General features: G+C 40.8%; 4 protein-coding genes across 4 annotated transcripts in view; all 4 read left to right on the top strand.

Annotated features, from left to right (window-relative positions):
- The window catches only part of LOC121397176, a 14,104-nt gene extending 9,352 nt beyond the window's left edge, over nt 1–4,752 (top strand). The window contains exon 2 of the mRNA XM_041573431.1: nt 3,592–4,752. Coding sequence (XP_041429365.1) covers nt 3,592–4,626 — 1,035 coding nt within the window. The 3' untranslated portion in view covers nt 4,627–4,752. The remainder of the gene's footprint in view (nt 1–3,591) is intronic.
- A 9,300-nt stretch (nt 4,753–14,052) lies between these two features.
- XB5852327.L (uncharacterized XB5852327 L homeolog) lies at nt 14,053–34,355 on the top strand. Its single transcript, XM_041573433.1, has 2 exons — nt 14,053–14,138; nt 33,259–34,355. Exon 2 carries the CDS (start codon nt 33,259–33,261, stop codon nt 34,288–34,290), a length of 1,032 nt encoding a protein of 343 aa, XP_041429367.1. The 5' UTR covers nt 14,053–14,138; the 3' UTR covers nt 34,291–34,355.
- Nucleotides 34,356–42,503: 8,148 nt separating this feature from the next.
- On the top strand, nt 42,504–54,282 carry LOC121397177. Its single transcript, XM_041573432.1, has 2 exons — nt 42,504–42,555; nt 53,122–54,282. The coding sequence occupies exon 2, from the start codon at nt 53,122–53,124 to the stop codon at nt 54,154–54,156; it is 1,035 nt and encodes a 344-aa protein (XP_041429366.1). The 5' UTR covers nt 42,504–42,555; the 3' UTR covers nt 54,157–54,282.
- A 9,659-nt stretch (nt 54,283–63,941) lies between these two features.
- LOC494811 (uncharacterized) lies at nt 63,942–69,851 on the top strand (the record flags this gene model as incomplete). Its single annotated transcript, NM_001094641.1, is given in 2 exon segments — nt 63,942–63,981; nt 68,755–69,851. A coding segment is annotated over 1 exon segment (1,032 nt). The 3' UTR covers nt 69,787–69,851.
- Nucleotides 69,852–72,089: the final 2,238 nt, after the last annotated feature.

Here is a 72,089-nt window from a genome sequence, read left to right as displayed (position 1 = left end):
ACTATACCCCCTCACTAAGGATGTTATCTCCACTTCTTATCTAGATGATGCTGAATATCTGTTAAGTCCCCTACTCAAGGCTCTAGGCTACACAGCCTGCATAACTGAGGTGCTGATTTGATTCCCCATAGTCTTTTGTTACCTACTAGGACAGTATTTATTTTAGGTCTTCACTTTAATAGCCATCATTTTAGTCCATCTCAAGAAGAAACTCTGCATGTAGCCTTAGATCCCTTTATATACCAAATTAAACCACAAACTACTGAATACATTTTATAATTCAACTTTGACGGGTGCCCTGCTAATACTCTCTGTATACCCCGCTGATCATTTCAATATGCCCCTCTTATCCTGACCAAATGCGCCCCTGATCGCAATGGAATGCCCCACTCATGGCCTCTGAGTGCCCAGGGAAACCCTTTTCTAATTTGTTGCCTATATGAAACTACCCAATAAAAAAACTAAAAGAGACTTGTGCCTTTCACTGCCATCTTCTAAAAAGCGCTTACTCATATAGCTGTAAGCATTGGCACAGGTCTCTTTTAGTTGGCTATTGGGTAAAATATTTACATATAAAATACAATGGAGAAAAAACACAATTTATATATTTTACCTTGCACAATTTTTTAAAAAGAGAGGCGCAATAAATGAGGATATGCCTGCAAGGAGAATGTGTTTCGTGGGCCTAATGTCCCAAAAAAAATTGCAGGTGAAATACCTGTGCCGAGCCTAGCAACCAATAAAAGAAACCTACTCCTGTCAATCAAAACACGACCGTGACCTTGAGCTCAGTGGACTAATGATGCAGAAAGAATGCAGTGAGTCAGCTATAAATCTATAGCTACTAAACTAAACATAACTTTTAATCAATCATATTTAAAAAGTTGACTGTTTTTATGTGATCTACATTGTATTAAAATTTTATTTTTGTGATGGTTCCCCTTTAATTGCTACAAGACAAAGGAATGGACTAACAACTCTGATAGAGAAGTACTGCATGTGCCAGTAATACAGCTAGTAATTAGTTGCAATATGGTCACTAATGGACCAAGTAGTGGAAGCCTATAATAACTGTAAATGATAAGGATATTAGAAGTCACTGACGGGTTGTTCTGTGACCATATAAAGGCACAAGGCTGCAGGCTGAGTTATACAGGGAACTCTGAGTATCACTCATGTATTATAAGGGATAATATACCCCCTACTGTAAATGATAAGGATATTAGAAGTCACTGAGGGGTTGTTCTGTGACCATATAAAGGCACAAGGCTGCAGGCTGAGTTATACAGGGAACTCTGAGTATCACTCATGTATTATAAGGGATAATATACCCCCTACTGAAAATGATAAGGATATTAGAAGTCACTGAGGGGTTGTTCTGTGACCATATAAAGGCACAAGGCTGCAGGCTGAGTTATACAGGGAACTCTGAGTATCACTCATGTATTATAAGGGATAATGTACCCCCTACTGTAAATGATAAGGATATTAGAAGTCACTGAGGGGTTGTTCTGTGACCATATAAAGGCACAAGGCTGCAGGCTGAGTTATACAGGGAACTCTGAGTATCACTCATGTATTATAAGGGATAATGTACCCCCTACTGTAAATAATAAGGATATTAGATTATATATTACTGTATAATGGGGGTTATTTGTTCTGTTAGAGCCAGAGAACTGACAATTTATTGCAGGTTGGGAGTAAAATCCTAATACAGCAATGCAGTGGTTCATGCATTTATCTTGTCCTCCAGGGACATTTGGGGTGCAGGATGAGGTGTTTCTAAGTATCCCATGTGTACTGGGGAGTGTTGGGGTGATGGCGACAGTAGAGCATCTGCAGAAAGACGCTCAGATTTGGGAAACGCATTTTATTCTCCAAACAGATGTGTTGCCTTTATTTTTATACCAAGAATGATTTTTGTTCTACAGACTTTTGTGTGTGCGTTAGGGAGATGGTGCTGCTGCTGTACACTATGTACACTGTGTCTGCCTAGGCCATTGGATAATAAATAGCTGCCAGTGCATTCTGGGTTATGGCTGGGCACTAGTTATCATGGTGCCTCCAACTGGTTATTATGGGATGTTACCCCTAGCTATAGTGGTGACATTTGGATTTGTGCCCAACGGAAGCCTTTGACTATTAGGGGTAGTTGGGAGTTGTAGTTCATTTGCATATTTCTAGCATTTTATAGAGGACAAGTTCACCCCCACGTGTGAGTCTGAGGAAGGGTGGGGGGTACAAGGAACTGCTAGTGGCACAGGCAGTGGGGGAACCAGACACAATCATGGTGGTAAATGTGAGCAGTGCTCAGGACTGATACCCACTGGGAATGAATGTGTCCCACTGCTCAGCTCCAGATCTTTTTGACCCACAGACACAACTATCTGGGGTGGGGTAAATGTTAGTTATCAGTATCAAGGAGTAAGACATTTTTTGATGCCAGCTTACACATTGGTATTTCAGTGGCTTCAAAGGCTCCTTCGTTCCGTTCCCTTATAGGTTCCTGAAGAAACTCCTTCTCTCCCCCCTGAGCCAGTCCCCCCCCCCCTCTGAAAGCAGCACCCATAGTTTGATAAGTTTAAAAGCTCCGTGTTTCACAGTAACCTGCTCTCCTTCTGTAGCTCCCCCTCCCCTTTCCTTATGTGGAAATAAAGGTGAGAAGGAGTTTCTTCATGAATCTATAAGGGAACGGAACGAAGGAGCCTTTGAAGCCACTGAACTACCGATGTGTCTTTACACAGCACTGACTGACTGACAGCACGAACAGCCAATGAGAGAGAGGACAGAGCAGTTATGCAGAGAAACCCGACCCGACCTCAGAGCTGGCCAGAGGCAGGTAGAAGAGAAGCAGCTAGAAATAGATTCACTATAATGACTGGAATATATTAAAAAATATACATTTTTTTTTAATACATTATATTTAGACATTTTAATTACTTGATGCAACAATTCTTTTTACAAATTTCTAATTTCACGATAGATCCCCTTTAAGCTCCATTTTGGAGCATACAGACCTGTGGTCTGCACTTAGAGTGCAGAGCAGAGGGAGCTATCAGTAAATAAGCACTAGTGCTCTTGTACTTGTGCCCCTTGACCCCTATGGAACAACATAAAAAAATCTGGTTAAAACGACCATATAGGTGGCATATTAAGTGACCACCACCCTTCCTTAAAAAAATATACAAAACTATTTATACAAATTTCAGAAAGCTAATATGTTCAGTGGTATCAAAATATCTTTAATCCCTGGGTGGTTCACATAGTACATTGTGACAGTAATACATCAGTCTGTTATTCTGCATAAAAATGAGGTTTTGGCAAAGTAGTTTGTAAGTTACCCTACCCAGAAGTTACCCTACCCAGAAGTTACCCTACCCAGAAGTTACCCTACCAGTTACCCTACCCAGGACTGGTACTGGTACCAGAGGCGGGATATTGATGTTCCTTCAAGAGGATGTTCCTTCACTGGTGCTATGAATATGTTGCCAAAGTTTTGGCTTTAATGTATTTTTATATGTATCAGTGTTACATAATATATGAATAGCCACTGACTTGTCTGTATAAAGAAATGTCTTTTTTCTTTAACAGATGTTCCTCAGATCTGTTGCTGACTTGCTGCTGACTGCCGCTTTGCTGCACCTGCCTTTGGCTTTATCAAAGGAAGTTTATACTACCAGCCATGGTGGGACTTGCATAGGTACCTGTGGAAGAGAAAACTCAGATTACTATTGGTGCAAACAGAAAGGTGTCAATGGATGGTGGGATTACTGTTCCCCAGAGGAAGGTTATGATGTCTATTACAGGCCATGCTTATCAGCTTGTCAGGTGTTGAAGGATTCCATATATGAGCAGTGTTTTACAGATAATGGCTGGAGTAAATGTGGACATGTAGTTGAAGAGTTTGAGCTTTACTATACCCCAAGTCACTTTCTGTGTGAAACTGAGTGTATCTTACATGAAAGTTATTATAGATGTACAGACATACTTGGACATGAAGAGAAGTGTTCACCATCAAATGATCTAACCACAAAAGGAGAGCCATGCCGAATAGATCACCCATGTGGTTCACACGGTTACAGTTATACCTGGTGCTACACAGATACCAGTGATAATTGGGATTACTGTGGAAAAGTTATTAGCGACTGTGAGCGAAAACGATATAAACGTGAAGATGGAGATGAAGAGGTCTGTAGAATAACTGATTCTGGAAACAATCGTCAGTTGGTACTAACAGCCATCATCGTGCCTGAAAATAATTTCCGCCAACCATCACGAGCACAATTTACAGAAGCTTCCCATCTCATTAACACAGTCAATGCTAACTTTTGTTTTCCCAATACTGCTCGTACTGTTGCCAATTCTGAGAATATTAGAATGGATATGCAAGGAACCTTTGAACGTGATGGAGTTAGGTATATGAATGTACAACTTCAACTCAACGAGCCAAGGCAAGGATCCTCGTCAAGACATTCCACAACCATCGCTCAAATCCTTTTCCCACACGATTTCAACATCGCTGTCTTTTTCAGATACATAAGGAGAGCCCTGCAAACCAGCCTGCGTAGTGCTTACCATGGACCTCCTGTAAGGATTTTCATAACCATGAACCATATTGACCATTGATGGGCAATATGACCTTTTTCTGATCTATATATACATTTGTAAGGTGCATTTGCTTATAATCTGTTTCTTGACATAATCATTTGATCCTATTATCCCTCCAGAAAATAAAACCAAAAATAAAAAAATCGCTGGTCAAATCTCATGAAAGTCTGTTCTCATGTTTCTGTTCGAATTCTTTTATGTTACCATTGTACATAGAGTGGTTGTAACTTCCGGCAGTATGTGGATATTGGAAGTTAAGTGCAATGTGCAAGCATTTGTGCATGTCACACTATCAGATCTACAAAGCAGTGCTTCCCCCATAATTCTAACATAAGAAAAGACGACACAAAATATGACACTAGTAGACGTGGGAATCCTGAATGGTGCTCAATGCATATACAGGAATTATTTGCACCATGCCAGTATAACACTTAGGGGCACATTTACTTTGCTCGAGTGAAGGAATAGAATAAAAAAAAACTTCGAATTTCGAATGTTTTTTTTGGCTACTTCGACCATCGAATTGGCTACTTCGACTAAGACTTCGAATCGAACTAAAAATCGTTCGAATATTCGACCATTCGATAGTAGAAGTACTGTCTCTTTAAAAAAAAACTTCGACCCCCCTACTTCGCCACCTAAAACCTACTGAACCTCAATGTTAGCCTATGGGGAAGGTCCCCATAGGCTTTCTAAGGTTTTTTTGGTCGTAGAAAAATAGTTTGATCGATTGATTATCGTCCGATTCGAAGGATTTAATCGATCAGGTTTTCGTTCGATCGTTCGATCAAACTAATTGCGGTAAATCCTTCGGCAGTCGAATATCGAGGGTTAATTAACCCTCGATATTCGACCATATGTAAATCTGCCCCTTAGTGCCAAACACTGGGATGTCTTTTACAGACAGGTTTACAGGTCATGATATAAAGGGGCCGATTCATCAAGAGTCGAATATCGAGGGTTAATTAACCCTCGATATTCGACTAGGAACTAAAATCCTTCGACTTCGAATATCGAAGTCGAAGGATTTAGCGCAGATAGTACGATCGAACGATCGAAGGATTTAATCCAACGATCGAAGGAATATCCTTCGATCAAAAAAACTTAGGAAAGCCTATGGGGACCTTCCCCATAGGCTAACATTGACTTCGGTAGCTTTTAGCTGCCGAACTAGGGGGTCGAAGTTTTTTTTAAAGAGACAGTACTTCGACTATCGAATGGTCGAATAGTCGAAAGATTTTTAGTTCGAATCCTTCGATAGTCGTGGTCGAAGGTCGAAGTAGCCCATTCGATAGTCAAAGTAGCCCAAAAAAACTTGAAATTCGAAGCTTTTTACCTTCGAATCCTTCACTCGAAGTTAATGAATCGGCCCCAAAGTGTGCCTCTTCTTGCTTGTGTTTCCCTGCCTGCTGGGCTTTGCCAAGGTAAAAATCCAAACTCAAAGATGAATGTATCATGATGAGTTTCAGTCTGTGCACCCTGACACCCCATACTGTGCACCTTTGAATAATGTGTAACATATGAGGTAGGCAGGGGACAAAAAAATCAGGAAACAAGGCAGTGCAATTCTTATAGGATAACACCAGCGACATCATTAAATTTACATATGTAATAGATACTGTACAAAAAAAAAAATTACTAAAATTTTTTGTTTAAAGCTTAAATAAAACTAGTGATTATCCATACTGTCCTAAACTTCCAGTTATCAGTGTCCATTGAGACCAAATTTAGCTCTGAAAGTGCACAAAAGCTGGGGCAAATTCATTGTAACAAAATAAGCAGAGAAGTAGCCAAAAGCAAAGGCTTATAAGAAACAAAATTGAAACGAGGCAGTGATTAGTTATTTTATCCTGTCAATCATGGGGAGGAATCTGTTCCTGGTTTGTTCTAAATCAGTATTCTTCTCTGTAATTCAAAAGAAATACATGGAAATAAAATGATTACAATAATAAAACTGACATCATTTACAGATAGCAAGACTGGTTAAACTCCTCATCGAGTCCTTAGTTTGAAGAGCCCAAATCCATTAAAGGGGTGGTTCACCTTTAAGGTAACTTTTATTATGTTATAGAACGGACAATTCTAAGCAACTTTTTAATTGGTTTTCATTATTTTTTTTATAGTTATTTGCCTTTTTCATCTGACTCTTTGCAGCTTTTAAATGGGTGTCGCTGACTCCCTTCTAAAAAAACAAATGCACTGTAAGGCTACAAATGTATTGTTATTGTTACTTTTTATTTCTGATCCTTCTATTCAGGCCCTCTCCTACTCATATTCCAGACTCTCATTCAAATCAATGCATGGTTGCTAAGGTCATTTGGACCCTAGTTACCAGATTGGTTAAGATGCAAATTGAAGAGCTGCTGAATAAAAAGCTAAATAACGCGAAAACCACAAATAATAAATAATGAAAACCAATCTCAGCATATCACTTGCTCTACATCATACTAAAAGTTATCTCAAAGGTGAACAACCTCTTTAAGACTCACACTTTGGTAATACTTTTGTCTTGTTCTGTCCAACTTTTATTTTGACTTTTTCTAGTATCTGCCATCTCAGTTGGGACACCCCATGGCTATTTTCAAAAAATTTTTTTGCCAAGGTAGTTTCTTTTCTTTATTAATAATTACTGTCCACCCCATGGTTCTTCTTTAAATTCTCCTCCTGGGGTGGCTAATAATTGCGGATGGTGGATTTATGTTCGTTAAGCTGTGTCTTTATTGGCCGGCTCGTTTGTCCCACATACGCTAAGCACACGACACTTTATGCAATATATAACATCTGCATTATCACATGTAAAACACCCTGGGGTCTGATGAAGGGCCTTGCCCTGAAATGTTACATCACATTCATCAATAAATGGATTTATTCTGCTTGTAACAGTCTCGTTGTCCTGTTTTCCAATTGACTTGCTAATAATTGGGGTGGGGGTGTAATGAAAATTCTAAGGGGCAAATTCACTAAGGCGCGAAGCGCCGAACGATAGCGTTAATTCGCTAGCGTTTGGCATTTTCGCTACTGCGCAAATTCACTAACAAACGCTGGCGTAGTTTCGCTAGTGTTACTTCGCAACCTTACGCCAGGCGAATCTTCGCTAGCGACGAAACTACGCAAATTCACTAACTTGCGCAGTGTAGTGAACGCTACCTTTTACGCTAGACTTCCTTCGCCACCTCAGACCTGGCGAAGCGCAATAGAGTAGATAGGGATTGTTTCAAAAAAAGTCTAAATTTTTTCTAAGTCCCAAAAAACGCTGGCGTGTTTTCTACATGATGGCTGATAGGCTGAAAAAGATCGAAAATTTTTTGGGGCTCCCCTTCCTCCCCCCTACATTTCCTGACTCATGGCAACTTACCTAGACAGTGGGCACATGTGTAGGGCAAAATAAAATTTTTATTTGCAGATTTGAAGGTTTTCTAGGCATTTGTAGTGCAGATACGTGTTCCTCCATTGAAATTTGAATTTCGCACCGTATGCAAATTAGCCTTCGCTAGCGTAACTTCGCTTTATATAGCGAAACAACGCTAGCGCAACTCCACAACCTTACGCTACCCCTGTGCGCAACTTTGGATTTTAGTGAATTTGCGAAGCGCTGGCGAAACCACGCCTGGCGAAATGCGGCGAAGTTGCGCCTGGCGCAACTTCGCATCTTAGTGAATTTGCCCCTTAGTGTGAATGTCTGGGACCTGTATTTGGATCAAGTCCAAACTTTAGTGGTGATGGATAAGGAATGCTGTTCCTGTACTGTAAAGTATTTCTAGAATCATTTTTCTTCTTAAAGAAATTAGCCCCCAACGTCTATTTTAAACAAAAAAAAATATGCAAAATTGAACAAAATCTTTATTGAACATGATCAGACATTGCTACATTCTGTTGATATAATTTTCAAAAACAACACTATGGGGCAGATTTACTAAGCTCGAGTGAATAGTTCGAATAAAAAAATATTCGAATTTCGAAGTATTTTTTGGGTACTTCGACCATCGGATGATTCGAAGTAAAAATCGTTCAACCATTCGATAACCGAAGTACTGTCTCTTTAAAAAAGTTTTTTTTGGTCGAATAAAAATCCTTCGATCGAACGCTTAAAATTGTTCGAATCGTTCGATCAAAGCTTTTGCACTAAAATCCTTCGAACTCAATATTCAAATTTGAAGGATTTTACTCCGAGGGTCGAATTTGAGGGTTTTTTAACCCTCGAAATCCGACCCTTGATAAATCTGCCCCTATTTCTTTAAGAGATTTTCCAGATTGGAAATTTTCTTTGCTAAATTTTAACAAAAAGATCTTATTTGAAGTCCTCTTTCTCCTGACAAATAATATCCATTTTTTTCTACAAAAGAGCAATGGCAATAAACACAATATGTTGATTGAGTACTGGATGTATGAGCATTATTAAGCATAATAGACTCTTACAAGTCAGATTGCTAAACTTCACCATAGCTGCTATAGGCTCCTACTTCAGTATTACCTGTTAAGGTCCTGTATAAGTCAATTTGACGGGCGCCTATCTCAATTTGAAGATATAGTGGTTTGCACTGAGTTTAGTATGAAAATCCAAAAAATTCTCCGTTTTTTTGGGCAAAAACCCAAAAAATCAAGAAATTTGGGGAAAAGTCTGAAAAAATTGGAAGATTTGGCTTTAGCTCGATTTTATAGTGTTTTTCCCCGTGTTTTTTTTTTTTTAAATATGAGATAAATCAGGAGTTTAGTAAATAAGCTAAGTGTTACTTTAGATGATCTAGAATATTTACTCTGAGCAAGAATTGAAGCAATTGCTTCAGTTGTTGCCTGTAACGAACATACCTGGTGGTCTAGGGGGGGGGGCGACAGGGACGCCTGTCGCCCCCTCAGCGGGGACGCCCGCCTCGACTAGCGGCTCTGTAGGCCGCAGGCGCCGGCGTCCTAGGGCGCGCGCGGCGCGCTCTGGATTTTCTTAAAGGCGCAGGCGCGCTGACGTAGTGACGTCAGCGCGCAAGGGCACGCAATTCAAACACTATAAAAAGCCCATTAGGGCTGTGAGACTTTGCCCGTGATAGGATTTCGTTCCTGGTGCTTTCTGAGCTTTTGCTGTATTCTGAATCTGTTTAATCCCTGTTTTGACCCCTGCCTGGCTATTTTGACTATTCTGTATTCTGGATCCTGACCTTGCCTGCTTACGACTACTCTACTGTTTAACCCTTCGATTGATCACCCGGTTTTGACCCTTTTGCCTGTTTGACGATTCTTGTTATCTGCCTGCCTCGACCCAGCCTGTCTGACGATTCTGTTGCCTGTTCCATTTGTACCGTGACCTTCGGCCCAAAAGACTCTGCTACCTGCCGTGCCCCTTCGCCAGCCAGAACATCTTGCCTTGCACCCCTCGTTAAGTCCAGGTGGCACCCAAGTAAGCTGAGGGCTCCTTCCGAAGCCAAACGGTGGTCACACTACTGGTGAAGCCGAGCCGAGACCAGGGTGCTTGGCACCTGTTTTGGTATTGGGTGCCGGCCGTGACATTGCCCTTTCTAAAAGCACAATCTACAATGCTTCTGAGTCTGTCACTGGCAAAGAGGAGAGTGTAAATATTTATAGAAAGAGTCAAAGCAAATGAAAAAATTCAAAAAAACACTGTGGCATTAATGCATTGGATGATGAAGACATAGGCAAAAATGTGAGGGAAGTGTCAGATATTCGCCAGGCGCGAATTTGCGCGATTCGCCGCCAGCAAATAAATTCGCGAGAATTCGCCAGTGTCAAAAAAAAATTGTCGCCGGCTTTGGAAAAAAAACGTCCGCCGGCGTAAAAAAAAAACGTCAAAAACGAGATGCCATTGCCGAGTTTTTAAGGGTATTTTGAGAGTTTGAGCTCTATATGAAATAGTTATCTAAACAAATATATGAACTGTTTTTATATTTTATCCACAATAATTGATTAAGTGTATACAAAATAATATAAAATTAAATAAAATAAAATATGAGCTAAAATATAAGCATATGAAGTTTATAACCAAATTAAATAAGTGATATAATAGCGCTGATAACATTGTGGATATTATATAATAATGCTCCATAATCCATATAATAACTTTATTAACTACAGTAATTGTCTATAATATACAATTGTTTGATAAGATTGACGTGTTTATACTTAACATCTAGGAGTGATATACATTGCATTTTATGATTGTATGTACTTAGAGATTAATATATCACACTCATTTTCACCAACATAGTAGTTTTATACTGACCATTTTCAATATTTAAAAACACATTTTTAGCATATGTAATATGTTTTAACAAGAACGTGTCTTTATGATACATATGAATGTATATTGCTATGAGAATTGTAGGTTTTACACAACACTGTGATTATCTCTGCCTTTAAATGAATTAGTCATTAATTGAATGCACCTGTGAAAGCACTTTAAACATTTGGATTATTTCATTATAATGGAGTCTATGGGAGATGACCATTCCGTAATTCAGAGCATTCTGGATAACGGGTTTCTGGATAACAGATCCCATACCTGTACTCAAAATTCGATTGGGGGGGTAATTCAATAAAAAATTCTAATGTCAGGAAGGCTAGTAACATCTTCAGATTGGTCTCTGGACCTCTCCCATTGACTTAAGCTCCCCATAGAGGCGACGATTCTTCTTGCCGAACGACCGATTTTAGGGAAGTCTGACCAATCCTTCGAAATTATCGTGCGGTTAGTGGGATTCGAACGATTGTACATCTTACGATTTTTCGGCCGACATCGGTCAGGAAATTGATCGGCCAGGTCAAAAAATCGTTGTCGGCCCCAGTGCAATCTATCTATGTTTGCAGGGCCAAGCAGGCAGCTCCCCTTTGTTTTCCTGGCAAATTGATCTTTTTAGTTGATGGTAAATTCGTACGATCGTACAATCGTTCCGAGAAAGATCGTGGTCTCACAATCAGGATCTGATCTTTTAAAAATCTCAACATCTATGGCCAGCTTTATATATGAACTCATGGAGAATAGTCGAATTTGAATTTTTAAATGGGCAAGGTTTGATAAATCTCAAAATTCAAATGTGAATCGAAATTCGGATCGATTTTGATTATTCACAATTCGTATTTGAGAGTTTTGAACATAAAAAAAATCAAAAAGGCTGATTTGAACTTTCGATTCGACCCTTAATAAATCTGCCCCTGAGTCTACTTAAAGGGCAAGTCCATTTCAAATGAAGAATTTGCCAAATGAATGCTATGTTATTTTGCCGTATACATTCATTGCAAAGTTTCTATGGTTGGTACTGTAAGTATTGTGAATTTTGTATTGCTATTGGAAGCAGTGTTTGTCTGTCCTTGTCTATTCACTGGACTGATGGCTCAGACTGATAATACAATGTAAGACTCGGCCAATGATTAACAGAGCTTTGTTTGCTGGGGAACTTAGACTTTTGCAACATTGATAACAAAGTAACAACAGGAGTTAAGTCAATGCTGCTTTCAATAGCAATAGTTTTTTTCATATAACATTACGAGCAATGCAAATTGGTTATCGGTTTATTTGTATTTGGCTTAGAATTTTGGGGCAAATTAGGGCAAAGTCACCGACGCTTGTTAAAATTCACCAAAAAGAGAATCCGTAGAGACATCATCAATTTACAAATAGGCGTAGAGGACAATTCGCTAGCGAAAGAGACTCAACGCTTAAGAAAATTTGCGATCTTTTGTCAGGCACATTTTCACTCAGGCGAACGACCGTTACTCTGCAAATTTATCAAAGTGTGAATTTTACAGTAATTTACCCTTTTCGCCAGAGTCTGCTTCTTTAGGTTATACCTGGTGAACTGATAAGATGAAGCTACGTCCTCCTCAGTGACATCATATCCCGCTTTTTCATATTTTAAAGTAGGATTATGTTTAAAAGTTGTAACTGTTAAATATATATATTTTTTATGTTTTTTAACCATTTGAAGGTCATACCAAATTTGGGCTCATGTCTAGGACATTAGAGGATCTCTTTTGTCTTTATTTTGCTTCCTTGAACATTTGTAATAATAAGGAGGCGCTTCAAGCATTTGCACCAACATCTCTAATAAAGACAAATATATGACCTTTATGTACCCGCCCTACCAAATTGTCCTAAATGTAAGTGTGTTAACGAAGTTTCGCTAATCAGAAAGTTCGCTATGGAATGTTCACTCTGATGAATTTTCGTTGGCGACACTTCGCCAGCATTCATCTGCCAAGAAGTCACTCTGTATTTTAATGAATAAGCGTATTTGCTTTGAATTAAAGGGGAAGTAAAGTCTAAGATTGAATAAGGCTAGAAATGCTGTATTTTGTATACTAAACATAAACTTACTGCACCACAAGCCTAATCAAACAAATTATTTATGCTTTCAAAGTTGGCCACAGGGGGTCACCATCTTGTTACTTTGTTATACACCTTTGTAAGACCAAGATTGTGCACATGCTCAGTGAGGTCTGCTTAGGGATCGTCATAAATTATCAAAACAGCACAAGTCAAATAATATCTGCCAGAAGCCGATACAGCAAGACTAATTAATAATCAGAATATACAGACTGCACTGGATCCTGTGTTGTCATGTAATCTAATGTGGATTTTATAGTTTTTGTATTGTTTAATACAAACTTTCTCCAACTCTGCAGAACCAGTGGCTGCAGCAAAATAATCCTCCAAATAGAATCCCAGTTTATCTGTTTAAATCTGGCTCCATGATCTTTGTCCCTGCAGCTGGAGTTGGAAACAGTAAAGGGGATGTAAAGGCAAAGATAAAATCCAATAAAAACCACTAGGCAGTCGCCGACTGCTCTACAGGGAAACAAACAAAGCTCCTTGAGTTCTGCATGGTTGGAAAGTAAGGCGGGGGCTCCCCCTGCTGTTAATAAGTATGATTGTTTCCCTGCTCAGCAGTTAGGGACCATCTGACAATTCCTATCCACAGCAGTAAATGAAGGGAGAATTTCACTGTATACAGTCAGGTTTGTGCACATTTTTTAATCAAAGTATGTTGGAGATAGGTTTCTTTTCCATTGAAGAAAGTTATATATAGGATTTTATTTTTTTGCCTTTATATGAAATTTAACGTCTGACAAATTTGCGTGAAGTGTGGCAAAGCCTTGCGAGGCAAAAATTCACACATAAATCTGCCCCATTATCTGGGTATGTATAGCAGTTATAGCAGAAATATATATTTCGAAAAACTCTTTTGTTCAATACAACTCCAGTTCTATCATCAAATGTTGTGATACAATAACGTGCAGCACTAACTCATTCAACATGCCCAGACTAAACATTGTAATTACTTCGCAACCCAAGCAATTTCATTTCCAACAAAAGCAGGAGACATATCTTCTACTGATGATTAAAGCAGAAATCGGAAAAAGAACTGGCACGTGCAATTTGGCTAACCTTTTTTTGGAACGGTATCATTTTTCTGGTAAATGATTGAAAAAAGATAAAACGATGCCTCTATAAAGCCCGTAGGTTACTCTCATCTAAATCAGATTGCAAACAGTGATCTTTTACACTGAATATAATTCTGGATATAAAGGTAAGACTAATGAATATAAGACCCTCTAAGCAGGTAGTGGTGTCTAACTCCTTTGATGTGGTCGGAGATTTAATATACACAGAACTTGCAAAAACAAAATTTTGGCAGATGCATTGGCGTCAATGGGGCATATTTATCAAAGAGTGAAGTTAGAGATCACCACAGTCCACTACTGGGAAATTCCACCACTCTCCATTCATTTCTATAACTTTTTTAAAGGCACGTGTATCAAAAGGCGAACGATTACTTTCACGCATTAATAAATACTCTTTTAAAAATCTCATAGAAATGAATGGAGAGTGGTGAAATTTCACACTAGTGGACTGTGGTGATCTCTAACTTCACTCTTTGATAAATATGCCCCAATGGGTGTTTTTTTCTTTTGTTTCTTTTTTTATTTGTGCAACTTTGTTCCCTCACGGTAAGCTGCTCTCCCGCACAGGAGATAAATACCCTGAAGATACCTTTGCACGGGGACAAAAAATGTATTTATTGTATTGTTCCCTGTCCTTTGTATTCATGTATTGTTTGAATGTATAGTGCTGCATATACAAGTAGCTCTACATTCTCAGATGGAGACACCAACATAACCGGAATTGTGTTATAGCATCAGTCTCTCTGACCCCACCAGCAGCCACCCCTGTCCGCCCCCCGCATCCCAGCCCCAATCCCCCTCTGGCCCCCAGTGCTTACCTATTGCTTCACACAGCAGTGACCAGAGCCAGGGACGAAGGCCGGGGCAATGACCGGGGCCAGGGAGGGAGGTAGGGAGAGCAGCAGTGTTTCAATTAGTGAAGGGGTCCGGGCTGGTGGGTCTCACAAAAGCCTGGGTTTTTTTCCCAGAGCCCCGGCGGTACAGTCCAACCCTATTTATAGCTGTAGCTGGGTCAGATATAGCTGGTACATCCCACTTATATAAATATTTTTCAGACCATTACTAAAAAACAGTAAACAGCAGTGAATTTGTCTTGCAGTCCTTCTTCACAGTCAAGGCCAAATAGTACAGCCTTCCCAGGACTTAGGGCTGACTTCAGTCCTCTTCTGGTGGAGACCTCCATGTCCACCTCTAAAGCTTACCTTCACTAACTGGTGTGGTCTGAATAGAGTCTCAAAGCATTGTTGCCAGAAAGATTCATGGTGACAACCTCCTAGAAGTGGCTATTTCCCCTATTGCATTGTGCACATTTCTCTCCTGCCCCAACTGGCATACACATATAGGGCCATATTTATCAAAGAGTGAAGTTAGAGATCACCACAGTCCACTGGAGTGAAATTCCACCACTCTCCATTCATTTCTATGGCATTTTTATCAGAGGGTGAATTTTCACTTTCACCCGTTGATAAATACTCTTTCAAAATCCCATAGAAATTAACGGAGAGTGGTGGAATTTCACTCCAGTGGACTGTGGTGATCTCTAACTTCACTCTTTGATAAACATGCTCCATAGTCTCCTGGGTCATTAGTCTGTGCTTGGGATAAAGCTTCCCCTGCTAAATATCTTGGTTGCTTTTTAACTGAGGTGAGCTATGATATGTCTAAATTGTCCCTACATAGTCAAGGCAGCGTGTTCATCTGGGCCCACACTGGGGTGACAAAACCCTATGCCTTTCACTCTCTCTCCAGCCCCTTTTATAGTTTAGAGAGCCAAGACCTCCACCATCCTAAAATGTTTCCAGGCTATTCCTCGCCAAGACCAATTTTAGCAGTTGTTAACGATAACATCCAAAATATAATTTAACTTATTTACTATTATAGATAATCCTTCATATGCTCTAAACAGTAAGTGTCAGATGAACAACAGGGTGCATGGCTTTCTTGCATAAAACTATGTCGAAATCTATGTACAGGAGAGGGAAATGCAGTGAAAATGTACATTCTTCTTTGCAATGCAAAAGAGTTACAGGAGCACGCAGATATTGATGACTGATATTGTGTAACATAGTACAGCATCCTTAGTATATGGGCCTTTGCTTTAATGGCCAGGCATTTTTGAGTATGATTGCCCCATCCATGTTCCTTCCTCTCATGTGTATTTAGAGTAGATCAGCTTTCGTGAATGGGTTTCTACTGTCGTTCAAAGCCCCTCAAAAACATTTATCCCTGAACTTTCATCAGCCAATAAAACCAGCCAAAGGTTTTACCCAAACAAATAGGGGTTATCTTTTCCCTTTGAGCCCCCCCCCCCCGCCCACCTCATGAACACAGCATGGTCCAACACAAACAAAAAGGTCAAACAAAGCAAGGCCCAATTATATCTAAAAAAAAAAGCTCCTGGACAGATGGAAAAACAAAGAGCCCAGCTTTTACCCTTTACCTTTTATGTTTTCGAAAAGCATTTAAAGAGAAATTGTTGCAGTTTTGTTAAGACAACCACTTCACAAATTTGAGTCTTGCTACGTTATAATATGTACAGTAAGTATGGAAAAATATACAGGTGACAATAGGAGTCATTTATGTCCTCCAAAGCAGTGTGCAAAGTTAAAAAAAACAAGGATGCCATGAGCTGTATTTTTGCACTTTGTGTACTGCCTTCCATGATTAAAGGGATACTGTCATGGGAAAAAAATGTTTTTTCAAAATGAATCAGTTAATAGTGCTGCTCCAGCAGAATTCTGCACTGAAATACATTTCTCAAAAGAGCAAACAGATTTTTTTATATTCAATTTTGAAATCTGACATGGGGCTAGACATTTTGTCAATTTCCCAGCTGCCCCATGTCATGTGACTTGTGCTCTGATAAACTTCAATCACTCTTTACTGCTGTACTGCAAGTTAGAGTGATATCACCCTTTCCCCCTCCCCAGCAGCCAAACAAAAGAACAATGGGGAGGTAACCAGATAACAGCTCCCTAACACAAGATAACAGCTGCCTGGTAGATCTAAGAACAACACTCAATAGTAAAAACCCATGTCTCACTGAGACACATTCAGTTACATTGAGAAGGAAAAACAGCAGCCTGCCAGAAAGCATTTCTCTCCTGAAGTGCAGGCACAAGTAACATGACCAGGGGCAGCTGGGAAATTGACAAAATGTCTAGCCCCATGTCAGATTTCAAAAATATAAAAAAATCTGTTTGCTCTTTTGAGAAATGGATTTCAGTGCAGAATTCTGCTGGAGCAGCACTATTAACTGATTCATTTTGAAAAAATGTTTTTCCCATGACAGTATCCCTTTAAATAATTGATTCTGAATATTCACTGATGATTTCTGACCCTCCTGCCCTTTCCCAACCCAACATATGAGGGCTAATATGACTTGCTGCTGTTCTTTATATACTCCTTATGGCACATACAGCAAAATCAACTGAATTACTGGGTTTTATTTGTGGTAAAGTCACAAGCATAAGTTCACCCCAGAAAATGATAGGGGTCATTTATTTATACAACAGCACTGCATCCAAGAATACCAATGAAATACTCTGAATACGCCAAGCAGAGCTACCTCCACAAACATAGTGCATTGACTAAAATAAACAACATTAAGGGGGGGTTATTTATTAAAGGTCGAGCTGTGTTATATAAAAAATTTTCACTAAAAAACTCAAAATTTTCGTGAAATTTGTTTTTCAAGATTTATCATACCCAGAGGCTGCTAAAAGTCCAAATGTGAAAATACTCCATCTCAGACCTGCCAAGTTCACGTATAAGTCAACGGCAGATGTCCCTATCCCATTTTGAAGATACTTCATAAATTTGGGTTTATTGTATCACAATCTAAAAAAGTTGCGAGATTCACATTTTTTTCATGATTTGTTTGTGTTTTTTCTCAACCCAAATTTTTCAAGTTATTTTCATGATAAATAAGATCAAATCATGGATGAGAGTTTGGTCAAGCTTTTTTTATTAAAATAATGAGATCAATTCGGATTTTAGTAAATAATCCCCCCCCCCAACATTGGAAACAAACATTATCAGCAATGTTGCCCATAGCAACAGCCACCTACAAGTTAGAAAACAAAAGCAAATATCTGATTGGTTGCTATAGGCAACATCACCAGTGATGTTTGTTCCCAATGTTAATAAATATGCCCCTTACTGTATTTTATGTGTGGTAGAGACAAAATTTAAGATCATCACAGCAAACTATAGGGGTCATTTAATTATGTGAATCTGGACATCTACAGATAGGGGCAAGGGGGGACTTAATAATAAAGGATATTCCCTTGCCATATGTACAGTATATATATCGTATATACCCGAGTATAAGCCGGGTTTTTCAGCATCCAAAATGTGCTGAAAAAGTCTACCTCGGCTTATACTCGGGTCAGCGGTACCCGACTAGCTGAGATTTCAGTCACTTTTAATCATTCCTATACCAACAGTACACTTGGGGAGAGACTGCAATATCCCACAATGCACTCTGTTGGTTATATGAAAGAATAACAGTGCGCCCTCTGTTGGTTATATGAAAGAATAACAGTGACTGCAATATCACACAGCGCCATCTGTTGGTTATATGAAAGAATAACAGTGACTGCAATATCACACAGCGCCATCTGTTGGTTATATGAAAGAATAACAGTGACTGCAATATCACACAGCGCCATCTGTTGGTTGTATGAAAGAATAACAGTGCACCCTCTGTTGGTTATATTAAAGAATAACAGTGACTGCAATATCACACAGCACCCTCTGTTGGTTATATGAAAGAATAACAGTGCGCCCTCTGTTGGTTATATGAAAGAATAATAGTGACTGCAATATCACACAGCGCCATCTGTTGGTTATATGGAAGAATAACAGTGACTGCAATATCACACAGCACCCTCTGTTGGTTACATGAAAGAATAACAGTGACTGCAATATCACACAGTGCCCTCTGTTGGTTAAATGAAAGATTAACAGTGACTGCAATATCACACAGCGCAGCGCCCTCTGTTGGTTATACGAAAGATTAACAGTGGTGGCAATATCAAACAGCACCCTCTGCACATTGTAGTGGGACAATGCACACAGTAATCCGTTTGGCAATTCTCTGTCACCATCAACTTTGCAAAGAAGTCCGGTTGATCGCTGGGGGGGTCGCTTTGGCAGAATGTGCGCTGCTGGGAGACAGGGCTGTAGTTGTGTCTAGGCTTATACTAGAGTCAATAAGTTTTCCCAGTTTTCGTAGGTAAAATTAGGTACCTCGGCTTATACTCGGGTCGGCTTATACTCGAGTATATACGGTATATATATATATATATATATATATATATATATATATATATATATATATATATATATATATATATATATATATATATATATATATATATATATATTATGTGTGTATCTATTTCTGTGTGTAAAATTTACTATTGGAGGTCTATTTATCAAAGATCGAATTTCAAATTCATGCACATTTTTCTTAATTCCAATATACTCACCATTTGACTGGGAGGTTATTTAAGAAAAAATTTGAATGTCTAATCTTCGATCGAATGGTTCTGAAACCTGAAAATTATAATCATATTCAATTCGTATTTGATTTGTACGAATCAAGTTTTTCTCCTGAAAAAAACCTTGAATGTCAGGAAAGCTATTAACAGATGGCTCAAATGAGCTGTACGTGAATTCGGCAGGCTTTAGGTGGCGAATACTGTTTCCATGGCTGAGGTCTAGCATAGAGCCTAAAGATCTCCCCTTTTTATAGGCCTCCAATAATAGCCTATAAAAAGGGGAGATCTTTAGGCTCTATGCTAGTTCATACTGATATGAGACAAAGTAGTGAATGCAGGAATAGTAAAGTAGGGACCTTTCCCTGCTATAACTGCAACTGTTGCTCTAAAGTTCAACAGGGAGAAGTTGTTTTTCATCCTAGGAAAGGATATCCCATAAGGATTAAAGATCGATACTCCTGTAGTTCAACGTGTGCCATATATATATTTAAATGCATTTGTGGGCTTGCATATGTGGGCCAAACTAAGAGAACAGTTCGTGAACGCATGAGGGAACATAAATCAGCAATTAATACTGGAAAAAGAGATCAAGCAGTAGCAGGCCACTTTATTGAGCACTCTCATAGAGTGAACCAATTGAGATTCCAAGTGTTAGAGACAGTGGAAATGAAACAACGAGGAGGTAATAGACATAAGGACCTTTTATACCGAGAAGCATTTTGGATTAGAAAATTGGAAACTTTAGGGAGGCGCTTGCGCGGCGATCCAAGATGGCCGCTGTTTGATTGAGCTCCGGTGCCTCGTCCGTAGTCCAGCCGCTTATTAGCTGACAGACGAGCGACCGGGAACCCTAAGTGAGCGGAATAGGAGTCAGACACTGCGGCCATGGGTAAAAAGAAGCCGAAGGACGCAAATACCCTATCTCCTTTTCTGAACCGCAGACCACGTGGCCACGCGGACCGAACGGGCAGGCCCAAGATGGCGCCGAGCATTCGAGTAGCTCTTCGGCATCTCCTACGCACTCCGCTGTCATGGATTCGCAGAGTAATACTGCTCCCGTGTCCCCCCAGTCAGTGACCCACGCGACGTCCAGCATTGTGTTGCCAGAGGTGAGCGGACATGGTCGGGTGGAATATGAGGGGGATGTGGTGACGTCAGCAGATCTTTCTGTGCAGTTGGAGGGGCTGTATGATAGGCTCACCAAAACGATTACGGACAGCATAAAGTCTACTGTTACTGAATTACAGAAGGATATCAGGGACTTGGGGGAACGTACGGATCAGGTGGAGAAAGCCTCTGATGCGCTCTTGCAGCGCCAAACTCTCCTTGAGGAGGAAAACGCTGAGCTCCGGGAGGAGGTGCATAAACTGCAAAACATGCATGAGGATCTGGAAAATAGGGAACGGAGGCAAAATCTACGCATAAGAGGCATCCCAAATAATGTCTCTGCAGCTGATCTAAGAACATATCTAAGATCCCTCTTCTCTACAATTAACCCTGATCTACCCCCTGAGGCTTGGCGCATGGACAGAGCACATAGGGCCCTAGGCCCAGCTATGCCGATTAACAACACATCCTAGGATGTCATCTGTAGACTCCACTACTACGAAAGTAAGGAATCAATTATTATCAATCTGCGTAATCAACCCTCCTATTCATTCCAGGGACATAAGTTGCAAGTTTTCAACGATCTATTTACAATGACGCTGGCTAAGAGACGAGCTATGCGTCCGATTACCCAAAAGCTGAGAGATGCGCAGATCCCTTATAGATGGGGTTACGCCTTCAGGCTGATTGTGATCTGGAATGGACAGCAATTTATTCTCAGGGACCCAGCCCTCGGGCTTCAATTTCTTGCTCAGTTGGGTGTTCCAGCACGGACGGCTGAAGCATCCCTGACGCAGCCTACATCTCCGAGAAGACCGGACCAGACGCCCCTCTGGACAGAGGTTCCATCCAAAGGGAGGAGTTTGCCCAGCACGCCTACCAGGCAGTCTGCCTGTAAGGCCCGAGGGCCCCCGAGGTAGTAAGGACCAAGGAGGAGGTAACAAGTCCGAGTTCGCACTACAGAAGGAGTAGGCAGCAGAATGGTCGTAAACAGGCAGTAGAATCAGTTCAGGCAGACGAGGTTCAAATACGAGAGTTCAGGCAAGGTCGGTACACAATATAATCAAGAAGAAACACACCCAGGAATCAGCAAGCGAAAACCTATAATCGGGCACTGAGGAGACTCTGGAGCTGCTTTAAATAGGCCTGGGTTTGGCGCCAATTTTGGACGCGCTGACGTCATGACGCAGACGCTGACGCACTGACGCCAGCGTCCTGACGTCGACGCACATTCTGACGCCGGCGTCCGTTCCGACGCCGGCGACCAATCCGGGAACGGAAAGACGCTGACGTCATAGAGCTGCGACCAGCAGGATCCCGGAGGCCGCCATCTTGGGGAAGATTTTCGGTTTCCCTTACAGTACCCCCCTCCTCAGGGTGGGCCTCAGGACCACCTGGGCTGTAAGGGAATCGCCGATGAAATTTTTGGACCAAGAGAGGAGCATGGACATCGGAGCTTCTTACCCATGAGCACTCCTCAGGACCGAATCCCTTCCATTCAATAAGGTACTGCAGGGTGCCTCTAGAAATCCGAGAGTCCAAAATCTTCTTTACTTCGAACTCTTGATGCCCATCCACAATGACAGGAGCTGGGAGGGAAGAAGAAGAAGAAACTGCAGGTTTAAGCAAAGAAACATGGAAGGCATTGGGGATCCGCATCTCAGGAGGAAGTTGCAAGCGCACAGCCACAGGATTGATGATCTCAGTGATAGGGAAGGGACCAATAAACTTGGGACCAAGTTTAGGTGAAGGGACTTTGAGGCGAATATTGCGAGTAGATAGCCAGACCTTGTCACCGGGAACATACAGAGGGGAAGAAACCCTTCTCTTGTCAGCAAACTTCTTCTGTGCAAGAGGACTCTTCTCCAAGTTGACAGTAGTAGCCTGCCAGATGGCCGACATGTGGGCAGCTTGATCGTTGGCGGCAGGAACATTTGTGAGCAGTAGATCTTGAGGAAAGGCCAGGGGGTTAAGACCATAAACACAAAAAAAAGGAGACTTTTCAGAGGAAGAGTGTAAGGCATTATTATGTGCAAATTCGGCCCAAGGAAGAAGGTCAGCCGAATCATCCTGAGCCTTCAAGAGCCTGGTTAACTCTTTCTGCCGCTCCGTTAGACTGGGGGTGATAAGAAGAAGAAAATTGAAGAGAAATATTCAGGGCTTTACAAAGAGACCTCCAAAACCTCAAAACAAATTGGGACCCCCGGTCAGAGACAATCTCAGCAGGAAAACCATGGAGACGAAAAATATGTTTAATAAATAATGATGAAAGTTCTGGAGCTGAAGGAAGTTTCCGAAGAGGAGTAAAATGTGCCATCTTACTAAACCTGTCAATCACCACCCAGATGACGGTGTAGCCAGAGGAAGCAGGAAGATCCACGATGAAATCCATTGCCAAATGGGTCCAAGGGCGGGATGGAACAGGCAAAGGTAAAAGTAGGCCTTTAGGAGGAGAATGTCCTGACTTGGATACAGCACAAGTGGAGCAGGAAGAAACAAAGTCTCTAACATCTTTTCTTAAAGAAGGCCACCAGACGAGACGAGATAAAAGTTCAGTCGTTTTTTTTAATTCCAGGATGACCGGCCTGTTTAGAACTGTGCGACTGGACCAAAATGGAATGATGAAGCTCAGGAGGAACAAAGGCTACGCCTACAGGAGTTTCCACAGGAGCAGAAGATTGAGTGGACAAAAGATGAGAAGCCAGGGAAGGGAACAGGGCGGCAATGATCTTTGTAGGAGGCACAATGGATTCTGGGACTTCAGAGATGGGATCTTCAGGGATAAAACTTCTGGAAAGAGCATCTGCTTTCTTGTTTCTTGAACCAGGACGAAAAGTTAAGATGAAGTTAAAACGTGAGAAGAACAGTGCCCATCTGGCTTGTCGGGGATTGAGACGCTTAAGGGTCTGGATATACTCTAGGTTTTTGTGGTCGGTGAAGATGGTTACAGGGACCGATGACCCTTCAAGTAAGTGTCTCCACTCGTCTAGAGCAAGTTTGACCGCCAGTAACTCACGGTTCCCAACATCATAGTTCCTTTCGGAGGAGGAAAACTTTTTGGAAAAGAAGGCACACGGATGCAGTTTACCATCAGAAGAGGATCTTTGGGATAATATTGCTCCAGCTCCGATATCCGAGGCATCTACTTTGATGAAGAAAGGTTGGAGAGGTTCAGGGTGCCTAAGGATTGGGGCAGACGAAAAGGATTCTTTAAGAGTCTTGAAGGCTTCCAAGGCTAGAGGAGGCCAATGCTGAGGTTTACCCCCTTTACGTATAAGAGCAAGAATTGGAGCAATCTTTGACGAAAAACCTTTATTGAACTGTCTATAATAGTTAGCAAAGCCGATGAATCTTTGGACAGCCTTGACACTGGTGGGAAGAGGCCAATCTTAAATTGCCGAAACCTTGGCTGGATCCATCTTGAAGCCTTGTTGGGAAATGATGTATCCTAGGAAGGAAATGGATGATACTTCAAATGAACATTTCTCCAACTTGGCAAATAGATTGTTCTTTCGTAGACGAGAAAGAACTTCTTGAACCTGAAGACGATGTTCTTGGAGGTTTTTGGAAAAAATAAGAATGTCGTCCAAATAAACGACCACATATTTCCCCAACAGATCCCGAAGATATCATTAACGAATTCTTGAAAGACCGCAGGAGCATTGCAAAGGCCGAAGGGCATAACCAAGTCATAATGCCCGTCACGAGTATTGAATGCGGTCTTCCATTCGTCTCCTTCTCTGATCCGGACAAGATTGTAGGCCCCACGCAGATCTAACTTGGTGAAGAGGCTTGCACCCTTGAGTTGGTCAAACAATTCAGAGATGAGAGGAAGAGGGTAACAATTTTTCACCGTGATTTTGTTTAAACCCCTGTAGTCAATGCAGGGCCGCAACTCGCCGTCTTTCTTTTCCACAAAGAAGAATCCAGCCCCAGCCGGGGAGGAAGATGGATGAATGAACCCCTTTTGGAGATTCTCCTGGATGTATTCCCTCATAGCAGAGGTTTCGGAAGGAGAAAGCGGGTATGTGCGGCCTCTGGGAGGCATGGATCCAGGAAGCAGTTCAACAGGACAATCATAGGGACGATGAGGAGGTAAGGTTTCAGCAGACTTCTTGTTAAAAACATCAGAAAAGACTTGGTAAACTGGAGGTAAAGAAGAATTCAGGGTCACAGAAGAAACTTTAATAAGAGATTTGGCAGGCAGACAGTTCTGTTGACAAAAAGAACTCCAGCGGGAGATCTGAGCTGAAGACCAATCAATAACCGGATTGTGAATACTCAGCCAGGGTAGACCAAGCACAATGGGAGTTGAGGGGCAGTCAATTAAGAGAAAAGACAGTCTTTCAAGATGCATTGTTCCCACAGTGAAAGAAAGTTCCAGGGTAGACTGTGAAATAACAGCAGAAGATAATGGACGATCATCAATGGCTAGAACACGAAGGGGAACAGCCAAGGGTTGAAGAGGAATGGAATGTCTTCCAGCAAAATCTTTGTCCATGAAATTCCCTGCTGCGCCAGAATCAAGGAAAGCTTGGGAAGAAATCTTTTGGGTTCCAAACCGGATCTGTACAGGAAGAAGGAAACGTAGAGTAGAAGAATGGGGAGAAGGACCAATTCCACCCAGTAAGTCTCCCCAAACATACCTAGGTGTTGGCGTTTCCCGGCTTCACAGGGCATTCATAGGCGAAGTGGGCCTTGCCCCCACAGTAAAGGCAAAGACCAGCAGCCCTTCTCCGAAGCTTCTCCTGTTCGGAGAGACGAGCCCATCCTATCTGCATCGGTTCTTCAGCCGGAGGAGAAGAAATATCAGGAGCCGCAGGAGAAGAAGAAGAAGAAGCTGGGGAAGAAGCCGGACTGGAAAGAAATGGTCTCTGGAAGCGAGGAGCCAGTACAGGTTGGAATCTCTGGAATCTCCTTGTCTGCTCTCGATCAACTTGATGCTCCCTCTGCCGGGTATCCACTTTTACTGCCAAGGCAACGAGATCTTCCCAGCGAGGAGGCATTTCACAGGATACCAGATCGTCCTTAATGCGCATCGCCAGACCATTATAAAAGGCAGCATGATAGCTATCATTGTTCCACGAAGTTTCAGCCACCAGGGTACGAAATTCAATGGCATACTCAGGAACTGTACGAGTGCCTTGCTGTAATTGGAACAGGTGAGCAGAAGCAGAAGTGGATCGACCAGGGGCGTCGAACACCGTGCGAAGGTCACGGATGAAGGCCTTGGCATCGTCAATGACCGGATCCTCCTTCTCCCAGAGAGGAGAAGCCCACTCCAGAGCTTTCCCTTGCAGGCGGGTGATGATATAGCCCACCTTCGCTCGCTCCGAGACGAACTGACCTGGAAGCAGGGTGAACTGGATCTCACACTGATTGATGAAACCACGGCATGATTCCGGATCACCGCTGTACAGGGGAGGTGCAGGGATGCGAGGTTCGGAAATCTGGAGCGGAGTAGCAGGAACAGGCGGACGAACAGGAACCGCTGGAGACAAGGCAGACAATTTCTCCAGGATTGCTTCAAGTGCCTGGCCGAAGTGGGTTTGTTGGGCTTCGTAGGTCTGCATGCGGGAAGCCAAACCACAAACGGCTCTGCTGACATCCGTAGGAACTTGAGGCTCCTCAGAAGGGTCCATGGCCCGATTATACTGTAAGGCCCGAGGGCCCCGAGGTAGTAAGGACCAAGGAGGAGGTAACAAGTCCGAGTTCACAGTACAGAAGGAGTAGGCAGTAGAATGGTCGTTAACAGGCAGTAGAATTAGTTCAGGCAGACGAGGTTCAAATACGAGAGTTCAGGCAAGGTCGGTACACAATATAATCAAGAAGAAACACACCCAGGAATCAGCAAGCGAAAACCTATAATCGGGCACTGAGGAGACTCTGGAGCTGCTTTAAATAGGCCTGGGTTTGGCGCCAATTTTGGACGCGCTGACGTCATGACGCAGACGCTGACGCACTGACGCCAGCGTCCTGACGTTGACGCACATTCTGACGCTGGCGTCCGTTCCGACGCCGGCGACCAATCCGGGAACGGAAAGACGCTGACGTCATAGAGCTGCGACCAGCAGGATCCCAGAGGCCGCCATCTTGGACGCCATCTTGGGGAAGATTTTCGGTTTCCCTTACACTGCCTCTCCACAGGGAAGCCCACATCCGTCCCTGAATAATTGAGCGCCATGGGACTGTGATCTTCTTCTTTTGCTAGGACTGAAGTCTCGGACTTTGGTCTACGTCTCGTAGATGGTTTCTACGGTTCAAGAATGACCCGCGGCTCTTCCTTCAGAGTCATTGAGTGATATTTGGACTTTAGAGGCACCATTCTCGATTTGACGAGGTCCTTAGTCATCCCATGCTCTCTGTGGTAAGGGGATTGACCCCTGCATTGGACTTCTCCAGGTTTGGGTGGGAAGCCGTAAGTTGTTTGTTTTTTTTATCAATGCACCTCCCTGTTGGAGTGTATGGTATATTACTTATGCAAAGTTGTTTAATGTTACCTACTATGCATGACCGGTCTTTAGAAATTCTAGGCTACTGCCCCCAGTATAATATGGAGCCATACCCCACAAGTCATTGTTCCTGTACTGGAGTTCCTGACGGCACATTTAGCAAACTACTGGTATTGGGAAGAAGCCCTGGTATTGGGATGGGTTATTTTGGATCTTGGGGTGATATCATTGCTTTGCTTATTTGTTCCTCACAATGGTTAAAATTATTTCTATGAATGTGAACGGGTTGAACTCTCCCCTTAAGAGGCAACTTGTAACGAAAGAAATTCATGCCCTCAAATCGGAGATTGTGCTCCTACAAGAAACGCACCATAAGAGAGGGGATCCTTGGCATTTATACCATAAGTCTTTTCCTACCCATATTTTTGCTTCTGGTCTCACCAGGAACGCCGGGGTGGCAATACTGTTCCGTAGGGATTCTAGATTTCAATGTGATAACGTAATACGAGATCCGAATGGTCATTATTTAATTGTCGGGGGACAGATAGATGAGATTCCTCTTTTGATAGCCAATATTTATGTACCGAACAAGCGTTCCTTAGCATTTCTCACGAGATGCTTTCATAGAATTGAATCTCTCCATTGTTCCAATGTGATTATAGGGGGGGATTTTAATATGGTGTTATCCCAAGTTAAAGACAGGGCTCAGATGGAATGCAGTAGGATAATCCCAAGTAGCGAACAACTGTCTATTAAGTTCAGGGACCTATTGAAAGCCCATGCATTTATTGATGTTTGGAGGGTTGGACATTCTACTGACCGGGAATTCACTCATTATTCCCATGTTCATAAGGTACACACCAGAATTGATTACTTTCTGATGTCCTCACAACTATGTACTATGCGGCATTCCTCCAAAATTCACTCTATCACTTGGTTGGATCATGCCCCCATAGAGTTGACCATAGAGCTGCTGAAAACCCAAAGAGATAGAAATGCTTGGCGTTTGAATGAATCATTACTGAAAATTCCAACTATGCGGGAAAAAATTGGGGAGGACCTCGTGGATTACTTTGCGCTTAATGAAGGGTCAGTAACTTCTCAGGGGATATTATGGGAGGCCCATAAACCGGTTATACGGGGTCATTGCATTTCGTTGGGCGCAGCCCTTAGGAAGTCTACCCATTTGGCTATCCTATCAAATGAGACCTTATTGAAGGAAGCCGAGGAAATGCAGGTTAAGTTTCCTAGTAGAACTAGACTGGCACCAATATTACAACTACGGAACCAAATTAAAGATTTAAAAATTCACCAAGCGGAAAGAAGTTTGGCTTCTTTGAAGCAATTGTATTACGAGAGAGCTAATTCCTCCCATACTTTATTGGCGCGTAAGCTGCGCCAGCGAAAGGCAATGACTACTCCACAAGTGATTCACACTCCTGCAGGCCCTACCTCTGACCCCAATAGAATTATGAGGGAGTTCAGTACCTATTACCATAACTTGTATAATCTGGATCGGACAGGAACTCAGAAAGCCCCACATATTAATGGGATTCAATCCTATTTAGAGGACTTGCATTTACCAACTCTGACAGCCGAGGAGCTAGATACCCTTAATGTGGATATTGGTGAGGATGAATTGTGGGAAGCGTTAAAAACAATCCTCTAAAACCCTGGGACCTGATGGCCTTCCCTATAGCTAATTATAAGACTTACAAACAGATCCTGACCCCGCATGTGTTACGTATGTTTAACGGTTTTCTGAGAGGTGAGAGGGTCCCCCCTACCTTTAAGGAATCATTTATCACACTTATTCCAAAAGAGGGCAAGGATTTGACCAGGTGTAGTAACTATCGCCCTATTTCCCTACTTAATTCCGACTATAAAATTTTAACTAAAATTCTCTCACTACGGTTAAATCGCCTGCTCCCTAAACTAATCCATATGGATCAAGTGGGTTTTATAAAGGGCAGGAAGGCTGGGGATAATACACGGAGGGTCACAGATCTGATTGACGGGATTCCATGTTAGTCCTGAGCCTAGACGCAGAGAAGGCGTTTGATCGCCTGGACTGGGATTTTATGTTTCTCACTTTACAGCATATGGGTTTCTCGGGTGAATTTCTGGTTATTTTACACTCCCTCTATAAGGATTTAGGAACAAAATTTAAAATATTGGAGAGAGTATCCCCGTCTATACCCATCACTAATGGTACGAGACAGGGCTGCCCTCTCTCCCCATTATTATTTGCTATTAGCATTGAACCGCTAGCTCAAAAGATTAGGGACAACCCTAACATACACGGCCTAACGGTGAGGGGGACGCAGTACAAAATTGCACTGTATGCCGATGATGTTATTCTCTCGATCACTCGTCCCCAGACGTCCCTTCCAAATTTACATGTCACGCTAGATGGGTATGGGAGGTTCTCTGGGTATAAAATCAACGAGTCAAAGTCCGAGGCCCTACATATTAATATTTCGGATCCTCAGCTTAAACTTTTGAAATTGAACTTCCCGTATAATTGGCAACTTACGTCCATTACATATTTGGGAGTTAAATTGACCCCCTACTCATAGTTCATTATACGCGGCCAATTACCCTAGGTTAATGGAGGTACTGAAAAAAGACCTGCTTGAGTGGAATCGGTACAATTTATCTTGGTTTGGGCATATTGCATCTGTTAAAATGAATTTGCTTCCCCGTCTATTGTACCTTTATGACACCTTACCTGTAGCGGTTCCTAGGCGGACCATGGAAGATCTTCAGCGAGCAATCGCAAAATTTTTATGGAATCATAAAAGGCATCAGGTGGGACAAAAAGTGTTGATGGCTCCTAAAACTTTGGGGGGTTTATCATTGCCCAATCTGTATAGCTACTATTTAGCGGCTCAGGTCAAACAGGTAGCGGGGTGGTTCTCTGAGTTTCCTTTGACTACGTGGGCGGAAATTGAGAGGAATTATATGCTAAAGGGGTCCCCTGCATGCACACTGTGGATGAGATGTAAGCAGGCTGCTCATATTCTCCCCTTAGAATCTATGAAACAGACGGCCACCTGTTGGAGTAAGGTGACTTCCCACTTAGGATTCCAACCTCACTTATCTCCACTAATCCCGCTACTCGATAACCAAGACTTTCTGCCGGGTCTGACGCCTTCTACTAGGGGACAACTAATTTTGGCCAAGACTACCCATCTTTATTCTCTATTTAACAAAACAGACGGTACCCTTTGCACCTATAGGGATATAATTGGGAGAGACGGTGGAGGCCTCATTTCTCCTTTCCTATATATACAGTTGAGGCACTATGCATTAACCATATTTCCAGCGGCACGACTTCCACAGAATCACCCTGCTCTAGCACTATGCAAACTCTTTCCTACTCAAAAGGGTCTGATTACAAGGTGGTATCTGGCTCTTAGTGCACCGGATATCGAGAAGCATCCTCATAGGTATATGGCGCGGTGGGAGCATATGCTGGGAACTGAGATCCCTATCTCAACTTGGGATAATATTTGGGAAAATGCTAGGGCGACCTCAGTTTGTGCTACCATTAAAGAAAACATATACAAAATTATATTGGGTTGGTATCATACCCCACAACTATTACACAAACTGTTCCCTGATTCAGCTGATTCTTGCTGCTGGAGGTGTGGGGATGTCGGGGGTTCGCTTCTCCATATGTTTTGGACCTGTCATAAGTTGAAACGGTTTTGGGATATGGTCAGGGGTTGGGTTGAAAAGGTAACTATGATAGTAGTGCCTCTGGATCCCTTGGTGTATGTGCTGGGTAATAAAATCCCTGCAATACGGCATCCCACACAAAAAATGGTTAATTGCATACTTACAGCGGCTAGGGGATTAATAGCAAAAAATTGGAAGGCTTTGGCTCCCCCATCAGAGAAGGAATTCCTGGATAGAATCAGATATGTTCGGAGGATGGATTATCTGACGGCACTCAAACATGATACGGTAGATCAGTTTAATAGGATCTGGGGTAGTTGGGATGCTATTGAGGCCCTGTCACACTTTTGAGCTATTGTTGGGAACTGATGTAAACCGGGTTGAGGGGGTGTCAAATGCTGTCAAATAAAGTCAATAAAGATGTCTTGGTGGGACGGTCGGGGGTTTGATATGTCTGTATGATGGGGAGGGGCAGGATGGTGTATTGCCGGTATCATTGGGACAAATATCTTGCTGTCATGCATAGGAAAAGTTTTGTTTTCTATGGGCTTGTATTATGGGAATTCATTTCGAGCTGTTTATTTTGTCATGAAAGAAAATGTCATGGCCCACTGAGGGCAAACTGTTTGATGTCTATGTGAAATTTGAAAAAGTAATAAAAATTTTCTTTAAAAAAAAAAGAAAATTGGAAACTTTAGAGCTGTGGGGATTAAATAAAGTATATGATTTAAGTCCCATTTTTAGATGATCACGAATGGCTTTTTTAACTTTATATTAAATTAATTATATGTTTTAATTATGATCTATGTCTTTATTCTTTTACAGATGCACTATGCGATTTTTTATCGTGCCAAGCTTCTATTTATTGGTATCACTTGATTGACGTAATTGTTAATTGACACTATATTATTGATTATTGCAGTTATCCTGTTTGCTTTTTGTGTCTTTTTTGTTTAAAATAATTGGTTCACTATATTGACCACTAGATGGTGTTAAAGGGTATAAATTGTTGTATTTAGAACTGGTCAGTAAGCTTGATAAAAGGCCGCATGGCCTGAAACGTTGCGGTGATGCCCACAAAAGCACAAATAAAGGCTTTTTAAATGACTCAAGAGTTGATGGCGCTGTTCAATCTTTGCATTATACTGTTTGCCAATGGAAAGTGGCCGTTGCAGAACGTGCACCATCCCTAAAGTATATTGAGAATCCGTGTGCTGACTACTCCTTCTTCACGGCCATAGACTTATAGAAAGATCGTTGATTTCAATACACATGTGTAGTACTGAATTGTCAGATTTACAGGTAGAAACAATAGAATTCTCTCTGTATCTGACGATTCAGCACTAACAATGGCTGATGTTAAGGGTACCTTTAAAGGCACCCGATCAAAATTTTCTGTCCAGCCGATCAACAAGCCGACTGATATCCAAGTCTTCGGCCGATATTGGTTGGCTCTTTTCTCACCATACATTCACCGAATAACGTACGAAAATTTGTTTCGTACAATATTATCTGTGCGTCTATGGGCACCTTTAGGGTAACTAAAAAGGAGACTTTACTGTACCGTATGTATCCAGCTGTAATTAGAACTCTATAGGGAATCGAATGCTACAAGCCACTGGCTAGCAATTGTGCTAATACAAAATACTAAGTACTGTCCTGGCAAACAAGGAGTTTGTATCACAAATAGAATGGCAATGCTATACATGTGCAACACTTACTACTTAATATATTTATAGTAAAGCTGTTTTGGTTTGTGTGGAAACCAAAATATGGGTACAATAATTTTGTGTAATATGTTTTCTTCCTTGCCCCCCCCTTGGAAAATCTGCATCCTTACACTTCTTCCCATGGTCCTATCCCTGTACGTGATAATGTACAATATAGGGTGCAGGATCCCAGATTTCTGGGGTTTTGTAGCATTTATTTAGGCACCTTACCTCACAAAGGGGCACATTTAATAGTGTGATTTTTCTCTTTCCCTAACCACCAAAGTTCACCTCATTTTGTCAGATGTATTTTAACAACACATCTGCATTCTTGGGTTCACAAATATTCACAGGCCTGTGCTCCGTTATAGAAAGCAGAGACCTGCAGTCTGCAGTTACAAACATCTGGTTATAATGGTTATATAAGGAGCATTTAACAAGGCCAAACACCGCATCATATAGAAGATTTCCAGACAGAATATCTTTAATCCCTGGGCTCACCTAGTACATTATGCCAGCGATATGCGTGAAATATGTCTATTATTTTGCCATATAAGGAAGATTGAGCAGAGTAGTTTGTCAGTTACCCTACCCTGAAGTAGACCTGTGAGTGGTACCAGAGGTGGGATATTGTTCTTGATTTCAGCAGGATGTTCCTTCACTGGTGCTACAAATACTGTATGTAGGCAAAGGGTTGGCTTTAATTTAATCTTATACTGTATGTATCAGTGTTACATTAAAATATGAAATTCCACTGAATAAAGAAATTACATTTTTCTTTAACAGATGTCCCTCAGATCTATTGCTGACTTGCTGCTGACTGCCGCTTTACTGCACCTGCCTTTGGCTTTATCAATGGAAGTTTATACTACCAGCTATGGTGGGACTTGCATAGGCACCTGTGGAAGAGAAAACTCAGATTACTATTGGTGCAAACAGAAAGGTGGTGACACTGGATGGTGGGATTACTGTTCCCCAGAGAAAGGTTATGACGCCTATTACAGGCCGTGTTTATCAGCTTGTCAGAAGGTCACGGGTTCCAAATATGAGCAGTGTTTTACAGATAATGGCTGGAGTAAATGTGGACATGTGGTTGAAGAGTTTGAGCGTTACTATACCTCAAGTAACATACTGTGTGCAAGTGAGTGTATGTCCAATGAAGATTACTATAAATGTACAGATGTAAATGGAGATGAAGAGAAATGCTCACTATTAAATGATCTAACTGCAAAAGGAGAGCCATGCCGAACAGATCACCCGTGTGATTCACACGGTAACAGTTACACCTGGTGCTACACAGATACCAGTGATAACTGGGATTACTGTGGGAAAGTTATTAGCGACTGTGAACCAAAACGACATAAACGTGCCAATGGAGACGATGTAGTCTGTAGAGTCAAAGATACTGGAAATAAACGTGAGTTGGTACTAACAGCAGTCGAAGTGCCTGCAAGGGATTTCCGCAAACCGTCAGTCGCACAATTTACAGAAGCTTCCCATCTCATTAACACAGTCAATGCTAAATTTTCTTTTCCCAGTACTGCTCGTACTGTTGCCAATTCCAAGAATATTAGAATGGATATGCAAGGAACATTTAAGCGTGATGGAGTTAGGTATATGAATGTACAACTTCAACTCAACGAGCCAAGGCAAGGATCCTCGACAAGACATTCCACAACCATCGCTCAAATCCTTTTCCCGCAGGATCTCGACGTCGCTGTCTTTTCCAGATATATAAGGAGAGCCCTGCAAACCAGCCTGCGTAGTGCTTACCATGGACCTCCTGTAAGGATTATCATAAACTTAAATCCTCTTTAGCCTAGATTAAGTATCTTTCCAGGAAATTAAACTAAAAATATCTAATAAAAATATGGCTGGTCAAATCTCTGACCCATCTCATGTTTTCTGTCAGAATTACTTATCATATCTGTACATGGAGTATTGTACATCCCTGTGGATGGCAATTTTTGAAATTAAGCTGTGTGCAAACATTTGTGCATGTCTCACTTTTTAGACCTACAAAGAAGCATCACCCCCCCCAAATATTAACATCATTGCAAACGACACAAAATATGAAACCAGTAGAAGTGAGAATCCCAAACGGTGTTTAATGGCAGGAGTTTGGGGGAAAAAACACCATACATTTAGGGGCAAATTCATCAAGGGTCGAATTTCGAGGGGTTAAATCCCTTCGAAATTCGACTGGGGAATAGAATCGAATAGAATCGAATAGGCAATTCGGGCGAATTTACGCGCTGGCGAATAGTCGAATTGGCGAATATTCGCCAGGCGAATAGGCGCTCGATCGAATATTCGCTCGAAGGATTTTCATTCGATCGAATGCCTTTTTATTCGATCAAAAACTTGGAAAACAAGCTTATGGGACTTTCTCATAGGCTTTTAAAGCAATTCGGTAGGTTTTAGGTGGTGAAGTAGGCAGTCAAAGTATTTTTAAAAGAGACAGTACTTAGACTATCGAATGGGCGAATAGTCGCAACGTTTTTGCGCTCGATCCAGTACTTCGACTATCGAATGGCTAATAGTCACAGCGTTTTAGCGCTCGATCTATTCGTATCATTCTACTCTTCGATAGTCGAGGAGCACAAAAAAATACTCGAAATTCGAAGTTTTTTTACTTCGAATCCTTCACTCGAAGTTAGTGAATCGGCCCCTAAGTGCCAAATATTAGGGGGTATATTTAACAAAAAGTTAGAGATCACCAAAGTCCTCTAGAGTGAAATTCCGCCACTCTCCATTCATTTCTATGGGATTTTGAAAGGCGTATTTATCAAAGGATGAACTTTCACTTTCACCCATTGATAAATACTCTTTTAAAAACCCCATAGAAATGAATGGAGAGTGGATATATACCAATATCTATACTAATTGTTGATTTTAGCATGCCAATAACCTCGGATATTATACTTGTCCAAGAAATCACTCAAGCCACTCTAAAAGGCATTAACAGAATCAGCTGGGCATTCCACAACTTCAGTGTTCTCACCCTGAAGAACCACCTACATTGATTCAAATTATAGTTCTTTTCCTCTAAAATAATTGGTGGCCTCCTGTACGGTGAACCTTTTTATGGAAAAATAGATCTCCCACTGCCTGTCTGTAATGCCCTCTAACGTACTTATAAAAAGTCATCGTGTCCCCTTTCTAGCATCTTTTTCTCCAGAAAAAACAATCTCAACCTTGACAGTCTACCATTTAATTCTTCCATTCCCTTAACCAATTTATATGCACATCTCTGCACTCTCTCCAGCTCATTTATGTACTTCTTAAAGAAGAACTAAACCCTCTATGGAGCAACAGACCCCCTTAACTGCCTTGCTTCACCCCCATCACCTCCCCCTCCCTGAACCGTGTATTACATAGCAAGGTGCCCCTATTTGAAATGCAGAGCAGCACAGCAGAGTAGCCCCACGCCATCTTCCATCCATTCACATTCTCTTCGGCTCTATTCAGCCTACACAGAGCCTGTAGGAGCATATGCAGTCGGGGCCATTTAATAATCAGCTTCAGCTGCATATGCTCTTGCAGGCTTCTTGTTGGTGAAGAGACCTGAGGAAGATGCATTTGGACGGAAGATGGCACCAGGGTACTCTGCCGTGCTGTTCTGCATTTTATGCTGTGTTTTTCAAATAGGGGCACCTTACAATTTAATACAGTGTGCGGGGAGGGAGAGGTGAGAGGGGGCTGAAGCAAGTGGGGTTTAGTTCTTCTTTAAGGACTCCCAAAACGGCCCTGCTCACTAAAGGTGAAGCCTTACCAGGGACCTATAAAGAGGCAAAATTATTTTTGCATCCCTTGAGTTAATGCCCTTTTTTTATTTGCTTTAGTAGCCACAGAATGACACAGCCTGGAATTAGACAACTTGTTATCTACAAAAAAAAAAAACCCTAGATCCTTCTCAATTAAGGAAACCCTCAACACACTGCCATTTAGTGTATAACTTGCATTTATATTATTTTTGCCAAAGTGCATAACCTGCATTTATCAACATTGAACCTCATTTTCCAGTTTGCTGCCCAGTTTTCCAATTTAGACAAATCACTCTGCTCTGTGACAACATCTTGCTTGGAACTTACAGTTCTGCACAATTTAGCAGCATCAGCAGCAGTAGAAACAGTACAATACGGTTGTGTCAATAAATGATCATTGCTGTTTCTGCCTTTGGCCGTATCCTTTCCTTTCAATATTGAAGTAACATGGCTTCCTGTTGTTCTTTATATACTCACGCACACCACTTCCAGTGATGTCAGAGATGGGCATAGGTAATAATAATAATAAGCCTCATGAAAATAATGCATATGAACTATTATGGCTGCCATATCAACTACAGCAAAATCAACACAGTTACTGCGCTTTATGTGAGGCAAAGACACAGACACAAGGTAACCTTAGAAATTGTTTAGGTAACTTCCTAATTTCTCAGTTATGAATTGCAACTCTCTGTGCTCCGAAGTGGATTCCTATAAAAATACTCTGAATATTCCAAGCTGAGCTTGTAAGGGTAGGAAGGGGTTAAACATCGTCACCATGGAAACCCAACTTGATCCAAGGATTGAAGTCCACACTCTTGATTATAAAACAAACTTGAACTGTTTCTTTGGTACACTTTCTTTCATCAGTTGGACTCTTTCACACATCAGGGCATACAGTTATTCACTCCACGGCAATAATACACTTCTCCTTTGCTGGCTAAGCCAACACTCCAAATGTACAGAGGTTTTCCCAAAACCTTTCGAAGGACATCCCTTTCCAGGGTTACTCACCACCTCCCTGCTTCAGCCGGGCTGACACCACACCAGTGCACCACTGACCTTTCAGGGTAGGACTTTTCTTGTGACACCTTCCAGTCCTACCAGTCCGGCATACGAACTATGCCCCTCTGGCCTACTCTGGATAGGACTTTTCTTTTCCCCCTCCTTCAGAATGTCCTTTTCCTATAACTTCCACTTGCACCCTAACTGGCTTAGCCTTGGCACATATGCCACTACCTCCTTGTTGGGGTCTTAACTACCCATGCTAAATAGTCCTGACTATCTGAAATACCTAGTATTTCACACTTGTGCCCTATCTCTATCTTAATCCAAATGCATGTGAACATCCCTTTGGGTGTGTCTCCCCTTTAAATACCTTCTTCAATTGAACACTACCCTGACACTTACTGTTCATGTGCTGCTCTTAATTCTGTGCATGTGCTTTCCCTCTGCTATCCAGCATGGAACCTCCTGAACCATAGGTTTGACACCACTGCCACCTTGTGGTAGTTTCTAGTAATTACATTCAGATATGTACAACAATTTCCAAGCACTTCACACTTTGTAACATAGTAACATAGTAACATAGTAAGTAAGGTTGAAAAAAGACACATGTCCATCGAGTTCATCCTTTTTTTTTTTTATTAACTACCTATCTGCCAGTTGATCCAGAGGAAGGCAAAAAAACCCATCTGAAGCCTCTCCAATTTGCCTTAGAGGGGGAAAAATTCCTTCCTGACTCCAAAATGGCAATCAGACCAGTCCCTGGATCAACTTGTACTATGAGCTATTTCCCATAACCCTGTATTCCCTCACTTGCTAAACACCGTCACCATCCAACCCCTTCTTAAAGCTATCTAATGTATCAGCCTGTACAACTGATTCAGGGAGAGAATTCCACATCTTCACAGCTCTCACTGTAAAAAACCCCTTCCGAATATTTAGGCGGAGCCTCTTTTCTTCTAATCGGAATGGGTGACCTTGTGTCAGCTGGAAAGACCTACTGGTAAATAAAGCATTAGAGAGATTATTATATGATCCCCTTATATATTTATACATAGTCATCATATCACCCCTTAAGCGCCTCTTCTCCAGCGTGAACATCTCCAATTTGGCCAGTCTTTCCTCATAGCTAAGATTTTCAATACCTTTTACCAGCTTAGTTGCCCTTCTCTGTACCCTCTCTAATACAATAATGTCCTGTTTGAGTGATGGAGACCAAAACTGTACGGCATATTCTAGATGGGGCCTTACAAGTGCTCTTTACAGTGGAAGAATGACCCCCTCCTCCCTTGACTCTATGCCCCTTTTAATACAGCTCAAGACCTTATTTGCCCTTGATGCTGCTGACTGGCATTGTTTGCTACAGCCAAGTTTATCATCTACAAGGACTCCAAGGTCCTTTTCCATAATGGATTTGCCTAGTGCAGTCCCATTAAGGGTATAAGTGGATATTTTTACATCCCAGGTGTATGACTTTACATTTATCAACATTGAATCTCATTTGCCACTTAGCTGCCCAGATTGCCAGTTTGTCAAGATCATGTTGCAAGGATGTCACATCCTGGATGGAATTAATTGGGCTGGAAAATTTTGTGTCATCTGCAAACACTGATACATTACTTACAACACCCTCCCCTAAGTCATTAATGAACAAGTTAAATAAAAGTGGACCCAATACTGAGCCCTGGGGAACCCCACTAAGAACCTTACTCCAAGTAGAGAATGTCCCATTAACAACCACCCTCTGTACCTGATCCTGTAGCCAGTTTCCTATCCACGTGCAAACGACTTCATTAAGCCCAACAGACCTTAGTTTAGAAAGCAGTCGTTTGTGGGGCACAGTATCAAACGCTTTGGCAAAATCCAAATAGATCACATCTACTGCTCCCCCACTGTCCAGAATCTTACTTACCACATCATAAAAAGCAATCAAATTCGTCTGACATGACCTATCCTTCATAAAGCCATGCTGATTGCTGCTCATAATGCCATTCATTAGGACAACATTTTGAATGTGATCCCTTAACAAGCCTTCAAATAATTTGCCCACCACAGATGTCAAGCTTACTGGCCTATAATTGCCAGGCTGAGATCGTAATCCCTTTTTTTTTTTTAAATATTTTTATTTATAAAGTTGTCAAAGAATAAACTTCAGTTTAAAGTAACATATCGCAGGAGAACATGTTATTGATCACAACATAATATTTCCAGTTCAGAGCGAGCAATAAGCAATGAGCAAGGAGCAGAGATCTAATACAAGTATCTTGACTGTACGACTCAGCAGTATTTGGGGTATCAATTCACTTCTTAGTAGTTTACATCGTACAGTTAATATAGAAACCAGAGGCAGGATCTCCTGTGAGCAATACATAAACACACTGGGGAGTCATTCAACTAACTTGGGAAGTATTTAAGTTATAGCCAAACAGGCTACTGTATCAGGTAACGGGGAAAAGGAAAAAAAAAAAAAAAAAAAAAAAAAAAAAAAAAAAAGGGGGGGGGATGAATCTCAGGGTGGTACCAATGCCCCCTGATTAATGAGTATAAGGGGGTTGAAATAGTGGAATACACATATCACATTCTCAGGACCATGTCGTACATATTAAAGGGTCGTTACACTCCAGGGAGTGGCGTCACCAAACCTGTAGCGTAATCCCTTTTTAAATATTGGAATAACATCAGCTTTTCTCCAATCCATAGGCACCATACCAGATGACAGTGAATCTGAGAAAATCAGAAATAAGGGCTGGTCTAAAACTGAACTAAGCTCTCTTAGAACCCGGGGGTGTATGCCATCAGGCCCTGGAGCCTTGTTTACATTAATTTGTATTAAAGATTTTTGAATCATATCCTGAGTCAGCCACTGACTAGATTGAGCTGAACCATTCGTGCAGTTATTAAGTGAGCCTGTGAACCCAGACTCCTCTATTGTATACACTGAAGAAAAGAACTGATTTAACACATTTGCCTTATCTGTATCTGTTACAACCATACTGGTACCATTATTTAATGGAGCAACACTCTCAACCTGCATCTTTTTACTATTAATATATTTAAAAAACTTTTTAGGGTTAGTTTTCACCTCCACCGCAATTAACTCTTCATTTCTTTTCTTAGCCTTCCGGATTGCTGATTTACAACATTTATTACAGTGTTTATATTCATTAAATGCAGCTTCTGTCCCTACAGATTTGTAGTTTTTAAATGCCTTTCTCTTCTTTCCCATTAAATTCTTTACTTCTGTATTAAGCCACACAGGATGATTCTTAGAGCTTCTACGTTTAGTCCTTAAGGGAATAAATTGAGAACAGTAATGATTTAATATCATTTTAAAGGACAACCATTTCTGTTCTGTGTTTTTAGCTGAAAACTCAATGCCCCAATCAATGCTCTGTAGGGCAGCCCTCAAGGCACTAAAATTAGCTTTTCCAAAATTCATGGTTTTTGTTGCCCCAGTATATTTTTGTTTTTTGCACCAGACATTAAAATATATAGCATTATGGTCACTATTACCCAGGGGTTCAATGACTTGCACATTTGCTATAAATTCTGGGTCATTTGAGATCACTAAATCAAGAATAATGTAATCCATCATCCACGCATGGGTACCCGTATAAAAATTTGGGGATATTCTACTTGTGCAACTACTTTTGCCATATATGTAATAAAATGCCCATGCAGATTAATGTATGTGGGTCAGACGAGTCACCCAGTTAGAGAACGAATTAGGGAACATAAATCTGCTATAAGGACAAAAAGAGTGGAGCAATCGGTTGCTTCTGATTTTGTGGAAAAGGGGCATGGGGTACAGCTAAAATATCAGGTTTTAGATCATGCACCCAGAATGCGATGAGGGGGTGACCGGACCAAAGGGCTTCTCAAGAAAGAAGACATGTGGATTAGGAGATTAGAAACCCTTACTCCCCAGGGATTGAATAGGGAATATGATCTACAAGATATTTTCCAGGTTTAATTGTTTTTAATTGTTTTTAACTTTGTGTCTAACAGATATCTTAGAACTTGGGCTAACTTGTGATTGTTCAACCATTTAAGAGTTAACGGGATATCCCCTTGTGACATTGTAACAAACCTTTTGAAAATTGTAGCAAATTTGTAACAAAAAGCCAATATGTTTCTCTATAAAAACCTGTATTGTTTAGTGTTTGGTAAGCTTGAAAAAAGGCTCTGTGTAGCCTGAAACGTCGCTTATCCAGGTCCTGCCAGTGTTCCAAATAAAGGCATTTTTATTCAAGAAAAATTTGTGGTGCTGTACTTCAACTAATTTATACTTAATGTGAGAGGACCAAGGAGAGAGTTCTGGGCAGGCAAGGGAACCAAACTTGTACAGAAGGGACGGGGGAACAGGCAGCGTCGTCGTGGAACAGGCCAGGTCAATAACAAGCCGGTAATGCGGTACCAAATCTGGAAGCAGAAGTGAAGTCAAGGTCACAGGCCTTAGTCAACACCACACAATAGTGTGGAACAAAATCAGATTTGAAGAATGGTCAGTAAGAGATAGGGGTCAGTACAGGGAGCAGATTAGAAAAGTCACAAGGGCAAGGGTCAAGGACAAGAATTAGACAATATAAACACATCCAGGAACTATGGAGATAGACCTACGTTGGGCAGTGTGTATTAGGCTGTGGCCCCTTTAAATTAGGGATGCACTATTTTGGATTAGGCCGAACCCCCGAATCCTTCGTGAAAGATTTGGCACGAATGTGAATCATCTGCAAATTAATGGTGGGAAGGGGAAAACATGTTTTACTTGTGACAAAAAGTCTCACAATTTCCTTCCCCACCCCTAATTTGCATATGCAAATGAGGATTCGCTTCGGCCAGGCAGAATGATTTGGCCAAATCCAAATCCAAATCCTGCTGAAAAAGGCAGAATCCTGGCCGAGTCCCAAACCGAATCCTGGATTTGGTTCATCCATACTTTTACCAGACATGATGATGTCAGACGCAGAGTGCCGAGTATCACCGCAGATGCACTAGACCACCAGGTACTCTCACACTTATTCAGCATGCTCAGACCAAACATTGTAGTTCCTTCTCACAGGAGACCTCCCTTATAACAGTGGTTAAAGTTCACTTCCACAGAAATCTGAAAAGGAGCTGACATATGCATTTTAGCAAACATGTTTTGAAATTGTTTCAATTTTCCAGTAAAGCCTCTTTCCAGTAAATGCTTGCACAACAATAAAAACATGCCTCTATAAAGCCTGTGAGTTACTCAATCTAAACTAGATTGCAAGCTGTATTTGGAGAGAAGTGATCTTTCACACTGAATATAACTCTGGATACAAATGTAAGAACTTCACAAACCCTCTAAGCAGTTGTGTCCAACGTATTTGATGTTGTTTTTAATGTGTTAAATATAATATACACAGAACTTGTAAAAGCATCTCTTAGGGTTTTGTAGATCTGTAAGTCCCATCACCAATTCAGATACTTTAATCATTTACATTTTGTTAGACTAGTGTTGAGTGGGCGGATAAGTGGGGTTTTTTTGAAACAAAAGATTTGACGAGGATATGGTTCTTTCAGCTTGGATGGCCTTGTAGTAATTAAGCAACACTAAAAAACTATACAGTTTTGGGACCTGTTATCCAGAATGCTTGGGACTTGGGTTTTTCCGGATAATTTTCACTTTCTGTAATTAGGATCCTCGTACCTTTACTAGAAAATCATGCAAACATTAAATAAAATCCAACCAGTTCTGCTTCCAGTAGGAATTAATTATACAGTTGGGATCAAGTACAAAGTACTGTTTTATTATTACAGAGAAAAAGGAAATCATTTTTTAAAATTTGGATAAAATGGAGTTTATGGGAGAAGGCCTTTCTGTAACTCTAAACGTCGTGGATAACGGGTTTCTTGATAATGAATCCCATACCTGTACAGCACAATTTTATATATTTTCCATGGACACATGACCAATCACACATTGGCCTTTACTGGTTGCAATAAATAAAATACAGTTCTTAAGTAAGACTTGGTGTTAGTACATAGTGGGTCACATTGGTGCTAATTCTACATTTCACATTTGATCCAGCATGTTTTTGTAAATTGAGGTATCATAGAATGTGCTCCCTGACTATTATAAATGCTAACCACTAAACGACTTTCTATACACTATGGCTAAAATTGTTTCTTCTCCTGGATTCACATATTTCCTTAGGATGATGGCACATGGGAGACTTTGTCCCCAATGGTAAGCTGATAAATCCTCTGAAAATATTTTTGCACAGGGATGAATAAATAATTTATCTTATTGTTCCCTGTCGTTTGTATTAATGTATTCTTTGAATGTACAAGTAGAACAAGTAGCTCTTCATAAAGAGATAAGGGCAGAAAAACATAACCAGAATTGTGTCATTGTATATGATACAGACTTGACCAAATTTCTCATGATATATGTAGGTGACTACATCATTAAAGGACCAGTAACACCAAAAAATGAAAGTGTTTTAAAGTAAAGAAAATATCATGTACTGGTGCCCTGCACTGGTAAAACTGATCTGTTTGCTTCAGAAACACTACTATAGTTCATATAAACAAACTGCTTTGTAGCAATGGTGGAAATTGAAAAAAGGCTAAATGGCACAGGATAAGTAATGGACAACAGATAACATTATGTTCTACAGAGCTTATCTGTTATCTGTTGTGTAACCTGAGCTTTTTCTCCTTTGAATGGCTGCCCCCATTACTACACAGCAGCTTATTTATATAAACAATAGTAGTGTTTCTGAAGCAAACACTGCAGTTTTACCAGTGCAGGGCAACACTGCATTATATTTTTATTACTTTAAAACAAATTTCATTTTTTGATATTACTGGTCCTTTAAAATGTAATTATTCTAACATAGTTGCACGGCTGTACAATATGTCTGCCCATGCCTTCATCTCCTTTCACAGTTCCACATTACATCCTTCCACTTCTGCCTGTTATGTTCCCAAGTAAAACACTGCCCACAGGGATTCCGCTTTACGCTCTTTGGGGGGAATGTAATTAAAGACACAAAGAAGAAAAACTATTTGCACCAATAATCGCAATGTAATCTTGTTCCTTAAACTGTTGTTGCATTGCGAATTTCAATTGCGCACTCTTAGGGCTAGTCCACACGAGGAGATTCGGGGAGATTTTGTCGCCTGGCGACTAATCGCCTCGTCTTTTGCGCGACTATCTCCCCGAACTGCCTCAGAGTTTTTCCCCATAGGCTACAATGCAAAGTCGCCTGCGCTAATGCACACGTGGTGATGCGTTTTCTATAGTCACCCAAAGTTGCCTCAAGGCAAATATTTTTTCCATTACCGACTTTTATTACATTCCTCCATTTCTTTTGGGGTACCTGCATCTTCTGTATCTTCATGTTTGTATTCTGTTTACTTGCAGTTAGCACCCTCCATGCCACATACACAGAAATACTATATACACTACTTACTCCTACTTCTCTGATAATATTTTACTTGCTAAAATAAATGTCAATTGAAAGCAACGTTCTTGCCCCTTCTGATGGAGACATCCATGTCCACCTCTGAAGCTTACTCTCACTGACTCTTGTGGTCTGAATAGAGTCTCACAGCAGAGTTGCCAGAAAGCTTCATGGTGAAACCTCCTAGAAGTGGCTACTTCCCCGACTGCATTGTGTCTGGCATCACACTGCCCATTTCTCTCCTGCCCCCACTGGCATACACATACAGTCTCCTGGGTCATTAGTCTGTGCTTGGGATAGAGCTGCCCCTGCATCTTGGCTTCCTTTCATCTGAGGTGAGCTATGATATGTCTAGCTTGGCTCTACACAGTCAAAACAACAGACATTGTATTCACCTGGGCCAAAGTTGGGGAGGCACTTTCTTTAGGGTTCTGCAAATATTTGTGAACGCAGAAACACAGTATGCAAAGTTCAAAGAAAGACTGATTGCAGCTTTTTTGCACTTTGCACAATGTGTTTCTGTGTTCACAAACATTTGCAGGGGATCTATCGTGAAAATCAAATTCTCCTAATGGATAGTTGAGGTGGAAATAATAATATCTTTAAATATATTTCTTTAGCGGAAATGCTTACTTTTTTTGTAAAATGACATATTACTACATGCAATGAGGGTGCTTTCACTGAGAGACAGTTCAAGCTACTGCTGAATGGGAGTGGCTTTTCACTAGCTATGATGTCACTTAGCAACTAGCAAAGTCCCACCCTCCTCCATGCTGAATAGCATCCTCACACTTAGGGGCACATTTACAAAGCTCAAGTGAAGGATTCGAATTAAAAAAACTTCCAATTTCGAAGTGTTTTTTTGGCTACGTCGACCATCGAATGGGCTACTTCGACCTTCGACTACGACTACGAATCGAACGATTCGAAGTAAAAATCGTTCGACTATTCGACCATTCGATAATCGAAGTACTGTCTCTTTAAGAAAAACTTCGACCCCCTAGTTCGGCAGCTAAAAGCTACCGAACTCAATGTTAGCCTATGGGGAAGGTCCCCATAGGCTTGCCTGCGTTTTTTTTGATCGAAGGATATTCCTTCGATCGTTGGATTAAAATCCTTCGAATCGTTCGATTCGAAGGATTTAATAGTTCGATCGAACGAATAATCCTTCGATCGTTCGATCGCAGGATTTGCGCTAAATCATTAGACTTCGAACGATTTTAGTTCCTGGTCGAATATCGAGGGTTAATTAACCCTCGATATTCGACCCTTAGTAAATCTGCCCCATACTGTTACTCTGGAAGCTCCTTGTGAGAAAAGTAAGGCTGTCAGGTCTGCACATTCTCTCAGTTAAGTACACCAACTACCACCACAAAAAGGAGGGAGAGCCCCGAAGTGTTTTATTGTATTCTATTGGTGTAAAGTATTCTCTATCTGGGAAATGTGATGGGAAGATCTGGCTGCTCTGATTCTGAAGTGCTTATTATTTTATTCCTTTTTGTTTGTAAATTTCCCAAATGTCCCATGTTTCGATGCTGCAGCCTTTTGGATTGCATAGCTTCCATTAACCTAGGCACTATCTCTCCCTACTATACCTGCTATCCCACAGTCACACTCCCTTCCCAGAGACTATTATCCACTGTTACTATAGACACCATCTCTCCCTACTATACCTGCTATCCCATAGTCACACTCCCTTCCCAGAGACTATTATCCACTGTTACTATAGGCACCATCTCTCCCTACTATACCTGCTATCCCACAGTCACACTCCCTTCCCAGAGACTATTATCCACTGTTACTATAGGCACCATCTCTCCCTACTATACCTGCTATCCCATAGTCACACTCCCTTCCCAGAGACTATTATCCACTGTTACTCTAGGCATTATCTCTCCCTACTATACCTGCTATCCCACAGTCACACTCCCTTCCTAGAGACTATTATCCACTGTTACTATAGGCATTATCTCTCCCTACTATACCTGCTATCCCACAGTCACACTCCCTTCCTAGAGACTATTATCCACTGTTACTATAGGCATTATCTCTCCCTACTATACCTGCTATCCCACAGTCACACTCCCTTCCCAGAGACTATTATCCACTGTTACTATAGGCATTATCTCTCCCTACTATACCTGCTATCCCACAGTCACACTCCCTTCCCAGAGACTATTATCCACTGTTACTATAGGCATTATCTCTCCCTACTATACCTGCTATCCCACAGTCACACTCCCTTCCCAGAGACTATTACCCCACTGTTACTATAGGCACTATCTCTCCCTACTATACCTGCTATCCCACAGTCACACTCCCTTCCCAGAGACTATTATCCACTGTTACTATAGGCATTATCTCTCCCTACTATACCTGCTATCCCACAGTCACACTCCTTCCCAGAGACTATTATCCCACTGTTACTATAGGCACCATCTCTCCCTACTATACCTGCTATCCCACAGTCACACTCCCTTCCCAGAGACTATTATCCACTGTTACTATAGGCATTATCTCTCCCTACTATACCTGCTATCCCACAGTCACACTCCCTTCCAGAGACTATTATCCACTGTTACTATAGGCACCATCTCTCCCTACTATACCTGCTATCCCACAGTCACACTCCCTTCCCAGAGACTATTATCCACTGTTACTCTAGGCATTATCTCTCCCTACTATACCTGCTATCCCACAGTCACACTCCCTTCCTAGAGACTATTATCCACTGTTACTATAGGCATTATCTCTCCCTACTATACCTGCTATCCCACAGTCACACTCCTTCCAGAGACTATTATCCACTGTTACTATAGGCATTATCTCTCCTACTATACCTGCTATCCCACAGTCACACTCCCTTCCCAGAGACTATTATCCCACTGTTACTATAGGCACCATCTCTCCCTACTATACCTGCTATCCCACAGTCACACTGCCCTTCCCAGAGACTATTATCCACTGTTACTGATAGGCATTATCTCTCCCTACTAATACCTGCTATCCCACAGTCACACTCCCTTCCAGAGACTATTATCCACTGTTACTATAGGCATTATCTCTCCCTACTATACCTGCTATCCCACAGTCACACTCCCTTCCTAGAGACTATTATCCACTGTTACTATAGGCATTATCTCTCCCTACTATACCTGCTATCCCACAGTCACACTCCCTTCCCAGAGACTATTATCCACTGTTACTATAGGCATTATCTCTCCCTACTATACCTGCTATCCCACAGTCACACTCCCTTCCCAGAGACTATTATCCCACTGTTACTATAGGCACCATCTCTCCCTACTATACCTGCTATCCCACAGTCACACTCCCTTCCCAGAGACTATTATCCACTGTTACTATAGGCATTATCTCTCCCTACTATACCTGCTATCCCACAGTCACACTCCCTTCCCAGAGACTATTATCCACTGTTACTATAGGCACCATCTCTCCCTACTATACCTGCTATCCCACAGTCACACTCCCTTCCCAGAGACTATTATCCACTGTTACTCTAGGCATTATCTCTCCCTACTATACCTGCTATCCCACAGTCACACTCCCTTCCTAGAGACTATTATCCACTGTTACTATAGGCATTATCTCTCCCTACTATACCTGCTATCCCACAGTCACACTCCCTTCCCAGAGACTATTATCCACTGTTACTATAGGCATTATCTCTCCCTACTATACCTGCTATCCACAGTCACACTCCCTTCCCAGAGACTATTATCCCACTGTTACTATAGGCACCATCTCTCCCTACTATACCTGCTATCCCACAGTCACACTCCCTTCCCAGAGACTATTATCCACTGTTACTATAGGCATTATCTCTCCCTACTATACCTGCTATCCCACAGTCACACTCCCTTCCCAGAGACTATTACCCCACTGTTACTATAGGCACTATCTCTCCCTACTATACCTGCTATCCCACAGTCACACTCCCTTCCCAGAGACTATTATCCCACTGTTACTATAGGCACCATCTCTCCCTACTATACCTGCTATCCTACAGTCACACTCCCTTCCCAGAGACTATTATCCCACTGTTACTCTAGGCACCATCTCTTCCTACTATACCTGTTATCCCACCGTCACACTCCCTTCCCAGAGACTATTATCCCACTGTTACTATAGGCACCATCTCTCCCTACTATACCTGCTATCCCACAGTCACACTCCCTTCCCAGAGACTATTATCCACTGTTACTATAGACACCATCTCTCCCTACTATACCTGCTATCCCACAGTCACACTCCCTTCCCAGAGACTATTATCCCACTGTTACTATAGGCACCATCTCTCCCTACTATACCTGCTATCCCACAGTCACACTCCCTTCCCAGAGACTATTATCCACTGTTACTATAGGCACCATCTCTCCCTACTATACCTGCTATCCCACAGTCACACTCCCTTCCCAGAGACTATTATCCCACTGTTACTATAGGCTCCATCTCTCCCTACTATACCTGCTATCCTACAGTCACACTCCCTTCCCAGAGACTATTATCCCACTGTTACTATAGGCACCATCTCTCCCTACTATAATTGCTATCCCACAGTCACATTCCCTTCCCAGAGACTATTATCTACTGTTACTATAGGCACCATCTCTCCCTACTATACCTGCTATCCCACAGTCACACTCCCTTCCCAGAGACTATTATCCACTGTTACTATAGGCACCATCTCTCCCTACTATACCTGCTATCCCACAGTCACACTCCCTTCCAGAGACTATTATCCCCACTGTTACTATAGGCTCCATCTCTCCCTACTATACCTGCTATCCTACAGTCACACTCCCTTCTCAGAGACTATTATCCCACTGTTACTATAGGCACCATCTCTCCCTACTATACCTGCTATCCTACAGTCACACTCCCTTCCCAGAGACTATTATCCCACTGTTACTCTAGGCACCATCTCTCCCTACTATACCTGCTATCCCATAGTCACACTCCCTTCCCAGAGACTATTATCCCACTGTTACTCTAGGCACCATCTCTCCCTACTATACCCCCTCACTAAGGATGTTATCTCCACTTCTTATCTAGATGATGCTGAATATCTGTTAAGTCCCCTACTCAAGGCTCTAGGCTACACAGCCTGCATAACTGAGGTGCTGATTTGATTCCCCATAGTCTTTTGTTACCTACTAGGAAAGTATTTATTTTAGGTCTTCACTTTAATAGCCATCATTTTAGTCCATCTCAAGAAGAAACTCTGCATGTAGCCTTAGATCCCTTTATATACCAAATTAAACCACAAACTACTGAATACATTTTATAATTCAACTTTGACGGGTGCCCTGCTAATACTCTCTGTATACCCCGCTGATCATTTCAATATGCCCCTCTTATCCTGACCAAATGCGCCCCTGATCGCAATGGAATGCCCCACTCATGGCCTCTGAGTGCCCAGGGAAACCCTTTTCTAATTTGTTGCCTATATGAAACTACCCAATAAAAAAACTAAAAGAGACTTGTGCCTTTCACTGCCATCTTCTAAAAAGCGCTTACTCATATAGCTGTAAGCATTGGCACAGGTCTCTTTTAGTTGGCTATTGGGTAAAATATTTACATATAAAATACAATGGAGAAAAAACACAATTTATATATTTTACCTTGCACAATTTTTTAAAAAGAGAGGCGCAATAAATGAGGATATGCCTGCAAGGAGAATGTGTTTCGTGGGCCTAATGTCCCAAAAAAAATTGCAGGTGAAATACCTGTGCCGAGCCTAGCAACCAATAAAAAGAAACCTACTCCTGTCAATCAAAACACGACCGTGACCTTGAGCTCAGTGGACTAATGATGCAGAAAGAATGCAGTGAGTCAGCTATAAATCTATAGCTACTAAACTAAACATAACTTTTAATCAATCATATTTAAAAAGTTGACTGTTTTTATGTGATCTACATTGTATTAAAATTTTATTTTTGTGATGGTTCCCCTTTAATTGCTACAAGACAAAGGAATGGACTAACAACTCTGATAGAGAAGTACTGCATGTGCCAGTAATACAGCTAGTAATTAGTTGCAATATGGTCACTAATGGACCAAGTAGTGGAAGCCTATAATAACTGTAAATGATAAGGATATTAGAAGTCACTGAGGGGTTGTTCTGTGACCATATAAAGGCACAAGGCTGCAGGCTGAGTTATACAGGGAACTCTGAGTATCACTCATGTATTATAAGGGATAATATACCCCCTACTGAAAATGATAAGGATATTAGAAGTCACTGAGGGGTTGTTCTGTGACCATATAAAGGCACAAGGCTGCAGGCTGAGTTATACAGGGAACTCTGAGTATCACTCATGTATTATAAGGGATAATGTACCCCCTACTGTAAATAATAAGGATATTAGATTATATATTACTGTATAATGGGGGTTATTTGTTCTGTTAGAGCCAGAGAACTGACAATTTATTGCAGGTTGGGAGTAAAATCCTAATACAGCAATGCAGTGGTTCATGCATTTATCTTGTCCTCCAGGGACATTTGGGGTGCAGGATGAGGTGTTTCTAAGTATCCCATGTGTACTGGGGAGTGTTGGGGTGATGGCGACAGTAGAGCATCTGCAGAAAGACGCTCAGATTTGGGAAACGCATTTTATTCTCCAAACAGATGTGTTGCCTTTATTTTTATACCAAGAATGATTTTTGTTCTACAGACTTTTGTGTGTGCGTTAGGGAGATGGTGCTGCTGCTGTACACTATGTACACTGTGTCTGCCTAGGCCATTGGATAATAAATAGCTGCCAGTGCATTCTGGGTTATGGCTGGGCACTAGTTATCATGGTGCCTCCAACTGGTTATTATGGGATGTTACCCCTAGCTATAGTGGTGACATTTGGATTTGTGCCCAACGGAAGCCTTTGACTATTAGGGGTAGTTGGGAGTTGTAGTTCATTTGCATATTTCTAGCATTTTATAGAGGACAAGTTCACCCCCACGTGTGAGTCTGAGGAAGGGTGGGGGGTACAAGGAACTGCTAGTGGCACAGGCAGTGGGGGAACCAGACACAATCATGGTGGTAAATGTGAGCAGTGCTCAGGACTGATACCCACTGGGAATGAATGTGTCCCACTGCTCAGCTCCAGATCTTTTTGACCCACAGACACAACTATCTGGGGTGGGGTAAATGTTAGTTATCAGTATCAAGGAGTAAGACATTTTTTGATGCCAGCTTACACATTGGTATTTCAGTGGCTTCAAAGGCTCCTTCGTTCCGTTCCCTTATAGGTTCCTGAAGAAACTCCTTCTCTCCCCCCTGAGCCAGTCCCCCCCCCCCTCTGAAAGCAGCACCCATAGTTTGATAAGTTTAAAAGCTCCGTGTTTCACAGTAACCTGCTCTCCTTCTGTAGCTCCCCCTCCCCTTTCCTTATGTGGAAATAAAGGTGAGAAGGAGTTTCTTCATGAATCTATAAGGGAACGGAACGAAGGAGCCTTTGAAGCCACTGAACTACCGATGTGTCTTTACACAGCACTGACTGACTGACAGCACGAACAGCCAATGAGAGAGAGGACAGAGCAGTTATGCAGAGAAACCCGACCCGACCTCAGAGCTGGCCAGAGGCAGGTAGAAGAGAAGCAGCTAGAAATAGATTCACTATAATGACTGGAATATATTAAAAAATATACATTTTTTTTTAATACATTATATTTAGACATTTTAATTACTTGATGCAACAATTCTTTTTACAAATTTCTAATTTCGCGATAGATCCCCTTTAAGCTCCATTTTGGAGCATACAGACCTGTGGTCTGCACTTAGAGTGCAGAGCAGAGGGAGCTATCAGTAAATAAGCACTAGTGCTCTTGTACTTGTGCCCCTTGACCCCTATGGAACAACATAAAAAAATCTGGTTAAAACGACCATATAGGTGGCATATTAAGTGACCACCACCCTTCCTTAAAAAAATATACAAAACTATTTATACAAATTTCAGAAAGCTAATATGTTCAGTGGTATCAAAATATCTTTAATCCCTGGGTGGTTCACATAGTACATTGTGACAGTAATACATCAGTCTGTTATTCTGCATAAAAATGAGGTTTTGGCAAAGTAGTTTGTAAGTTACCCTACCCAGAAGTTACCCTACCCAGAAGTTACCCTACCCAGAAGTTACCCTACCCAGAAGTTACCCTACCCAGAAGTTACCCTACCCAGAAGTTACCCTACCCAGAAGTTACCCTACCCAGAAGTTACCCTACCAGTTACCCTACCCAGGACTGGTACTGGTACCAGAGGCGGGATATTGATGTTCCTTCAAGAGGATGTTCCTTCACTGGTGCTATGAATATGTTGCCAAAGTTTTGGCTTTAATGTATTTTTATATGTATCAGTGTTACATAATATATGAATAGCCACTGACTTGTCTGTATAAAGAAATGTCTTTTTTCTTTAACAGATGTTCCTCAGATCTGTTGCTGACTTGCTGCTGACTGCCGCTTTGCTGCACCTGCCTTTGGCTTTATCAAAGGAAGTTTATACTACCAGCCATGGTGGGACTTGCATAGGTACCTGTGGAAGAGAAAACTCAGATTACTATTGGTGCAAACAGAAAGGTGTCAATGGATGGTGGGATTACTGTTCCCCAGAGGAAGGTTATGATGTCTATTACAGGCCATGCTTATCAGCTTGTCAGGTGTTGAAGGATTCCATATATGAGCAGTGTTTTACAGATAATGGCTGGAGTAAATGTGGACATGTAGTTGAAGAGTTTGAGCTTTACTATACCCCAAGTCACTTTCTGTGTGAAACTGAGTGTATCTTACATGAAAGTTATTATAGATGTACAGACATACTTGGACATGAAGAGAAGTGTTCACCATCAAATGATCTAACCACAAAAGGAGAGCCATGCCGAATAGATCACCCATGTGGTTCACACGGTTACAGTTATACCTGGTGCTACACAGATACCAGTGATAATTGGGATAACTGTGGAAAAGTTATTAGCGACTGTGAGCGAAAACGATATAAACGTGAAGATGGAGATGAAGAGGTCTGTAGAATAACTGATTCTGGAAACAATCGTCAGTTGGTACTAACAGCCATCATCGTGCCTGAAAATAATTTCCGCCAACCATCACGAGCACAATTTACAGAAGCTTCCCATCTCATTAACACAGTCAATGCTAACTTTTGTTTTCCCAATACTGCTCGTACTGTTGCCTATTCTGAGAATATTAGAATGGATATGCAAGGAACCTTTGAACGTGATGGAGTTAGGTATATGAATGTACAACTTCAACTCAATGAGCCAAGGCAAGGATCCTCGTCAAGACATTCCACAACCATCGCTCAAATCCTTTTCCCACACGATTTCAACATCGCTGTCTTTTTCAGATACATAAGGAGAGCCCTGCAAACCAGCCTGCGTAGTGCTTACCATGGACCTCCTGTAAGGATTTTCATAACCATGAACCATATTGACCATTGATGGGCAATATGACCTTTTTCTGATCTATATATACATTTGTAAGGTGCATTTGCTTATAATCTGTTTCTTGACATAATCATTTGATCCTATTATCCCTCCAGAAAATAAAACCAAAAATAAAAAAATCGCTGGTCAAATCTCATGAAAGTCTGTTCTCATGTTTCTGTTCGAATTCTTTTATGTTACATAGTTATTGTACATAGAGTGGTTGTAACTTCCGGCAGTATGTGGATATTGGAAGTTAAGTGCAATGTGCAAGCATTTGTGCATGTCACACTATCAGATCTACAAAGCAGTGCTTCCCCCATAATTCTAACATAAGAAAAGACGACACAAAATATGACACTAGTAGACGTGGGAATCCTGAATGGTGCTCAATGCATATACAGGAATTATTTGCACCATGCCAGTATAACACTTAGGGGCACATTTACTTTGCTCGAGTGAAGGAATAGAATAAAAAAAAACTTCGAATTTCGAATGTTTTTTTTGGCTACTTCGACCATCGAATTGGCTACTTCGACTACGACTTCGAATCGAACTAAAAATCGTTCGAATATTCGACCATTCGATAGTAGAAGTACTGTCTCTTTAAAAAAAAACTTCGACCCCCTACTTCGCCACCTAAAACCTACTGAACCTCAATGTTAGCCTATGGGGAAGGTCCCCATAGGCTTTCTAAGGTTTTTTTGGTTGTAGAAAAATAGTTTGATCGATTGATTATCGTCCGATTCGAAGGATTTAATCGATCGAGTTTTCGTTCGATCAAACTAATTGCGGTAAATCCTTTCGACTTCGATATTCGAAGTCGAAGGATTTACCTTCGGCAGTCGAATATTGAGGGTTAATTAACCCTCGATATTCGACCATATGTAAATCTGCCCCTTAGTGCCAAACACTCGGATGTCTTTTACAGACAGGTTTACAGGTCATGATATAAAGGGGCCGATTCATCAAGAGTCGAATATCGAGGGTTAATTAACCCTCGATATTCGACTAGGAACTAAAATCCTTCGACTTCGAATATCGAAGTCGAAGGATTTAGCGCAGATAGTACGATCGAACGATCGAAGGATTATTCCTTCGATCGAACGATTCGAAGGATTTTAATCCAACGATCGAAGGAATATCCTTCAATCAAAAAAACTTAGGAAAACCTAGGAAAAGCCTATGGGGACCTTCCCCATAGGCTAACATTCGACTTTTAGCTGCCGAACTAGGGGGTCGAAGTTTTTTTTAAAGAGACAGTACTTCGACTATCGAATGGTCGAATAGTCGAACGATTTTTAGTTCGAATCCTTCGATAGTCGTAGTCGAAGGTCGAAGTAGCCCATTTGATGGTCGAAGTAGCCCAAAAAAACTTCAAAATTCAAAGCTTTTTACCTTCGAATCCTTCACTCGAAGTTAATGAATCGGCCCCAAGGTGTGCCTCTTCTTGCTTGTGTTTCCCTGCCTGCTGGGCTTTGCCAAGGTAAAAATCCAAACTCAAAGATGAATGTATCATGATGAGTTTCAGTCTGTGCACCCTGACACCCCATACTGTGCACCTTTGAATAATGTGTAACATATGAGGGAGGCAGGGGACAAAAAAATCAGGAAACAAGGCAGTGCAATTCTTATAGGATAACACCAGCGACATCATTAAATGAACATATGTAATAGATACTGTACAAAAAAAAAAAAATTACTAAAATGTTTTGTTTAAAGCTTAAATAAAACTAGTGATTATCCATACTGTCCTAAACTTCCAGTTATCAGTGTCCATTGAGACCAAATTTAGCTCTGAAAGTGCACAAAAGCTGGGGCAAATTCATTGTAACAAAATAAGCAGAGAAGTAGCCAAAAGCAAAGGCTTATAAGAAACAAAATTGAAACGAGGCAGTGATTAGTTATTTTATCCTGTCAATCATGGGGAGGAATCTGTTCCTGGTTTGTTCAAAATCAGTATTCTTCTCTGTAATTCAAAACAAATACATGGAAATAAAATGATTACAATAATAAAACTGACATCATTTACAGATAGCAAGACAGGTTAAACTCCTCATCGAGTCCTTAGTTTGAAGAGCCCAAATCCATTAAAGGGGTGGTTCACCTTTAAGGTAACTTTTATTATGTTATAGAACGGCCAATTCTAAGCAACTTTTCAATTGGTTTTCATTATTTTTTTTTATAGTTATTTGCCTTTTTCCTCTGACTCTTTGCAGCTTTCAAGTGGGCGTCGCTGACCCCTTCTAAAAAAACAAATGCTCTGTAAAGCTACACATGTATTGTTATTGTTACTTTTTATTTCTGATCCTTCTATTCAGGCCTCTCCTATTCATATTCCAGACTCTCATTCAAATCAATGCATTGTTGCTAAGGTCATTTGGACCCTAGTTACCAGATTGGTTAAGATGCAAATTGAAGAGCTGCTGAATAAAAAGCGAAATAACGCGAAAACCACAAATAATAAATAATGAAAACATCTCAGGATATCACTTGCTCTACATCATACTAAAAGTTATCTCAAAGGTGAACAACCTCTTTAAGACTCACACTTTGGTAATACTTTTGTCTTGTTCTGTCCAACTTTTATTTTGACTTTTTCTAGTATCTGCCATCTCAGTTGGGACACCCCATGGCTATTTTCAAAAATTTTTTTTGCCAAGGTAGTTTCTTTTCTTTATTAATAATTACTGTCCACCCCATGGTTCTTCTTTAAATTCTCCTCCTGGGGTGGCTAATAATTGCTGGATTTATGTTCGTTAAGCTGTGTCTTTATTGGCCGGCTCGTTTGTCCCACATACGCTAAGCACACGACACTTTATGCAATATATAACATCTGCATTATCACATGTAAAACACCCTGGTGTCTGATGAAGGGTCTTGCCCTGAAATGTTACATCACATTCATCAATAAATGGATTTATTCTGCTTGTAACAGTCTCGTTGTCCTGTTTTCCAATTGACTTGCTAATAATTGGGGTGGGGGTATAATGAAAATTCTAAGGGGCAAATTCACTAACGCGCGAAGCGCCGAATGCTAGCGTTAATTCGCTAGCATTTGGCATTTTCGCTACTGCGCAAATTCACTAACGAACGCTGGCGTAGTTTCGCTAGTGTTACTTCGCAACCTTACGCCAGGCGAATCTTCGCTAGCGACGAAACTACGCAAATTCACTAACTTGCGCAGTGTAGCGAACGCTACCTTTTACGCTAGACTTCCTTCGCCACCTCAGACCTGGCGAAGCGCAATAGAGTAGATAGGGATTGTTTCAAAAAAAGTCTTTACCTGACTCATGGCAACTTACCTAGACAGTGGGCACATGTGTAGGGCAAAATAAAAATTTTATTTGCAGATTTGAAGGTTTTCTAGGCATTTGTAGTGCAGATACGTGTTCCTCCATTGAAATTTGAATTTCGCGCCGTATGCAAATTAGCCTTCGCTAGCGCAACTTCGCTTTATATAGCGAAACAATGCTAGCGCAACTCCACAACCTTACGCTACCCCTGTGCGCAACTTCGGATTTTAGTGAATTTGCGAAGCGCTGGCGAAACTACGCCTGGCGAAGTGCGGCGAAGTTGCGCCAGGCGCAACTTCGCATCTTAGTGAATTTGCCCCTTAGTGTGAATGTCTGGGACCTGTATTTGGATCAAGTCCAAACTTTAGTGGTGATGGATAAGGAATGCTGTTCCTGTACTGTAAAGTATTTCTAGAATCATTTTTCTTCTTAAAGAAATTAGCCCCCAACACCTATTTTAAACAAAAAAAAAATATGCAAAATTGAACAAAATCTTTATTGAACATGATCAGACATTTCTACATTCTGTTGATATCATTTTCAAAAACAACACTATGGGGCAGATTTACTTAGCTCGAGTGAATAGTTCGAATAAAAAAATATTCGAATTTCGAAGTATTTTTTGGGTACTTCGACCATCGGATGATTCGAAGTAAAAATCGTTCAACCATTCGATAACCGAAGAACTGTCTCTTTAAAAAAAACTTTGACTTCATACGTCGCCAGATTAAAGCTACCGAAGTCCAATGTTAGCCTATGGGGACCTTCCCCAGCACTTTTCTAAGTTTTTTTTGGTCGAATAAAAATCCTTTGACCGAACGCTTAAAATTGTTCGAATCGTTCGATCAAAGCTTTTGCGCTAAAATCCTTCGAACTCAATATTCAGATTCGAAGGATTTTACTCCGAGGGTCGAATTTGAGGGTTTTTTAACCCTAAAAATCCGACCCTTGATAAATCTGCCCCTATTTATTTAAGAGATTTTCCAGATTGGAAATTTTCTTTGCTAAATTTTAACAAAAAGATCTTATTTGAAGTCCTCTTTCTCCTGACAAATAATATCCATTTTTTCTACAAAAGAGCAATGGCAATAAACACAATATGTTGATTGAGTATTGGATGTATGAGCATTATTAAGCATAATAGACTCTTGCAAGTCAGATTGCTAAACTTCACCATAGCTGCTATAGGCTCCTACTTCACTATTACCTGTTAAGGTCCTGTATAAGTCAATTTGAGGGGCGCATATCTCAATTTGAAGATATAGTGGTTTGCACTGAGTTTAGTATGAAAATCCAAAAAATTCTCTGTTTTTTTGGGCAAAAACTCAAAAAATCAAGAAATTTGGGAAAAAGTCTGAAAAAATTGGAAGATTTGGCTTTAGCTCGATTTTATAGTGTTTTTCCCCGTGTTTTTTTTTTTAAATATGAGATAAATCAGGAGTTTAGTAAATAACCTAAGTGTTACTTTAGATGATCTAGAATATTTACTCTGAGCAAGAATTGAAGCAATTGCTTCAGTTGTTGCCCTTTCTAAAAGCACAATCTACAATGCTTCTGAGTCTGTCACTGGCAAAGAGGAGAGTGTAAATATTTATAGAAAGAGTCAAAGCAAATCAAAAAATTCAAAAAAACACTGTGGCAATAATGCATTGGATGATGAAGACAGGGAAGTGTCAGATATTCGCCAGGCGCGAATTTGCGCGATACGCCGCCAGCAAATAAATACGCGAGAATTCGCCAGCGTCAAAAAAAATTGTCGCCGGCGTCGGAAAAAAACGTCCGCCGGCGTAAAAAAAAAGTCAAAAACGAGATGCCATTGCTGAGTTTTTAAGGGTATTTTGAGAGTTTGAGCTCTATATGAAATAGTTATCTAAACAAATATATGAACTGTTTTTAGATTTTATCCACAATAATTGATTAAGGGGCAGATTTACTAAGGGTCGAATATCGAGGGTTAATTAACCCTCGATATTCGACCAGGAACTAAAATCGTTCGACTTCGAATATCGAAGTCGAACGATTTAGCGCAAATCCTGCGATCGAACGATCGAAGGATTATTCGTTCGATCGAACGATTAAATCCTTCGAATCGAACGATTCGAAGGATTTTAATCCAACGATCGAAGGAATATCCTTCGATCAAAAAAACGCAGGCAAGCCTATGGGGACCTTCCCCATAGGCTAACATTGACTTCGGTAGCTTTTAGCTGCTGAACTAGGGGGTCGAAGTTTTTCTTAAAGAGACAGTACTTCGATTATCGAATGGTCGAACGATTTTTAGTTCGAATCGTTCGATTCGTAGTCAAAGTTGTAGTCGAAGGTCGAAGTAGCCCATTCGATGGTCGAAGTAGCCAAAAAAACACTTCGAAATTCGAAGTTTTTTTAATTCGAATCCTTCACTCGAGCTTTGTGTAAACAAAATAATATAAAATTAAATAAAATAAAATATGAGCTAAAATATAAGCATATGAAGTTTATAACCAAATTAAATAAGTGATATAATAGCGCTGATAACATTGTGGATATTATATAATAATGCTCCATAATCCATATAATAACTTTATTAACTACAGTAATTGTCTATAATATACAATTGTTTGATAAGATTGACGTGTTTATACTTAACATCTGGGAGTGATATATATTGCATTTTATGATTGTATGTACTTAGAGATTAATATATCACACTCATTTTCACCAACATAGTAGTTTTATACTGACCATTTTCAATATTTAAAAACACATTTTTAGCATATGTAATATGTTTTAACAAGAACGTGTCTTTATGATACATATGAATGTATATTGCTATGAGAATTGTAGGTTTTACACAACACTGTGATTATCTCTGCCTTTAAATGAATTAGTCATTAATTGAATGCACCTGTGAAAGCACTTTAAACATTTGGATTATTTCATTATAATGGAGTCTATGGGAGATGACCATTCCGTAATTCAGAGCATTCTGGATAACTGGTTTCTGGATAACAGATCCCATACGTGTACTCGTAAAATTCGATTGGGGGGGTTATTCAATAAAAAATTCTAATGTCAGGAAGGCTAGTAACATCTTCAGATTGGTCTCTGGACCTCTCCCATTGACTTAAGCTCCCCATAGAGGCGACGATTCTTCTTGCCGAACGACCGATTTTAGGGAAGTCTGACCAATCCTTCGAAATTATCGTGCGGTTGGTGGGATTCGAACGATTGTACATCTTACGATTTTTCGGCCGACATCGGTCAGGAAATTGATCGGCCAGGTCAAAAAATCGTTGTCGGCCCCAGTGCAATCTATCTATGTTTGCAGGGCTAAGCAGGCAGCTCCCCTTTGTTTTCCTGGCAAATTGGTCTTTTTAGTTGATGGTCAATTCGTACGATCGTACAATCGTTCCGAGAAAGATCGTGGTCTCACAATCAGGATCTGATCTTTTAAAAATCTCAACATCTATGGCCAGCTTTATATATGAACTCATGGAGAATAGTCGAATTTGAATTTTTAAAGGGGCAAGGTTTGATAAATCTCAAAATTCAAATGTGAATCGAAATTCGGATCGATTTTGATTATTCACAATTCGAATTTGAGAGTTTTGAACATAAAAAAAAATCAAAAAGGCTGATTTGAACTTTCGATTCGACCCTTAATAAATCTGCCCCTGAGTCTACTTAAAGGGCAAGTCCATTTCAAATGAAGAATTTGCCAGATGAATGCTATGTTATTTTGCCGTATACATTCATTGCAAAGTTTCTATGGTTGGTACTGTAAGGGGCCGATTCATCAAGAGTCGAATATCGAGGGTTAATTAACCCTCGATATTCGACTGTGAACTAAAATCGTTCGACTTCGAATATCGAAGTCGAACGATTTTGCGCAAATCCTGTGATCGAACGATCGAAGGTTTTTTCATTCGATCGAACGATTAAATCCTTCGAATCGAACGATTCGAAGGATTTTAATCCAACGATCAAAGGAAAATCCTTCGATCAAAAAATCACAGGCAAGCCTATGGGGACCTTCCCCATAGGCTAACATTGAGTTCGGTAGCTTTCAGCTGCCGAACTAGGGGGTCGAAGTTTTTTTTAAAGGGAAAGTACTTCGACTATCGAATGGTCGAATAGTCGAACGATTTTTACTTCGAATCGTTCGAATCGAATTCGAACTAATTTAACCAATTCGATGGTCGAAGTACCCAAAAAATACTTAGAAATTCTAATTTTTTTTCATTCGAATCCTTCACTCGAAGTTAGTGAATCTGCCCCTAAGTATTGTGAATTTTGTATTGCTATTGGAAGCAGTGTTTGTCTGTCCTTGTCTATTCACTGGACTGATGGTACATGTAAGACTCGGCCAATGATTAAGAGAGCTTTGTTTGCTGGGGAACTTAGACTTTTGCAACATTGATAACAAAGTAACAAACAGGAGTTAAGTCAATGCTGCTTTCAATATCAATAGTTTTTTTCATATAACATTACGAGCAATGCAAATTGGTTATCGGTTTATTTGTATTTGGCTTAGAATTTTGGGGCAAATTAGGGCAAAGTCGCCGTCGCTTGTTAAAATTCACCCAAAAGAGAATCCGTAGAGAAATCGTCAATTTACAAATAGGCGTAGAGGACAATTCGCTAGCGAAAGAGACTCAACGCTTAAGAAAATTTGCAATCTTTTGTCAGGCACATTTTCACTCAGGCGAACGACCATTACTCTGCAAATTTATCAAAGTGTGAATTTTACAGTAATTTACCCTTTTCGCCAGAGTCTGCTTCTGTAGGTTATACCTGGTGAACTGATAAGATGAAGCTACGTCCTCCTCAGTGACATCATATCCCATTTTTTCATATTTTAAAGTAGGATTATGTTTAAAAGTTGTAACTGTGAAATATATATATATTTTTATGTTTTTTAACCATTTGAAGGTCATACCAAATTTGGACTCATGTCTAGGGCATTAGAGGATCTCTTTTGTCTTTATTTTGCTTCCTTGGACATTTGTAATAATAAGGAGGCGCTTCAAGCATTTGCACCAACATCTCTAATAAAGACAAATATATGACCTTTATGTACCAGCCCTACCAAATTGTCCTAAATGTAAGTGTGTTAACGAAGTTTCGCTAATCAGAAAGTTCGCTATGGAATGTTCACTCTGATGAATTTTCGTTGGCGACACTTCGCCAGCATTCATCTGCCAAGAAGTCACTCTGTATTTTAATGAATAAGCGTATTTGCTTTGAATTAAAGGGGAAGTAAAGTCTAAGATAGAATAATGCTAGAAATGCTGTATTTTGTATACCAAACATAAACTTACTGCACCACAAGCCTAATCAAACAAATTATTTATGCTTTCAAAATTGGCCACAGGGGGTCACCATCTTGTAACTTTGTTATACACCTTTGTAAGACCAAGATTGTGCACATGCTCAGTGAGGTCTGGGCTGCTTAGGGATCGTCATAAATTATCAAAACAGCACAAGTCAAATAATATCTGCCAGAAGCCGATACAGCAAGACTGATTAATAATCAGAATATACAGACTGCACTGGGTCCTGTGTTGTCATGTAATCTAATGTGGATTTTATAGTGTTTGTATTGTTTAATACAAACTTTCTCCAACTCTGCAGAACCAGTGGCTGCAGCAAAATAATCCTCCAAATAGAATCCCAGTTTATCTGTTTAAATCTGGCTCCATGATCTTTGTCCCTGCAGCTGGAGTTGGAAACAGTAAAGGGGATGTAAAGGCAAAGATAAAATCCAATAAAAACCACTAGGCAGTCGCCGACTGCTCTACAGGGAAACAAACAAAGCCGCTTGAGTTCTGCATGGCTGGGAAGTAAGGCGGGGGCTCCCCCTGCTGTTCATAAGTATGATTGTTTCCCTGCTCAGCAGTTAGGGACCATCTGACAATTCCTATCCACAGCAGTAAATGAAGGGAGAATTTCACTGCATACAGTCAGGTTTCTTATAAAAACTGTGCACATTTTTTAATCAAAGTATGTTGGAGATAGGTTTCTTTTCCATTGAAGAAAGTAAAAATAGGATTTTATTTTTTTGCCTTTATATGAAATTTAACGTCTGACAAATTTGCGTGAAGTGTGGCAAAGCCTTCCGAGGCAAAAATTCACACATAAATCTGCCCCATTATCTGGGTATGTATAGCAGTTATAGCAGAAATATATATTTCGAAAAACTCTTTTGTTCAATACAACTTCAGTTCTATCATCAAATGTTGCAATACAATAACGTGCAGCACTAACTCATTCAACATGCCCAGACTAAACATTGTAATTACTTCGCAACCCAAGCAATTTAATTTCCAACAAAAGCAGGAGACATATCTTCTACTGATGATTAAAGCAGAAATCGGAAAAAGAACTGGCACGTGCAATTTGGCTAACCTTTTTTTGGAACGGTATCGTTTTTCTGGTAAATGATTGAAAAAAAGATAAAACGATGCCTCTATAAAGCCCGTAGGTTACTCTCATCTAAATCAGATTGCAAACAGAATTTTCAGAGAAGTGATCTTTTACACTGAATATAATTCTGGATATAAAGGTAAGACTAATGAATATAAGACCCTCTAAGCAGGTAGTGGTGTCTAACTCCTTTGATGTGGTCGGAGATTTTAATGTGTTAGATATAATATACACAGAACTTGCAAAAACAAAAATTTGGCAGATGCATTGACGTCAATGGGGCATATTTATCTAAGAGTGAAGATCACCCCAGTCCTCTAGTGTCAAATTCCACTCTCCATTTATTTCTATAACTTTTTTAAAGGCACGTGTATCAAAAGGCGAACGATTACTTTCACACATTAATAAATACTCTTTTAAAAATCTCATAGAAATGAATGGAGAGTGGTGAAATTTCACACTAGTGGACAGTGGTGATCTCTAACTTCACTCTTTGATAAATATGCCCCAATGGATGTTTTTTTCTTTTGTTTCTTTTTTTATTTGTGCAACTTTGTTCCCTCACGGTAAGCTGCTCTCCCGCACAGGAGATAAATACCCTGAAGATAACTTTGCACAGGGACAAAAAATGTATTTATTGTATTGTTCCCTGTCCTTTGTATTCATGTATTGTTTGAATGTATAGTGCTGCATATACAAGTAGCTCTACATTCTCAGATGGAGACACCAACATAACCGGAATTGTGTTATAGCATCAGTCTCTCTGACCCCACCAGCAGCCACCCCTGTCCGCCCCCCGCATCCCAGCCCCAATCCCCCTCTGGCCCCCAGTGCTTACCTATTGCTTCACACAGCAGTGACCAGAGCCAGGGACGAAGGCCGGGGCAATGACCGGGGCCAGGGAGGGAGGTAGGGAGAGCAGCAGTGTTTCAATTAGTGAAGGGGTCCGGGCTGGTGGGTCTCACAAAAGCCTGGGTTTTTTTCCCAGAGCCCCGGCGGTACAGTCCAACCCTATTTATAGCTGTAGCTGGGTCAGATATAGCTGGTACATCCCACTTATATAAATATTTTTCAGACCATTACTAAAAAACAGTAAACAGCAGTGAATTTGTCTTGCAGCCCTTCTTCACAGTCAAGGCCAAATAGTACAGCCTTCCCAGGACGTAGGGCTGACTTCAGTCCTCTTCTGGTGGAGACCTCCATGTCCACCTCTAAAGCTTACCTTCACTAACTGGTGTGGTCTGAATAGAGTCTCAAAACAATGTTGCCAGAAAGATTCATGGTGACAACCTCCTAGAAGTGGCTATTTCCCCTATTGCATTGTGCACATTTCTCTCCTGCCCCAACTGGCATACACATATAGGGGCATATTTATCAAAGAGTGAAGTTAGAGATCACCACAGTCCACTGGAGTGAAATTCCACCACTCTCCATTCATTTCTATGGCATTTTTATCAAAGGGTGAATTTTCACTTTCACCCATTGATAAATACTCTTTCAAAATCCCATAGAAATTAATGGAGAGTGGCAAAATTTCACTCTAGTGGACTGTGGTGATCTCTAACTTCACTCTTTGATAAACATGCTCCATAGTCTCCTGGGTCATTAGTCTGTGCTTGGGATAAAGCTTAAATATCTTGGTTGCTTTTTAGCTGAGGTGAGCTATGATATGTCTAAATTGTCCCTACATCTCGAGCAGCGTGTTCATCTGGGCCCAAACTGGGGTGACAAAACCCTATGTCTTTCACTCTCTCTCCAGCCCCTTTTATAGTTTAGAGAGCCAAGACCTCCACCATCCTAAAATGTTTCCAGGCTATTCCTCGCCAAGACCAATTTTAGCGGTTGTTAATGATAACATCCAAAATATAATTTAATTTATTTACTATTATAGATAATCCTTCATATGCTCTAAACAGTAAGTGTCAGATGAACAACAGGGTGCATGGCTTTCTTGCATAAAACTATGTTGAAATCTATGTATAGGAGAGGGAAATGCAGTGACAATGTACATTCTTCTTTGCAATGCAAAAGAGTTACAGGAGCACGCAGATATTGATGACTGATATTGTATAACATAGTACAGCATCCTTAGTATATGGGCCTTTGCTTTAATGGCCAGGCATTTTTGAGTATGATTGCCCCATCCTTGTTCCTTCCTCTCATGTGTATTTAGAGTAGATCAGCTTTCGTGAATGGGTTTCTACTGTCGTTCAAAGCCCCTCAAAAACATTTATCCCTGAACTTCCATCAGCCAATAAAACCAACCCAAACAAATAGGGGTTATCTTTTCCCTTTGAGCCCCCCCCCCCGCCCACCTCATGAACACAGCATGGTCCAACACAAACAAAAAGGTCAAACAAAGCATATTCATATTCAATTCCTATTTGGTTTGTACAAGTTTTTCTCCTGAAAAAAACCTTGAATGTCAGGAAGGCTATTAACAGATGGCTCAATTGACCTCTGCCATTGACTTGTACGTGAACTCGGCAGGTTTTAGGTGGCGAATACTGTTTCCATGGCTGAGGTGTGATAAATCTCACATTGGAATTTACATTAGAGGGATTCAAATTTGAATCTGTGTATTTAGACACTCAGAAATCTGAATTCTAATTTGAATTTACTAGTGTTAATGTGTGTAAGGGCAATTGTGTTTAAGAAGGTGTGACAAACTGTGTGTTTGATAAAGAAGGAATTGTTCAGTGTACCTTCCTAAAAAAGCAATACGTTTTCCGAACGAAAGAGGTGTGATTACCAAAATAATGTGTTATAGAAATGAAAAGAAGTAAAACCCCTCTCTATTCAATTGACCACCAATTAAAGAAAATTCAAGTATTAGTGCAGCAGTGTCAGAGTTTATTAACAGTTTCGTTAAAGGTTACTAACCCAGTGTTGCTTCAATTATTGGGCAGCCATTGCTGGGTTACCCAATAAAGTGCTATGTGCTAGGTGCTAATAATTCATCAGCAATTAAAAATCATGTAACAGGATTAATTAATATTGTAAATAACTGATTAACTGTTAAAAAGTAAACTAAACTGTGTGTTTGAGTTATAGAGACTATAATGAACCTGTGTATAGCTGTGTAAGTCTAATAGGTACAGGTTGGCTGTGGGGTTTGACTACAACCCTTACAATTCCTTGCCGCGCTGCTCCATTGAATCCCCCACCTATCCATGACCTCACTATATCCACTGTCCTCTTTTTACCCTTTCCCTTCTCATTCTGTTGAGTTACCCCCACACTCACCTCTCTCTAATAACCCTCTGCCTCACTCTATATATCTGTATAGATAGAAATATCTATAATATTATAATATATATTATTGCACCTCACCCTCTTCTGCCCCTGTCCTGTATCCACCACATTGTTATTTTTGAATAACACTCCAAACTTCTGCCACTCTGGGAACAAAGCAGCTTCCCCCTGTATTGAAACAGAATGTATAAACATGGATTCTATGCTAGTGATATTTAGTTGTGCACAACCTCTTCCTGGTGTTCTTACTCTACTTTATGTACAGTAGAACCCCCATTTTACATTTTTCAGGGGACCATAAATAATGGTGTCAGGGAAGTCAGGGAAATGTATTATATATATATTGGTGGCACCACAAAAAAATGTTATAACAATTGGAAAACCTTAAACCTAAGGTGGCCATAGACTTATAGAAAGATCGTTCATTTCAATACACACGTGTAGAGCTGAATTGTCAGATTTACAGGTAGAAACAATAGAATTCTCTCTGTATCTGACGATTCAGCACTAACAATGGCCCGATGTTTAGGGTACCTTTAAAGGCACCTGATCAAAATTTTCTGTCCAGCCGATCGACAAGCCGACTGATATCCAAGTCTTCTGCCGATATTGGTCGACTCTTTTCTCACCATTCATTCACCGTATAACGTATGAAAATTTGTTTCGTACAATATTATCTGTGCGTCTATGGCCACCTTTAGGGTAACTATAAAGGAGACTTTACTGTACCGTATGTATCCAGCTGTAACTAGAACTCTATAGGGAATCGCATTGTACAAGCCACTGGCTAGCAATTGTTCTAATAGAAAATACTAAGTGCTGTCCTGGCAAACAAGGAGTTTGTATCACAAATAGAATGGCAATGCTATACATGTGCAACACTTACTACTTAATATATTTATAGTAAAGCTGTTGTTAGGTTTGTGTGAAAACCAAAATATGGATACAATTAATTTGTGTAATATGTTTTCTTCTGCATCCTTGCACTTCTTCCCACGGTCCTATCCCTGTACATGATAATGTACCATATAAAGTGCAGGCTCCCAGATTTCTGGGGTTGAAGACCCACTTTTGTAGCATTTATTTAGGCAACTCAGCTCACAAAGGGGCACATTTAATAAAGTGTGATTTTTCTCTTTCCCTAAATTCACCAAAAGTTCACCTCATTTTGTCAGATGTATTTTAACAACACATCTGCATTCTTGGGTTCACAAATATTCAGAGGCCTGTGCTCCGTTATAGAAAGCAGAGACCTGCAGTCTGCAGTTACAAACATCTGGTTATAATGGTTATATAAGGAGCATTTAACAAGGCCAAACACCGCATCATATAGAGGATTTCCAGACAGAATATATTTAATCCCTGGGCTCACCTAGTACATTATGCCAGTGATATGCGTGAAATATGTCTATTATTTTGCCATATAAGGAAGATTGAGCAGAGTAGTTTGTCAGTTACCCTACCCTGAAGTAGACCTGTGAGTGGTACCAGAGGTGGGATATTGTCCTTGATTTCAGCAGGATGTTCCTTCACTGGTGCTACAAATACTGTATGTAGGCAAAGTGTTGGTTTTAATTTACTCTTATACTGTATGTATCAGTGTTACATTAAAATATGAAATTCCACTGAATAAAGAAATTACATGTTTCTTTAACAGATGTTCCTCAGATCTATTGCTGACTTGCTGCTGACTGCCGCTTTGCTGCACCTGCCTTTGGCTTTATCAATGGAAGTTTATACTACCAGCTATGGTGGGACTTGCATAGGCACCTGTGGAAGAGAAAACTCAGATTACTATTGGTGCAAACAGAAAGGTGGTGACACTGGATGGTGGGATTACTGTTCCCCAGAGAAAGGTTATGACGCCTATTACAGGCCGTGTTTATCATCTTGTCAGAAGGTCGCAGGTTCCGAATATGAGCAGTGTTTTACAGATAATGGCTGGAGTAAATGTGGACATGTAGTTGAAGAGTTTGAGCGTTACTATACCTCAAGTAACATACTGTGTGCAAGTGAGTGTATGTCCAATGAAGATTACTATAAATGTACAGATGTAAATGGAGATGAAGATAAATGCTCACTATTAAATGATCTAACTGCAAAAGGAGAGCCATGCCGAACAGATCACCCGTGTGATTCACACGGTAACAGTTACACCTGGTGCTACACAGATACCAGTGATAACTGGGATTACTGTGGGAAAGTTATTAGCGACTGTGAACCAAAACGACATAAACGTGCCAATGGAGACGATGAAGTCTGTAGAGTCAAAGATACTGGAAATAAACGTGTGTTGGTACTAACAGCAGTCGAAGTGCCTGCAAGTGATTTCCGCCAACCGTCACGCGCACAATTTACAGAAGCTTCCCATCTCATTAACACAGTCGGAGCCGACTTTTGTTTTCCCAATACTGCTCGTACTGTTGCCAATTCCGAGAATATTAGAATGGATATGCAAGGAACATTTGAGCGTGATGGAGTTAGGTATCTGAACGTACAACTTCAACTCAATGAGCCAAGGCAAGGATCCTCGACAAGACATTCCACAACCATCGCTCAAATCCTTTTCCCGCAGGATCTCGACGTCGCTGTCTTTTCCAGATACATAAGGAGAGCCCTGCAAACCAGCATGCGTAGTGCTTACCATGGACCTCCTGTAAGGATTACCATAAACATAAATCCTGTTTAGCCTAGATTAAGTATCTTTCCAGGAAATGAAACTAACAATATCTAATAAAAATGTGGCTGGTCAAATCTCTGACCCATCTCATGTTTTCTGTCAGAATTACTTATCATATCTGTACATGGAGTATTGTACATCCCTGTGGATGGCAATTTTTGAAATTAAGCTGTGTGCAAACATTTGTGCATGTCTCACTTTTTAGACCTACAAAGAAGCATCCCCCCCCCAAATATTAACATCATTGCAAACGACACAAAATATGAAACCAGTAGAAGTGAGAATCCCAAACACTGTTTAATGGCAGGAGTTTGGGGGAAAAAACACCATACATTTAGTGCCAAATATTAGGGGGTATATATATTTTTAAATATTTTTATTTATACAAATATACTCAGTGACATTCATTTAAGTATACAAGCTTAATAACAATGATTATATTATCAAGAAAGCAATCTGTTTGTTACATCAGATGTTGGAAATAATGTTACAATAACATCGATTGTTAAATTACCTGTATGCAATATGTAGTTACACGCCTTATAGCATTTGTGTAGCCTTTTCTAGACATTATCAAAGTCTTAAATTTTTGCAAATTATTAGGGGGTATATTTAACAAAAAGTTAGAGATCACCTAAGTCCCCTGGAGTGAAATTCCGCCACTCTCCATTCATTTCTATGGGATTTTGAAAGGCGTATTTATCAAAGGATGAACTTTCACTTTCACCCATTGATAAATACTCTTTTAAAAATCCCATAGAAATGAATGGAGAGTGGCGGAATTTCAATCTAGAGTACTGTGGCGATCTATAACTTCACTTTTTGATAAATATTCCCCTAGGATGTTTTGCATCGTTACACATTTAAGTTGGGTTGAAAAAAGACAAAAGTCCATCAAGTTCAACCCTTCCAAATGAAACCCAGCGCATGTACTTACACACACAAACACTGAAACTATATATACCAATATCTATACTAATTGTTGATTTTAGCATCCCAATAACCTCGGATATTATACTTGTCCAAGAAATCACCCAAGCCACTCTAAAAGGCATTAACAGAATCAGCTGGACATTCCACAACTTCAGTGTTCTCACCCTGAAGAACCACCTACATTGATTCAAATTATAGTTCTTTTCCTCTAGTCTTAATTGGTGGCCTCCTGTACGGTGAACTTTTTAATGGATAAATAGATCTCCCGCTGCCTGTCTGTAATGCCCTCTAACGTACTTATAAAAAAAGTCATCGTGTCCCCTTTCTCCAGAGAAAACAATCTCAACCTTGACAGTCTACCATTTAATTCTTCCATTCCCTTAACCAATTTATATGCACATCTCTGCACTCTCTCCAGCTCATTTATGTACTTCTTAAAGAAGAACTAAACCCTCTATGGAGCAACAGACCCCCTTAACTGCCTTGCTTCACCCCCATCACCTCTCCCTCCCTGAACCGTGTATTACATAGCAAGGTGCCCCTATTTGAAATGCAGAGCAGCACAGCAGAGTAGCCCCACGCCATCTTCCATCCATTCACATTCTCTTCGGCTCTATTCAGCCTACACAGAGCCTGTAGGAGCATATGCAGTCGGGGCCATTTAATAATCAGCTTCAGCTGCATTTGCTTTTGCAGGCTTCTTGTTGGTGAAGAGACCTGAGGAAGATGGCACCAGGGTACTCTGCCGCGCTGTTCTGCATTTTATGCTGTTTTTTTAAATAGGGGCATCATACAATTTAATACAGTGTGCGGGGAGGGAGAGGTGAGAGGGGGCTGAAGCAAGTGGGGTTTAGTTCTTCTTTAAGGACTCCCAAAACGGCTCTGCTCACTAAAGGTGAGGCCTTACCAGGGACCTAAAGAGGCAAAATTATTTTTGCATCCCTTGAGTTAATGCCCTTTTTTATTTGCTTTAGTAGCCACAGAATGACACAGCCTGGAATTAGCAAAGTGATCCAGTCAGCACCTGTGCCTTTCAAGCTGTTTCACGCTGATGCAAGTCCAACAGTTTCCACTCAAAAGTTGTTAGCCAAATACTTGTATAATGGACAGCACCACTCACGATTCTCTTTTTCTTTAAAAAACCTTTATTCAGCCATGGGCTCTGGAATTAGACAACCTGTTATCTACAAAAAAAAACAAAACCCTAGATCCTTCTCAATTAAGGAAACCCCCAACACACTGCCATTTAGTGTATAACTTGCATTTATATTATTTTTGCCAAAGTGCATAACCTTGCATTTATCAACATTGAACCTCATTTTCCAGTTTGCTGCCCAGTTTTCCAATTTAGACAAATCACTCTGCTCTGTGACAACATC

This window comes from Xenopus laevis, chromosome 8L (genome assembly GCF_017654675.1).
Source record: "Xenopus laevis strain J_2021 chromosome 8L, Xenopus_laevis_v10.1, whole genome shotgun sequence".
NCBI lineage: Eukaryota > Metazoa > Chordata > Amphibia > Anura > Pipidae > Xenopus > Xenopus laevis.
The sequence above is the reverse complement of the archived record's forward strand: the minus strand, read 5'-3'. Positions and strand labels throughout refer to the sequence as shown.

What these genes read in the sequence shown, in the direction of transcription:
- XB5852327.L (XM_041573433.1), top strand. Translation starts at nt 33,259, where the DNA reads ATGTCCCTCAGATCTATTGCTGACTTGCTGCTGACTGCCGCTTTACTG.
- LOC121397177 (XM_041573432.1), top strand. Translation starts at nt 53,122, where the DNA reads ATGTTCCTCAGATCTGTTGCTGACTTGCTGCTGACTGCCGCTTTGCTG.